Source organism: Phyllostomus hastatus, unplaced genomic scaffold (assembly GCF_019186645.2).
Source record: "Phyllostomus hastatus isolate PE091 unplaced genomic scaffold, TTU_PhHast_1.1 phas_contig_34, whole genome shotgun sequence".
Lineage (NCBI taxonomy): Eukaryota > Metazoa > Chordata > Mammalia > Chiroptera > Phyllostomidae > Phyllostomus > Phyllostomus hastatus.
In genome coordinates, this window is record NW_025333857.1 from 50,142,859 (window position 1) to 50,214,406 (window position 71,548).

At 44.8% G+C, this 71,548-nt stretch overlaps 1 protein-coding gene across 1 annotated transcript; it reads left to right on the forward strand.

Annotated features, from left to right (window-relative positions):
* Positions 1–3,053: 3,053 nt before the first annotated feature.
* TGFBR1 (transforming growth factor beta receptor 1) lies at positions 3,054–51,538 on the forward strand. The gene is made up of 9 exons (XM_045840268.1): positions 3,054–3,220; positions 27,165–27,410; positions 30,759–30,989; positions 35,645–35,875; positions 39,722–39,889; positions 40,580–40,736; positions 42,352–42,476; positions 43,597–43,727; positions 47,087–51,538. The coding sequence occupies exons 1-9, from the start codon at positions 3,130–3,132 to the stop codon at positions 47,210–47,212; spliced, it is 1,506 nt and encodes a 501-aa protein (XP_045696224.1). The 5' UTR covers positions 3,054–3,129; the 3' UTR covers positions 47,213–51,538.
* The last annotated feature ends 20,010 nt before the right edge of the window (positions 51,539–71,548 follow it).

Here is a 71,548-nt window from a genome sequence, read left to right on the forward strand (position 1 = left end):
ATAAAATGAATGTAGGAATAGACATAGGTTAGGCACCTGGCAGTCAGGCTCTGTCCTCTGTTTGGAAGAAAACATTTTACTTAATGGGATAATCCAAAAGGAAAAAGAAACAATGTAGTCGGCATAAAGACTGAGAAGTAGTATTGGGCAGGGAGCAAGGCACTGGCATGAGAGCCTCCTAACCCTGGCTCTGCAGCTGATGAGCTGGGGACTGGTTCTCAGTTTTTTCCCCTTAAAATCAAGATGTTGGAGTAAACACCTGTATGCCCTTTTGAGAGCCCGCAGAGACTGTAAAGAGAATTAACATTTATGATAGATTTTTCATGTGTAATAGCTCATTTAGTTCTTACAGCAAAATGTGAGTCATTATCCCACTTTACACCGGGGGACGAGACATTTTAGAAAGATCAAGTAGTGTGTGCAGATCCCGGGTCTAGTAAATGGCAGAGATCCAGCTGGGGTCGGCAGGCCTCCAAAGCCAGAAGCTTCTTCCATTTCCCACCCTCTCTCTTTCAAAAGGGTGCATTTTTAGTTAGTGAACTTGAAGGTCACTCTTTCTAAACTGTGCCTTTCGAAGTGTGGCCTGGTGGCACCCGCAGCAGAATCATCTGGGGACTTTATTACAAAAGCAGACCCCTGGACCTGCTTCAGATGAACTGAAGCAGACTCTCTAGGGCTGACTCCCAGGTATCCACATTTTTAAAAGTTCCCCAGGTAATTCAAAGACATTTAATAGTTCGAGAACCATGATTTTAAACTTATAATTTATCGTTCCATTTTAACGTAGTTTATTTATGGATCTGTGGCTCATGGAAGTTTCCTCCTAATATCAGGAAAATAAAATTTAAAAATAGTTCATTTCCTTTTCCTGTTCCTCAGTTCCCTAACGAACACACTCAATTCCATGGAAAATGTTAAGGAACTGAAAGTGTGTCATAGGAGATGTCCTAACACTGATGAACTGAGGCTCTCTGTAAGGAAAAGGCACAGATTACCATGAACATGAATGCTGATTAAAATCATACAGAGGAGATGGGCAAAGGAAATGACATTAACTAAATATTTGCTATGTTCCAGATACTGTTCCAGATGCATTATGTCACTTAAGTGGCCCAAGACATGTGGTTCATTTTTTTTTATTTACAAATGGGGTAGGTACTATTATACTTTCATTTTGGAGGTGAAGGACCTAATGATGACAGAAACACAGTCACTTGCCTGAGCTGAATCACTCATTCATTCATTCATTCATTCATACAACAAATATCTCTTATGTGTGGTACTGAGAATAGAGCAGTGGAAAAGCAGCCCAGAGACTTCAGCTGTCACAAGGCCCTGACTTGCTCACCAAGTCTCCATTGAAGAAACTGGGCATGAGACAGCAGATTGGAACTGGAGCCTTCCAGAAGTGGTCTCTCCAGGCATGGTCTGCCTGCTGCAGGGAGCAAGAGGAGAGCTTGCTGCTGGTGGTCTCCAGCAGCCCCAGAGAGGGGGCGGTTCCTGGTTTGAGCAGTAGCTGCAATGCCTTGTTAGGTCGTTCAGCGCATACCAGGCCCTTACCAGTCCAGAGAAGAGGAGCAAGTCAGGAGTCTGGAGGAACCCCCACACCTTACATTCTTTCACTAACCTTGGGCTGTAGATATTATTTTCATTTTATAGATGAAGAAATGGAGGCTTAGAAAGGTTCACGGACTTGCTCAAGTAGGTGTCCTAGCCAAGAAGGGAATAGGGCAGGTGGCAGATCCAGCTCCCACACCCCCAACCCTGCCCCTCTACAGCTCAGAGGGGATGTCTTCACAGGCAGGTAGAAGTAGTTTACAAACCAGTGCTGGAGGCTGGTTCTGATTCCTGCTACCAACGTTTCTTTCATTCCATCTTCGAGTCGCACAGAAAATAAAGTTTTCTCCTTAAAAGGTTCTGTGGAAAAAAAGAAGTTCTCTGTGCGACGTTACAGCCTCCTAGGCTGTGTTTGTGTCTGAAGAGAGGACTAGTCTGACAGGCGGAATTACAAATCTGGAGCTCATTTTGGCGTCCCAGAGGGAAGGTGGGTGGAGCGTCTCACAGTCTCACAGTAAATTAGAAATTCAGAATGAAAACGTAGCTGAGTTTATTTGGGTTTCTAGTGACACCTCAGAATTACTGTGCAGGCTTGTCAGAGGCAGCTCAAAGTAATGACTGCTTCCCCTCCGCCCCAGGGTGCTGCGTTCTAAGAAGAGGAGTCCTCCTATTCTGGAGATGGAGGTGGGAACCTTCCCTGGCCCACCTGAATCTTAAAGGGACGAGAGGGCAGGAGTGTGGTTTGAAGTCCTGTTCTGAGTCTGCTCTGAGTTACGGTGGGAGGCGGGAGGCTATTCAGGGCTGTGTCTGATCTCAGTATCTGAAGCCTGAGGCTGGTATTTGAGGCCAAGATTTGGAAAATTGCTGGGCCGGGAATTTGGCTGGGGGTGGTGCCTAGGTTGGGAGTACTCGCTGACGGCGGGAGAAAACAGGAGACTGAGTCGTATTTGAAGGGCACTGAGGAAGGATCTTGGCAGAGTCGTAGAAAGTTGAGGCATGGATCTGGGGAGGGGAAGTTGAAGCCTGCCTGATACTGCGGATCTGGGTGAACGTGTCGGGGTTGTGTCGGGATCAGTACCAGATCTTAAGTACCTAGAGGAGGCTAGAAGAGCGTCCACTGACCACAGCCTTTTTCCGAAAGCGACTCACATCCAGACACACCCATCGATCAGCCCTGGCCCTCTGGGAGTATTGGGACTGCGGGTCGCGGGATAGTTTGGACCCTGGCACTACGCAGTCTCCAGCAAGCCCGGAGCTGCTTCGGCTGGGGCAGGGGTCTGGCTGCAAGAACTCTGGGGAGTATGTGGGCGTGGCCAGAGGCCCGGCGCCCTCGGCTCTGGATTGGCTGTCCAGCAGACCCGCAGGCGGGGCTCCGGGCTGTGTCTCGCTCAGCCGCTCGCACTCGGCCAGGAGGCGGGGCCGGCGGGAGCCCGGCAGCCAATGGACGCACGCCCCCGAGCAGTTACAAAGGGCCGGAGCGAGGCCGCCGCGGCGGCGGGGGAGGTGGGGCGAGGCGAGGCTTGCTAAGGCGAGGCGGCGGCCGGGCCGGGCCACAGGCTGTGGCGTGGGACCATGGAAGCGGCTGCCGCTGCTCCGCGTCCCCGACTGTTTCCCCTCGTGCTGGCGGCGGCGGCGGCGGTGACGCTGGTCCCGGGGGCGACGGGTGAGCGGCGGGGCTGGCTGGCGGCTGCGGGGCGCGCGGGAGGCTGCGGGGCGCGCGGGCCGGGCCCGGCCTCTGGCTCACTCCTTCTCTTTCTCAAACATGGCGCGGGGCCGGGGGCGCAGGTGGCGGCGCCCGGTCCGGGGCCGGGCTTTTCTGACCGGGCGGTCGCCACGCGATCCGCGGGCGGGGAGGGAGGGCGGGGCGGGGGCGTGTGTCCCAGCACGGGTGGATGTGCCTGGCAGCAGGCGGCCGACCCCGCTGTCGACTCCGCGGGGAAGGCGTCACCGGAGTGGTCGGAGATCGGGGGCTGCCCTTTGGGGAGGGAATGGGCGAGGGCTGTGAGGCTGCCCGGGACTGGCCTCAGCCAGAGCGCTGCGTGGCGGTGTTCCGGCCACCCCACCCACAGTGGGTTGGTGCCCGAGGCTCCCGGGGCCCCGGGCGGAGGAGGCTTCCCGCGCAGGGTGTGAGCTTTGAGACTCCAGGGCTTCCCCGGGGGGTGGAAGGGGTGATGTGTGGTTGAGACCCCTGGGTCAGCAGGGCCGACCCCGGCGAAGCAAACTGCTTCTCCAGCCAGCGGTAGCTTTGGAAGAGGAGCTGAGCTTTGTGTGTGAGGAGCAGGAGGTACGAAGACGAGCGGAATGTTTCTCTCGTGCGTCTGGGAAGTGTTGAAGTGAATCCAGTAACCAGAAGGCTACAGATTGTTTTCGTAGTGGAAACTTGAACTTTTGTTAACTCTACGGGGTTTGGAATGTTTGAATGGAAATGGCTTTGTAAATTGATGAAAGGCTTTTATTTCCTAGAAGGAACATCGCTAGTGAGGTTCCTTGTCTTGAGTGACAGTTCGAATCAATCGTCTGTGTAGCTGGTTTTCAAGGGAGAATGTTTCCTTTTTTTGCCAAAATATTAAATCAGAACTGAGGTACTTGGCCACTGCTTACCACTGAGGAGTGAAAAACTTTGTTATCATCCAAACTAAAATACTAAAAACTAAACCATAAAGCCCTAGTGTTAGCAACTAAAATATAGCGAAAGTACATTTCTGTTTCTGAAATTAAATACTAGATATTTTCAAAAACAAAAACTCAGGCCTGAGGGTGCCAATTATTACTAAGAGCTACTCTTCACTAAGAGCTTACTGTGATGTATAGGTATAAAAGGTGCACCAAAGTACATTATCTGATCCTAATAACCGAATCCTCAGGACCAGTAGCATTTGCCCCATTTTATACATGAAAAACTGAGGTGTGGAGAGTACCCCCCCCCCCAACGCAATTACTAAGAGCTGAAGTTAGGATTTGCACCCAGGGCTATGTTTCCAAAGCCTTTACACCTTTCATATTACACCTAACTGTCTGGTTTAGCTGTTTGGCTTTTTCCATCCTCTCGTGAGCAATTGGTCTTTATTATGCACTTTTAGATTTTGCCTTCAGTTTGAAAATCAGATTGGCTTTCTGACTCCTAGTACTTTCCTGGAGCCCCCTCACCTTGGACATACATTAAGGATAACAGGAGATCTTTGACATTGGTCTAAGGAGGAGGGAGGGCAGGATAAATGTGGGGACAGATGAGAGAATCGATATATTTTTGCCTCAAGCAAAAATTACAGTTTCACACCACTGTTAACTCAAATAACAGTTCCTTCTTTTCACCTAGCCTGCCACACAAAGTTTCCATGGATTCAAGTAACAGTCTTGGAGTAACTGATGTACAGAACATTGCTCAGTCCAGGCTTTGGAGGAGCTTACAGACTCCAGGGGCATGCATGTAATACAAAGTTGATTCGGGTGCTAGTACACTGAAGTACAGACAACCTCAACTGGTTTGCCTGCCCTTGATGGTTATGTCGATGTTCCAGTCCATCCTTTCATATATTCTGAAGAAGCTCGGTGCTTTTTCTAAGTTTATAATTTGGCTTCCTTTTGAAGAGCTTGCAGTTCCTTATTGTCTGGGTATCAGTTTTGTATTTCGCTGCCCAGTTTCTGCTCTCTTCAACATAGATTTCTCTAGGGACATTGCTTCCCTGTCTGTAGTACACAGTTTAGTACCACCAAGTCTACGTGTATATCTCATGTGAGAATGCTGTTTGCTTCCTCTCTGCCATTTCATAACTTTTTTCTTTGAAAACATATGCCTAAACCCAACTCTTCTTTATATTAATACCTCTTGAATGTCTGTCTCTTCCTTCCTTTGTATGCATCCATCCCTTTAGCCCTGCCTGTGTCATCCCTCACATCTAGTTGCTCTCCAGTGTTTCTCTCTCCTAGGATTTTTGTAGGCTACTGCCAAGCTAATCTTCCTCAGTCATCCCTACAAAGGTTTTACAGGATTATCCATTTGTATTCAGCACTTAGAGCAGCGTTTGAGGCTTATGATTAGGGTCATCTCTGAGTATCCAGCACTTCTCACTATTGCAAACCCTCAATTCCAGCGATTTCTGTTTTCCCACTTCTGACTTTGCAGCCTTTTCACTCCATACTTAATTTCCCCCCTTTTGGGAGTGTGAAGAGAGACGTTCTCAGTCCTGACTTCCTGTACTCTATTCGCCTGAACTATATATCACTTCAGTTTCTGTTGCCCATTTCTGCCGTCCTACACTGTTATTTAGCTGTGCTCTTGAACATGATATAGTTACCTGGAGGCCAGGGTTATGCCTTTTATTTTCTTTATGCACTCAGAACCTAGCACTGTGTTTATATTCTGTTCCACTTAGGTAAATACTTGTTGATTAAATAAATTCCACTTGACTGAGCTTAGCATTCATGTAATGTACTGTTATATGTAAGTATAGTTTATGCAATATTAATTGATAACATGTATATTCAGGACAAGTCATATGTGGTGAAAGAATCAGGTGGGTTATTAGATTTGGTTATTATTACCAACTTCACCTCTAGTTTTGCAGAAAATGGGATAATACCTATTTTTCCTAATTCATGAGATTGTGAAGTTCAGATGAGAAGGTTGTATTGGGGTTTGAGGTTGCTATTTGGTATTGGTAGGTAGGTCTGATGTTCATCCAGCAATTCCCATTGGCCATGTGTGTTTTGATTGGTCAGACATCCTTTCTGATTGGTTGGTACCATTGTAGCACCAGTTGTTAAATATGTTTGGCATCACCCCCGCCCCCTACAGACACACGCACATACAGGAGCATCAGTATTGAAAGAGGGAAATGATTAATGTAGGCTGAAGTGACTGGAGACGTTTCCCGGACACTTGAGGACTTAAACTGACTTTGAAAGGTGGCTAGAATCCCGATGGGCAAAGAGGGGGATTCAATGAGTGTTAAGCTGTCTTTGCAAACCGTGTGCCCCAGCTGTCCCCGGGCCTACCCTGCAGCACAGAAACCAAAACGTTCATTGACTGGCTGGCAAGTTACTCTTTAAGTTCCTTATTCTATACTGCGATTTGGATGTATTCACCATTATTATTTTCTTTGCAATTCCAAAACCTCTATAATAATGTGATTGGAAACAAATAAGAAAGGCATTCTGAGTGGGATTAGTGAGGGAGAATAATACGGGGACTGGCCATTCTGAGGTGAAAGTCATTAGTCCCTTCAGTTTACAGATGGAAAACAGGACTGAGAGGGTAAGGTGAATATCTCAGGGTTGGGCAGGACCGAGATAGGAACTTTGATTTTCTGATTCCAAATCTTGTGCCCTCTATGGCTCTTTAAAATAGGAAGGACTCAAAAGACTCCTGTGGGAGGAGGGATAGGGTTAGTGGAGTTGTTGGCTGCGAGAATGGCACCAGGCGTTAGACTGGTGGAGTCAGACTGGATCTTGGTGCAGCAGCCTTGGTACTTTGCCACAGGCACCGGCCTGCAGTGTCCGAGACGTTGTGGATGAGACGAGATAAATTCACACGGACTATCAAGTCCCGTGGAGGAAAAGGGACGGGACGGCACGGCATGGCTACTTTCTCAAGGGGAGAACGTGTCGACCCTTGCCTTGACAAGCTTTTATTGGCTTTCTAATAGCATACATCAAAGAAGGTTTTCATTCATTATACTTAGGTTTGCTTTAGGTAATTACTTTTTACAGATAGCAGAGGAAGGAATATTACAGATTACTTATTACAGATTAACAAGGAAAAAATGTTGTAACTACAAGGGACATAATAAGAGTAACAGGTCTGGTTACACTTCAGTCCTTGGGAGAATTAGCAGAGACTTCAGAAAGTTACTTTAAAGATATGTGGTAAGCATTTGCTGCCTGAACTCAGGGTGAGAGAGTTTTAGCAAGAGCAAGTCACAAAGCAGCCTAGGTATAATGCAGGCCTGATTTCCCACAGGAGGACTTCTTCACAGGCGTGGTCCTGCGTGCCGGCTCGCTCCCTACTGGTTTTTCATGTGGGTGCTGAGCTACATTTCCATGTCTTTTGAAGCAGTTCCCTACAGTACTTGAGTTCTGGCTAAGAAAGAATTCAAGGTCAAGATTCAGACTATAAGAAAAAGTTCATTTAGAAAGTCACTGAGGCAGAAGTAGTGAGCTGTAAGGAATGGGCTCAGGAAACCAATTACACAGGCAAAAGAAGGGTGAAGGTAATGCACCTAGGGGGAGGAAGAGGGAGAAGGGAGACAGAGAGAGCCCCTGGGTCCTCTGTCCTAAGGGCTGGTAAAGGTAGAGATTTCAGGGGAGGTACTAAGAGAGGGTCTCAATAGAATATTCACCTGCTTTCCAGGTGTGTCCTTTCAGGGCCCTAGTCTCCACTGATTGGTGAACACCAGGGTGTTGGTCACTACAGCTGGTCACGATGTCAGCCACAGCATAGCTTTGGGTTTTGCTGCTTTTCTGGGCCTGGAGCTGGAACACAACTGAGGCCTAGATGGATTTGATGCGGGTCGGAACCTCATTGTCCTGGGGACTTAATGCTTAAGAGCTGTTCTCCAGCCCCATTGTTCATTCCCCCTCTAAGGGGGTCTAACCTCTTGGCCAGCAACAGGCAAAGGGGGGAAACGTCAGGGAGGGCCTGCACCGCATGACCTGTGATATGAGAGGTTAAAGGTCTAAACCGAATGACCAGCAGTACACTCGGGGAGTGGAGATTTCCATGGGGGGAGGGAGGTCCTTGTTTTCCCAGTTTTGCCCATTGCTGGGCACCCAGGGCTTTCAGCCATTGAGACTGGCTGTACTTGACCTGTCATTCTCGCTCTGCTCATGTGCGTCTAACTGCCTGTCACAGAGTGACTTACCTAAGTGATCTTGATTTCAAAGGACCTCAGAAAAGTGACTTCTGTAGGTGGGAAGGAGGGGGAAGTTATCATGCTCTCAAGAGAAGGTCAGTATTGTTTTTATATTGCTGATGAAAGAACCTGGTATAGTATTTGCTGGTTGAGAAAATTAGGCTTATCTTACTTTGGAAGATGGTGAAACAGTTTTGAGATACATTGAAATGGGATGTAATTGAAAAGGCCTTACAGCGCATGGTTAGGTTTAGAATTTTAGATGATCTACTTTGTTATTGAAATTAAATGGAGAACTGACATGATCAAGATAATCAAGAGGAAGAAGAATCTTGTTCTGTGTGGAGGGCCTTTTGTGAAAGGTTCTTCCAGGCCTAGCTGAAACAGTTATCTGAACTCCACACCCTTCTGAAACCATTATGTTGCATCGGATATATTCATTTCTAATGAAATGGGTTTTGAAATTGCCATTGCCTTTTTGACGTAAGAAAGAAGGTGCCTCCTCAAAGCACAGAGCCCCGCTGCACGTGTTGACAAGCCTCCTGTGTTTTGCTGTTCTTTCTTGGTTGTGGCTTACATAATGCAAGTTCTCAGAACAGATGGACTGTGGTTGGGTATCATGTGATTGGGTCACATCTTTGCTTCCTGCTTCTGGAATTGAGGGCAGATGCTGGCATGTTTCTCAGGGATTTTCATGCTCTGACCCACAGAACTGGCTCAAGAAAACTTTTGGAGTCTTCTCAGAATTTATGGTCTGTCTTACCCAGCCTCACTTGAATACTTAGGATAACATGTAACATCTTTCTTAACTGAGTTTTCTCGATATCAAATCCAAGTAGTCTCCATAAACGTTAAGATTTGCTGCTGCTCTGAATTCAGTCCAGTATGGTTTTGGACCAGATAATGCAAATAGGTTTCTTATGGTTGTCCCTTTTTGGTGTGAACCTGTGACTGATTGACTTGTAGGTGTTGGCCTTGGATAAACCTGTTCTCAAACACTCGTGAGTGAAGTAAGTGTGGTTGGTTTTATGGGTCCAGTGTTATAGATCAGGTCTGGCCTTTTGTAAAGGTGCTTTCTCATTTTGGCAATCTGAGAGCATTGCACATTATAAAGAATGATGTCTAACTTAGAAAAAAATTATGACTTGTAAAAAAAAATTGTGACTTCCTAGGTATACCCACAGGTTGCTTTGATATTTCTTGAAAGTTCACTTGCACTATTTTATCAATATACTGACTCCGGCACAGTAATGCCCCTTTTTGTATTACAAAATCATAAGCATGAAATTCTATAATATAACCTATCACACTTAAGCACACCATATGACATTTTAGGTGAAATGTTAAAATTACTGTCCATCTCGTGTGAGACATGCATGCACCTTACCAACCACACCCAAGCAAGCCTTACTTCTGCCAGACCCTGTATTATAAGAATGTGCCAGGCATTCTCTCTGCCTTGCCTTATTTAACTCTCAGAACCAACCCTGAATGATAGCTGTATAACGATACAAAAGCTTCATTATGTTCTTACTTAATAATACAAGACTCTTTTTAAGTACATTTGTTCCTAGGTCCAGGTGACCAATGCTTAGAAGATAACTGTAGATTTTGAGGACACTGGTTCTAACCCAAGATTCTTTTCAGCTCTCTTACATTATCTAAAGATGTTAAATTTTGTCTTTCATCTTTTAATTATAAATATATTTATAAAAGGAAGACACTGCTTCAAATCAAACAGATGTAAGACTGGAACATGTTTGAAATGGGAGAGAACCTTCAGCAAAGAAGTGATTATCATCACTTACCTTTCACTTCATTCTCTTTCTCTTGGATTCAGTACCTTGTCGCCTTAAGTGGAGTAGTATTTATTTTGACCCTGAACTCCTAGCTTAGGTAGGGAACCTTGCTCAGTTCGCTGTGATATTCTTCCCTCCTAGATTTCAGGTCCATGCTTTGTCCCTGCTGCCCCAACACCCCACCCCTGACACCAAAGAAGGATATAGTCAGAATTATTAGTTGTGATCTTCTGGTTGCTGTGTAATGAGCCTTTAGGCTGTACTGCTTTCTCTGCTGTAATATGACTGACCTCTTGGGAATCTGCTCTGGTCCCTGCCTGCGTATACACCACGGGCTTCAGGTTGTGGTTACGATTTCCTAGGTCTCACCTCTCTATTCTCCTGGAGCCCCCCGATGGCTACTTTGTTAAATGCTTTTCATGCTGCTGTTTTTCTCCATGGACCAAACACCAGTACAGTTGTATTTCTAGACCATCCTTATTTTTCTCTTTGCATTGATCTGTTTTTCTTCCAGTTTTGAAGGCATTCAAATCACGTGACTTGGTTTCCAGTAATTTAATAACACCTTTGTTTCTGGGAGTAGATATAGAAACCCCCACATATTTGTCTGGAATTAGATTCTAATTAGTGTATCTCTCTGGGACTCACTTTTAAAAGGAGGATAACGCCTAACTTAAATGACAGTTGTGGAGGTGTAGTGTACTGTGGTGTTTATAAAGTACGTAGCACATGGCCTGATATTAGTTGACACTCAATAAGTGGAAATAATTATATATTTAAATAACTGAGGGAATGTCTTTTGGAAGAGGAAATTCATCGTACACGATGACGAACTATGATTAATTGGCAGACTGACAGGCAGATTTCACTCAATATTAAGGAAGTACTTTCTATCAATGGGAACAGTCATAAAGTTGAGCTTTATGAGGCACTGTCGCCTGTCACTGGAAGTATTCAGGCAGAGACTGGATTGCCGTCTGTCTGAGAAGTTGTAGAAGGAATTTCTTGGAATTGATTAACTCCAAGTTCTGTTTCTACTCTAGGTCTCTGTACTGCTAGCTGTGATCCAAGCTTGTTTGCTCACTGTTTTTAGCTGTCACACAGGCTTTCAACCTCCCTAGCATTTTAAGGCTTTGAGATGATCACTGTTTCGTAATTTTCTTATTGTATGGGGGAAATGTATTCAGTAACTGGCTTATGTACTCTGGCCGTTTTTCAAAACAGGATTTAGGAAGCTTGAAATAAAAACATTAAGAACAAAACTAATGATCAGAAAGATAAGAATCAATAAGTAAAAGGGGAAAAGAAAGAGAACGATTACCTATAACTTTTAGCAGAAGAAAGCTTTAGTAGTTGAGCACAGTAGGTAGCTCAGAGTTTTCTAACAGTGAAGAAGGGAACCTGATAGTCTGTGTAGATCTCATTGCCTACTATAGAGAATTCACGAGGAGGCTGCCATCTTCCTTAATAATATGGGGCCGCAAACAAAAAGATTGCAATGCAGGGAGGGTCTCCAAGTGGTCAGGGGTGCGTGGGACCTGGCAGCCTTGATTTCTTGTTTTCTCAGGCTTCCTCTTTAACACGTATTGAGGGTTCAGTTTAGTTCTGCCGCCACCATTTTTCCCCTGCACTCCGAGGCTCTGATCCAAGTATGAACACGCTAGTCTTAACCTAGTGCCAAGGGAACAGCTGATGTAAGACTGGAACATTTAAATCAAGCTTTGCTAAAAGCTAGAGGATAATGAATAGAGAGAAACATGAAACTGTTCAACCTGGCTTACAGAGACGTTTTCCTCACGTCCTTATCTTTTGGCCTGTCTCCACTTGGCAGTCTTCATCGGGGTACTGTAACCAAAGGTGAACAGCACCTTTCAGCGCGCAGGCACCAGGCAGCAAGATCCAGAGTGTCTTTGCTTGGGTTTCCCGTTTGAAAAGCTGCCTCCTGGGTAGTGGATGTTGGGAATGATGACTTTGTTTACTCAGAAAGAGTGCCCCTACCATATGTAGCTTGCATAGTAACCCCAATATTTATATAAAAGATACCCACATATGTTACCATGAAGGGCATTCTTTGTTTAGAGATGGGCTGATTTCATTGGGAAAATCAGGTTTCTCCCTGCTCTTCTGCAGAATCCATTGTAGAAGTCTTTGTGTAAGGAGCATTGGAAAGTAGTGAAGAATTCGGGGTTATCACTCTCTGTGACTTGTGTGGATTCATTTTCCTTTCTTATTCTGCAGTTATTGAGTTACTTTAGGCCTGTTCCCATGTTTCTTTGTCCTGGCCAAAGGGCCGAACCTCCTTATTTTTGTTCACTTGCTTCAGGATAACCAATCCATCTAGATTTCCTAGGTGTGAACCTCACTGATTACATAATGGTGTCCTATTTATAGTTCTAGGACACCTTGTGCAGGCATCCTGTTACATTTCTACAATATAAGATCTTTAAATATGCATCAAAATACAAATAGCTCCCATGGGGAAAAAAGTAAAAACAAATAATTGGCTTTTTCTACTAGAAGTGAAGACTAATACGCTTATTCAGGAGCACTGAACTTAGAGGAGATAATTATATTTTAAGAGGAATATAGAGATAGAAAAGCAGTAACTGTTCCTTTTCATCTGTACAAAAACACACAATATATGTATAGACTTTTTTTTACTTGATGCATTCATTTCCAAATTGAACCATAATGTGCTCTAATTGAGTCTCTTTGTTTAGCACATGGCTGTTGATTTGAGTACTTTCTCCAGTTGAAAAACTGACATTGTAATTTTGTTATTCAGTCTGCAACAGATTTAAATAAAAGCACCAAGATTGTGTATTGTAGATTTCCTTCAACAATAATTATATGTAATTATTTTACCAAAATAAACAAGTTAAAGTAGTTGTAGCTATTTTATCTCATTCCACATTTGGAAAAAATTACAAACCAGGGGCCAGAGTTTGTTCATGTTTCTCAATGGGGAAAGATAATTTCTTTCTTTCTTTTTTAAAGGATTTTATTTATTTTTGAGAGAGGGGAAGGGAAGGAGGGACGGAGAGAAACATCAGTGTGTAGTTGCCTCTCATGTACCCACTCCTGGGGACCTGGCCCACAACCCAGGCATGTGCCCTACACTGGGAATCGAACTGGCGACCCTTTGGTTGGCAGGTGGGCACTCAATTCACTGAGCCACACCAGCCAGGGCGAGGAAAGGTAATTTCTGATTGCTCATTCCATCAAGTTTCACCAAAGCAATGTAAAATTTGATGCTAGTGGCACGTAGAGAGGAAGTGCAACCGGAGAGTAGCTACCTGCTACTTAAAACAGTTGGTATTTTCATGAATGTGGTGTCTCAGAAATTTTAAGGGACCTGTGACAATTAAATGAGATCATGCACGTAAAACTTAAGGCATTCTTTGGCACATAGAAGACACCAAGTAAATGATAGTTGTTAAGAAAAGTAGTTTTTCATAGGATTACAGAATTTTTAGACTGGAAAGAACCATAACTAAGGGGATCATGATTATTATGTCATCTGATTCTCTTTTACAGGTGAGGAAATTGGGGGTCAGTAGTTATGCAGTGTTTCAGGGTAATCAGGATAATTCACTAATGACTGAACAGGCATCTGGCCTCCTCCTCACTTTAGAACTTCATTTAGCATCCCTTTTCTGACTCAAGCCTCTTTCAGGTAGCATGATGTTTTAAAAAATCATCTAAATTTATGGGAGAATCTGTCAAATCAGATTCCTAACAGATAGATGCGTAGGTGGAAAAATAACAATGTTAATGTAGCAAAATAGTTAAAATTATAGAATTTAGGTGGCTGGTAGGTACATAGGTGTTCCCAGTTGTCAGTTTTCTGAATGTTTGAAATGGTCGTAATAAAATACTGGAGGCGGGGGGATTGAAAAATCTGTTCACCCCAGGTGTGTTTGTTACTGGTCTAAACAGCAGTACTCGCCGCCGGCAAAGGACGTAAAATGACCCGGGAGCCGGGGCCTCTGGGAGTGCACATTTGAGGGCCTTCCCTTGACATTCTCCAGGGATTGAGAACCACGGGTCTGCTTTGACTTTTTCTTTTCTTTCTTTTCTCTCTCCTTTAAAAAAAAATTCAAATGATCATTGTGCCTTGCAGATTTGAAATTCCTAACCCACCAACAGACAAGCAGGTTCGCACAATTAGCACTGTAGATCACGTTCCTATAAACAAATGCTTTTCCCTCCCCTTCCTATTGTTTTTTCTATTTTCCCATGGTATATTTTACTTTTATTCTTTTCCTTCTTGTTTTTAATGCATTTCTAAGCTTGAGTCTTTTGTTCTCTGATAATCTTTCTCCCTAAGATCACAATGGTTTCTTCTATCTGATTCCAACCCCCCCTTCTTTTTTTTTAAGAAAATGGCCATATAAATATTTTAGCTAGGGCTTTTCCACTCTTATTTAAGTTTGTCAGATCCAGCCTTCCCTTTCTTTATGGTGGGAAAAGGAGAAGGAGGGGGGGAATTTTAATAAATGGGCTTTTAGGAATGAAGCGGGAACGCAGGGGATACTCTTTAAGGACCACCAGACTCAGAAGTAGCTGTGCGTTGCCAGCAGATGGTGTGCCCTAAGGAAATAGCTGCTCTGAGTGACTGGGTGTTTGCATCTAATTTAGCGTAGACATCCTGGAACAGGGAGAAAGTCTCGTGGAGCAAATGGGTATAATCAGCTATATGAACCATTCTAAACCACAGCCAGGACCTGATAATTATTGACTGTGTATAGATGTCATAATTCCATTCTGCACATACATACGCTGCATGATTCTATGCTATATTTCCGGTTTTTTAAAAGATAAACACCAAGCCCTGGCACGCTTTAATCTTTTAGTAACACCCCCTTCCCCCAACTAGAGGCCTTCAGTGACCAGAATGCCAGCATCAATGCCACAAGCAATTCGAAACCCATATCCCTAGTGCTGTCTCTGGATATCTAGATTGTGAGGTCTGAAAACTTTAGTAGGTTGGTTGCAGTGCCTCCCAAGCTCCAGTGTTTATATACACAGGAGTCTGAAAAGGGTAAACGTTCCTTCAAAAGGAGTTCAGATAAGACTAGATGCGTGCATACTTGCACCCCAAGGGAGGCCATGGGTTCAATGGTTAGTCATTTGATCAAATATAAAGATATTATGAAAATATACATATTATAAAATATTATAAAAGCCCTGTGTTTTGGCTGGGCTTTCATGCCCTTGCTTGGTATAGTTCCCTATGTTCCTCTAGGTGACTGCCAGCAGGATTGAACTGCTTGCTGTGACATTTTGTTTGAAAAGGAAAATGAACATTTCAGACTGGGGAAGGCAAGAAAATGAAAGCTTGTGTGGTTCACCAGGTCTCTGAGGTTTCTAGCAATATCATCCCTCTTTTGGCCAAATTCAGTAACTTTTTTGTACACCTGTTGTCCCAGCGTAATTATTAAGGACACTCAGAGAGTCTTGGTTTGGATGACAAATTATATTGTTACCCTGTTTATAATTCAGTCTCCTCACTCAACACTGGACAGGACCTCTCACTTTGGTAATATTTTTTTCTTTGTTCTACAAAGGGGTGGGAGCGACATAGAGCTAAATACCAGGAGACTCCATTAAGAGTAGAAAGTGCAAAAAAAGAGCAGAAAATGCAGTTGCTTCTGTGGAGGAGGAAATACCAGTGTTGAGTAATGCTTTGAAACTTTCTCTGTGACAGGCTTAACATATCTAGTTAGATTTATTCCTAAGATTTGATTTTTTTATGCTTTTATAAATGATACATTTTTTATTTCTACTTATTGCTGGTTTAAGAAAAGCTGATGAATTTTTGGTATAATGACTTTCTCATTTTATCATGAATAGATGTTGAGCTTTGTCAGGTTTTTTTTTGTTTGTTTGTTTTTGCTTACATCAAGATGAGTATATGATGTATTTATATTTTCCTAAACTGTCTAACTCTGTTGTTGCTGAATCTGTGTACAGTATCTTTGTATATCATCTCCCTGGAATGAACTTCCGTTTTTCTTTAGCCTTCCTTAAGCATCAGTTTCGGGTTAATCTCTGAAAGAAGAAGTCTCCCTTTTCTGGGCTCTCTCTGCATTTTGTCTGTACTTCCCATTAACACAGCATGTTTGTTCTCTGCATTGTGGTGTGAAGTCCTTGAGAGTGGGAATTTCCACCCCATCATCTCGGTCCTCTCAAAGGTGTATTCTTTCTCTCTACATAGGGTGCATACACTGTTCTTTTCTGGCAAACGGTGTTCAGGCCTTGCTCTCTGCTTCTAAAAGTGCTCATTGCACAGCGCTGCCAGCTAATTTCTTCAACTGTGACTCCGGTCTTTCTTTTGCTGTTTGCCAGCCCAGGTGTAACTCTCCTCTGCCCTGAATTCAAAGGCAGCTGGTGGGTGGTTACTACTTCCTTTTCTTACCACAGTTTCTATTTCATTCCCCCAGCCAGAGTGATACACCGCTTTCATTTAGGTTCAGCAGTAGACCTCAGTGTCTGTGTAACGGAGTCACACAGCTGTAGCCACTTTTGCTTTCCCAGGGGGATGGGGTGAGTCCTTTGCCTAGTCTTACTTGGGGGAGATCGGCAGAGATTACCTAGTAGTCCTTTTTTTCGTTCTGTGCTTTTAGAATAAATCTATATTATGTTGATGTAACTCTTAGAGCACTTCTGTTTTCTCATCTATAAAATAAGGGGTTAGGATCAGGTAATTATCAGGTTCCTTCCAGCATGAACATTTTATGGTGAATGAGTTGTGATTCTTTATTAGTCGGGGGTATCCCATATAAATGTACACACTAGATGTGTGCCAATGCTTTATTAATTTGGGTTGGAACTGAAAATCTGCTTTCCCGTGGGTACCTGTCATGCCTTTACAGTGAGGTTCTTGGGCTAACCCTGTTCAGTCATATTGCCAAAAAACTCCGAATGGGTATCTGTGAATGGAGAAAAAGAATAGCTACCGTGAATGTTCACTGCTTCATTCGCACACTGTCTGTGCTATATTCCGTGTTGCCTCCTAGATCTGTGCAAAGGTTTACCCTGATTCTCTGTCCAGCACCTGAATAAGGACTGGCACGTAGTAGGTGGTAAATAAAGACTTGTTATGTGAGTACATAAATGAATATTTGAGTGTTATGTGCCAGGCACTATGCTAAGTGTTCTGTTTATGTTATTTAACCCTCAACCCTTCTGAGATTGCCACTGTTACAGATTTAGGAAACAGGCTAAAAAAAGTTAATTTCCACAGGATTACTTAGAAGCCCACTGACAGATAGTATTCAAACTTAAGCCTTTTTGTCTGTGAATTCCATGAGATCACCGTACTCTTGTGACATCTGTTAGTCAACATAAAATCTAATGAGGAACTGTGTGAAAATGTGTTTAGATTGGGGAAAAATAAGAAATTCAATGAATGTTTTAGCACTCACCACCAGAAATAAAAACTTCTCCATTTGTTTGCAGAGGCTGGGTTAAGTCAGAGCACACACATGGGCTCGGCATAGTAACACACCCTCTGCTCAGAGTGGGACACAAACAGGATCGCCGGCTGGGAGCGGAATTGTAGTCACATTGCACACAGCCTCCATAGCAGGACCGTTTTCCTGTTCTTAAACGGCGTTTTAAAGTATCGCTTTCATGGCTCTAGTACTGCACTTATGATTGTTTTAATTTGCTCATTGCCCTGTTGTTCATATAGGTTGTTTTTCAACCACGCAATGCTGTAATGAATATCTGTGTGCATCTGTCTTTGATCTCATCCCCTGTTGTTTCCTTAGACAAAATTCCAGTCAGGCCCTGGCTGGTGTAGCTCAGTGGACTGAGTACGGGCTGAGAACCCAAGTGTCATAGGTTCGATTCCCAGTCAGGGTACATGCCTGGGTTGCAGGCCATGACCCCCAGCAACCGCACATTGATGTTCTTCTCTCTCTCTCTCTTTCTCCCTCCCCTCCCTCTCTAAAAATAAATAAATGAAATCTTAAAAAAAAAATTCCAGTCAGTAGAATTAATGGATTGAAAGATATGGGCTTTCTAAAGGCTCTCACTGTATCTTGGTGAATTATTTCCAGAAAGAACATTAGAGTTTTAAAATCAGCATGAAGTGGCTATACTCCACAGGGTAAAAATCCTGAGTTGGAGTTTTGAAGACAGTGTAGGGAAAGGGGAATGAGCATAAAGAGGCACTTAAAAATTCTTTTGTAGCTTTGAATAGATATAATGCACTTACATTTTTCAAAATTCAAAAAGTCCAGATGAATGTACAGTGAAAAGTCTCCCACCTTTATCCTCTGGGTACACCGTTCCCTTCCTTGGAAGTCACTGTGACCTTTTTTAACATTCTTGCAGGAGATGCTTTGTCTTATGTACAAGTGAATGTGTATATGCATTTTCCTCCCTTCCTTGCTCTTCTTACCTTCCCTTGCCTTCCTCTTCCACTCCCTCTGTCCCTTTCTTAGCACAAATGTTACTCTGTTAAATACACTGTTCTGCATAATGCACTTTAAGACATCTCATACGTCTACATTAGTACATAGAAAATATCATTTTTTTGGTAGCTGGATGGTCTTGCATTTTATAGTAATACATCATATTTTATCAGTTCTATCGATAGGTTAGATGCATAGGAAAGATTAGGAACAATTTAGCATAAACCATTAGGAAATTAATAACCATGTATATAAGCCACTTTATCCACGTACAAGTGTATATAGGCTACATTCCTTCTGGGTCAGAGGGTATGTTCATTTGTAATGTTGAAAGTGTCAGGTTGCCCTCTATATGGAGAGAGCTAGGTTATTCTGGACAATGGGATATTTTACATCAAATGGGCTTGAGGGATACTTAAACTTGAATTTGGTAAGTTGAAAGGACTTTAAAAATGAAGGTGGTAAAGGGTAAAGAATAGAATCCTACTGTTTACAGGATTGTAGGGGTTCATTCAGACCAACCTTTCATTTAGCGCAGGAGGTCCCTGCACTTCATGAACTCTAGTGGTCATTGGGCCTCTGCTTAGGTACCTCTAGCGATGGAGAAGCCACAACCTCCCGAGGCAGTCATTTTGATTGTGGGGAAGAGCTGTAGTTAGGAGAGGACTTTCTATGAAGCAAAATTTACCACATCCTGACCTCATGGTTTGATTTTATACAGGGTTAAGATGATTGACTCAGGGATTGTCCCCACTGCTAAGGGACCGCTTGGATCAAACTTTGTTAATTCTTTGAATCTCTGACTCATATTTATATGGCAAATTGATAGGCAAGTAACACTTAACCGATTACTTAGTATATTGGACATTTGTGGGATTTTGTGCCCAGTTCTCCCTCTGTCTCCCCATCACCATGGCTACAATTAACAGTAAATGCTGTTGACTTTTTAAAAAATCTGTTGTTAAACAGATTCCCCAAATCTGCTAAGCACATCTTTATCCTGTACTTGTATATTTTATTAGTCACTGAATCTAAATGAAGGCCTTTGTATGCATTGACCCTATTAAATCTCACCTTGCCGCTTAGGCAGCCTATTCGTAGTGTGCTTTGCTTTGAAAACAGTGAACGTTGTATCAGCTAATTGCACAGAGCAGGGTGTCCAACCCACGGCCCTTGGCGTGCAGGTGGCCTGCGGGCCCAGGATGGCTATGAATGCGGCCCAGCACAAAGTCATAAACTTACGTAAAACATTGTGAAATTTTTTGTGATTTTTGTGTCACGGTGTATTTAATGTGTAGCCCAAGACAATTCTTCTCTTTCCAGTGTGGCCCAGAGATGCTAGAAGGTTGGGCACCCCTGCCATAGAGCTTAGGAGACTATTAAACGGAGGTATTGTAGGAAAACAAGTGGTTGCGACTTTAAGAGTGTCCCCCATTCTTCCCAGATGAAGGTGTGTGTTGAATTATAAATGATGCTTCTTAAGTGTTTTAAAGGTAGCAGAAGTAAATGAAATTTGTCTGGAGAAATGTCTGGATAAATCAGATTTTTGTTTGAAACTCTACATTTGGGAGTGAAACGTTATCTAGACTACCGGAGAATTTACTTTCACGCCGTACAGTGTGCAGTATTTCGATGAGCTCCGTGTGACCTGGCCACTGCAGGGTCACCCAGGGGGGCGGAGTTGAGAAGACCCAGGGAGTCCTTTGAGGACTAAACCCAGGGAAGTAGGCTGCAGGCATTGGTAGTCAGGGTGTTAGACTTGTTTACAGAGGCTTTTTTTTTTAAGGGGGTACCCGATCCATGTGGTATACGCACTTTTCCTAGAGATACAAGAGGGAGAAGAGAGGGGAGGACAGGCCTCCTTGGGATGGGACCCGGTGCTGGGTGTCGAGAGAAGAGAGAAGTAACAGTGTTTTGACATGTGACCTCCAGACACATGAGGCAGCGGTGGGCATTTCCTTTGTAGTTACGACCAAGAGCCAGACTCTCAGCTTCCTCTTTGCTGCTCTGACACTATGATACAGTGAACATAACCCTGAGGGTCCTGCCGTCTCCTTGTACTGTGGTCACTCCCTTTGCTAGCTAGATGTTTCGTTTCTGATAGTCCTTGACATCACTCCAGCATCTTCCGACTTCGAGAATTCTGTGATTTATTCTGCAGTCTTCGGAAATTTTTACCGCTAGTAATTTTATTTCCTAGCGGGAGATTGATAATTCTGTGAACTTAGTAGCTTTTCATTGCAGTGTTGAATCCTAATGAAATCTTGTGAAGACACGTTAAAAGAGATCAAGTTTAAGTTAAGTTTTAGTTGCAGGAGTGGCACCAATGCAAGTTAATTAAAGTGATGAGTAAACGAAGAACGACTTTCTTGAAGAGCAAGGTTCACACATACACAGGTTGTAACAAACTACATCATGTCCCACCTTTCTGGTTAAGTTTGCATCGTATGTTGTTTATAGTGATCTGTTCTTATTGAAAGACTTATGAAAAGCTCTTTAGCTCCGACTTTCTCAAATTGCCATAATATTATTGACTACTTTGAAGTGAAAAGTACAGAGTATATCATAATGTTACTTAAATTGTATGGACATGAAACTAGATATAAAAGCTTTATGTTTTCGGTTCATTTACAACTATAAACCAACTCTGCAAGTTAAACACAAAGACAACTACAAAACCAATAAAATTCAGACTAATACAGTTATTCAGTGTCACAGATGAGGTTTAGGTTTCGCAGTAGAACAAAATAGCCTTAGAGGCTTCTGGTCAAGGTGGCGATGTAGGCAGACGTGACTCACCTCTTCATACAACCACATCAAGGTTACAACTGAAATATAGAACAGCCATCGCTGGGAATGTAAGAAAGTGAGTTGAATAGAAGTCTGACAACTGCGTAATTGAAGGAACACATCCATCCAGACTGGCAGGAGAGGCTGGGTGTGGAATGGGCTGCACCCACACCCATGTGGATAAAAATCCGGGAGGGATATCTCAGAAGTGAGGAGTCCCAGACCCACGCTAGGACCTCAGCCCAGGGTTCCAGTGCCAGGCATAAAAGTCCCCACAACTTCTGGCTGCAAAAACCAGTGGGGATTGAGTTGGTGGAGGAGGCTGCTGGAGCCCTAAGCACTTCCTCTTGGTGAACCCACACAAAGACTCACCTGCTCAGACCTGCTCCCTCTGAGCTCCAGCACTGGGGTGGCACCTTGAAGGGCACCAGTGGTATACAGGGAGAGACTGAAGTGTCTGGCATCAAGGCAAGCAAAGGCCATTGTCCCTTTGCTGAGCCTTCCCCACACAGAGCCAAAAGGCTGGTGCTGTATCTGAGACTCCCATCAACCTGGCTAACACTGTGTGACTCACCTTGGAGATCCACAGAGGCCCTTAACCCACCCAACTTAGGGGCCCACCTAAGCTGCTTTTCCACAAGAATGGCTCTCTTGGCTCCTAAATCCTATCAAGCAAGCATCAGTAGGCTTCAGTGAGCCCTAGTAGCAGCCAGATTATAGTCACAGCTTGGCTTCACCTGGGAATCTCCAAGCCCAACATAAGTAGCAGCCATCTCAGACTGCTTTACAGCTCAGGTAGGATGCTCCAGGCAAAACAGGGGTCGGGGCTGATCTTGGCCTGCACCACCCACGAAACCCCAGGGCCAACCCACCCAGTGGATAGCTACAGACCACGCTGGGATGCCACCACCCTGCCCCTGCACAGCTCATCCTCCATGGAGGGCGGAGGTTGGTGGTCAGTGGTCACAGCCAGTCCTTGCAGCTGACTGGCCTGGGTAAATCCCTACAATTGATCTGCCAATAGCAACCAAGGCTCAGCTACAAGGGGAGGTTGTATTCAGCCCACATGAAGGGTGCACCTTGAGTATACAGCTTGGGTGATAGGGGAGGCTGTGCCACTGGACCCTATAGAACACCTACTACATTATGGCACACTACCAAGACACAGTCAAAGCAGCCCTACCTAATACATACAAACAAACATAGGGAGGCTGCCAAAGTGAGGAAACAAAGAAACATGGCCCAAATGAAAGAACAGATCAAAACTGCCAGAAAATAGCTGAACAAAATGGAGAAAAGCAATAGATCAGATGCAGAGTTCAAAACACAGGGTATAAGCATACTCAAGGAACTTAGTGAGGACCTCAACAGCATAAAAAAAAATCTAGTCAGAAACAAAAGATACATTAATTGAAATAAAGAACAATTTACAGGGAAACAACAGTAGAGTGGATAAAGCTGAGAATCAAATCAGTGATTTGGAATATAAGGAAGCAAAACCTGCTACACAGCAAGAAGAAGAAAAAGGAATAAAAAAAATGATGACAGTATAAGCTGCCTCTGGGACAACTTTAAGAGGTCCAACATTTGCCTCATAGGGGTACCAGAAGGAGAAGAGAAAGAGCAAGAAATTGGAAATCTATCTGAAAAAATGATGAAAGAAAACTTCCCTAATTTGATGAAGGAAATGGGCAAATGTAGGAGGTGCAGAGTCCCAATTGTGATGGATGCAAAGAGGCCCAGTCCAAGACACATCATTATGAAGAGGCCAAAAGTTAAAGAGAGACTCTTAGAAGCCAGAGAATAGAAGTTAGTTACTGGAAGGTTGCCAGATGGGAGGGGCAGGGGGAGAATGGGTACACAGGTAAGGGGACTAAGAAGTACAGATAGGTGGTCAGAAGAGTAGTCATGGGCATGTGAAGTACAGAATAGGAAAGGGAGTAGCCCAAGAACTTATATGCATGACCTGTGGACATGAACATTGATGGGGGGAGTGCCTGAGGGAGTGGGGGGTGCTGGGTGGAGGGGGGCCTCGAGGAAAAATTAGGACAACTGTAATAGCATAATCAATAAAATACAATTTTAAAAAATAGCCTTGGGTCTGATTCTGTTTGAAATCTGTTTCTGTATTTCAGCTTAAGTGATACTGAAAACTGCAAGTGCCCAGTCTCATAAATTACGTCGTGCAAGATGGTGTCTATGTTCTCAAGGCTGTTTGGAAGCTTGGGATAGTCAGCCCCCACACCTGAGCAAAACACTGGCCAATAAGCATTCCTCAAATACCAGTTTTAATGAGCTGTCTGCCGTCTTGAAGATGAGGTTAACATTATGACATTAGTGAAATCTTTATTAAATGGTTCTCTAAACCAATTAATGCTGGAGTGAGAATGGAAAAATGTCATTTCATACTTACAACCACATTTACTGCTAATGAACTTTCACAAATCGTGCTGCAAAGATGGGACTCACGCAATGTCTGCAGCGTGTATATGGTGTTGTCTGCTAGCTGTTGGCGTTTGAATGTACTGTGCCTGTGATACCGTATGCTCTGATTTTCACTCTTTCGGTTACAATTACTACTAAACCTTTGCTCGTACAGTGTGCTGGGAGGATATTTGGCCTGAAGGAGGTTTTTGTACAACTGAAGAAGCAGCAGAGAAAGCCTGCTGGCAGTACTTGTTTGGATGGCAGTCACTTATGATCCAGAATGTTTCTCTTATCTTTGAAATTAAATGTTAAAAAAAAAATAGTGTATAGTTCTTAGACTCCCATTTCTGTCCTGTGACATATTTGTGACCTCCTGTTTGTGAAACACTGCTTGAGCAAATATTTTTCTGATCACTATTTAGGAATCCAGGATTCAAAGATGAGAAAACAAACAAACAAAAAATTGGGCCATTCTTAATGTAATGAGAGACACTTTAACAACAAACTATAAATAGTTTGATTTGTGCCACCCTAATGGTATGCTAGGAGGGCTGTGGGGACTTACTGGAAGGAGCTTCCCAGATATCTTCAGGGTAGGAGAGGGGTTTAGAGCACATCATGGGAAAGATCTGGTTGGAACAGGGTCTTAAAGGATGAGAGGGTGGGTTTAAACTAGGCAGAGAGATGATACGTGTTAAGACCAAGGTCATGAAAGACATGATTATCATAATGATGAGACAGGTGTGGCCCTAGGCAGCATTTGTAATGTGAGTGGTAAGGTGGAACCCAAAAGTAAAATGTATAATTGTTAGAACAAATGTTTAAGTATTACTTCATGTACTCTAAGAGAGCTGTAAAGATCGTAGGACTCGGAGAGTGTTCATGGCAGAATTTTTACACATAGCAATTACCACATTCTACTGTGATGTTCTCTTTCACTAGTCTTTGGGGCTCTTCAAGGGCCATGACCATGAATCACGGTCCTGATCTTTGTATACTAAGCCTTTGGCAGGGTAACTGATAAAAAAGCTAGTGCTTGGAAAACCTTGGTTGAATGACTACTCTTGAGTAAAGAGGATTCATGAGAGAAGGATGACAATCTCCTATGGTGGTGGTCTTAGTCTTTTGTAGGTGACAGACCCCTTTGTAGTTCTGTTGAAAGCTATAAACCTTCTCCATGGAAATGCCAACACAGCTTTGACCTGTGCAGCTCAGTTGGTTGGGTGTTGTCCCCACAGACGAGGAGGAGGAGTCACTGGTTCTATTCCCAGTTAGGGTAGATGCCTAGGTTGGGGTTTGGCCCTGGGTAGGGTGGCATGCTAGAAGCAGCCAATTAAAGGTTCTCTCTCGCATCAATATTTCTTACCCTCTCTTTCTCCCTCCCTTTTCCTCTCTAAAAATAAATAAATAAAATCCTTAAAGAAAAGAAAATGCAGATGCACACAACATTCAGCCTACAGTGTTAATGGAATCTATGTCTCTCAGAAGCCAGTCCACAGCCTCCCAGCTCAGAATCGCTCCTTAAGAATCATACTCAATCAAGGAGCCCATGATCACCACCAAACCTCACCATGAGGAACTGCTGTATATTAATAGTCTTTCAATTCTTACACTTTTGTTGAGTTCTCTTCATTTTGGGGAGGAGATAATTCAAATAGCTGACCTGTCAATGAACAAAGAACACATTTTTTAATAATGATTAAGGTCCACCTCTTCTGATCTGTAAAGGTAATAGGTACATGTGCTAATTAAGCCAGCAGCCAAGGAGTGGCTGCTGGGAGATCCTGACGTTCCTAAATCTGGATTTAGCAAATGAGTTGGGTGTCACCGAGAACACCCTCAGGCTTGATGGTTTGCTAGAAGGACTCATAGGATTAAGAAAAGCTGTTATACTGATGGTTTTGTTTATTATAGTGGAAAGATTCATATTAAAATCAAAGGAAAAGGTGCATGGGGTAAAGTCCAGGAGAAACAGCAAGCTCCAGGTGTCCTCCCCCAGTGCAGGAGCACAGGCGCTCGCCAGCCAGGGGAGCTCACCCTGGCCTTAGCAGCCAGGGTTTTTGTTGGGGCCCAGTCCAGCCTGCAGCGTTCTTATTTCCTGGGTTCAGAGCTCAATTCCTAGGAACTGGCCAAGGGCCAGCCCTGAATAAAGACTATCCTTTCTCAGGAATGTGCAGGGTTTGAGCAACTCGGGCCTGTTGAGTTAACCCTTTCCTACACAGCATCTTAGCTTTCTTCTGGCCTGCCTGTGTGCCTAGGCACTCTTTCTAGATACAGTAGACTTCCTTGGTCTCATCATAGATGGCCATTCCACATACCTGGACTCTTCCTTTTTTCTTGCCAACGAGGAATTGGAAAGTTTGATTGGTCTTGAGAAATGTACTCCGCAGTTTCATGAGATTATAGTGAAATATAAGTGCCTATTCTGTGGTTCATTCAATTAGTATTTTCGAATGCTGCTGTATACCAGATTTAATGCTAAATATGGATTTATAGAAATGATTACTATGGGTCCCTGCCCTCAAGGAGCCTATAGTTTCTTAGGGGAGAGAAAAACCAAAGTAGCAATTCTGATAAGCATTGTGTGCTTTGGGGAGCAGTTAACCATTGGAGAGGGCAGTGGAAGCATGTCCGTGTGTGTACGGGAAGGTGTCAGTGGTGACTAGGAGATGCAGTGGGCATGGAGCTGGCGTTTCCCCAGTCATTTCTGGAGCCAGATGCCTGCCTGTGTTGTTAGAGCGCATGTGCACTGTTGTTTGTACACTCTCTGTGGCTTATGGAAAGAGTACCCTAATCCTGGCTAGAAGATACATGTCTTTCTTGGGGTTTGAACAAGAAAAAGGAGCGGCTTAATACAACTCTGTTACCATAAATCTACCCGAATGACATTTCTGACCTTTAGTGGCAGGTTGTAGTATTTTCACACACTGCTTCCCAGTTGGGGAGTATATGAATGAATAGATTTGGGCTAATAAGAATAAGGATAGCCAGTAAAAATTTAAATGTACTTTGTCCCAAATGGGAGGGCAGATCCTTGCCTTTACCTTGATGAAATTGCATGTAACCATCTCTCTGTACTTGGAAGCAAAAAAGTTTTAGAAAAAACCTGGGTGGAAGTGTCATCATATTTGGCACTGACATATGTGTGTGCTTCTCAGTAGGATTTGGGACTTCTAAGAGTAACAGAGTTTTGTTTTTTGAACAGTGTGAAGAAATTTCTCTGATAGGATCGGGAATATCTTATAGTGAATATGGGATAATTTCAGGGTTAACTTGGAGAATGTTTTCTAATAAAATCTTGTTCTTTTTTCCAGCATTACAGTGCTTCTGCCACCTTTGCACAAAAGACAATTTCACTTGTGTCACAGATGGGCTCTGCTTTGTCTCTGTCACAGAGACCACAGACAAGATCATACACAATAGCATGTGCATAGCTGAGATCGACTTAATCCCTCGAGACAGGCCGTTCGTGTGCGCTCCATCCACAAAAACGGGGTCTGTCACGACGCCGTACTGTTGCAATCAAGACCACTGCAATAAAATAGAGCTCCCCACTGTGGGTAAGTTGGCATGAGACGTTTTCTCCATACCACAAGAACGGCCCTTCGACTCTGACTTTGACTTTTGAGCTAGAAAGCATCTTAAAAATTGTCTACCCCAGCTTGTTCTGTTTAGAGGCGAGAAGAAACTTGTCCGTAGTTGTAGGATAATGAGAGGGGCCAAGGCCCTGACTCCTGGGCATGTGTTGTTTGAGAAGGTGGGTCCATGACAGACTTTCTCTGGGGTCTGTAGCGCCTGAAAGGGTGGCCTCGTCAGAGTGAGCTCTGACAAAGCCGCCAGCAGCAGCGTGTCCTCAGAATGTCGGACTTTGTCCTCAGAGTGAATTTCTTCTTCTTTGTTTAATGCTCTAGCCTCTTAAGGCAATCAATAATGGATGGGGATTGAAAGCAGCGCTAAACAGTGCAGATGCATGCATTTTGTGATTTTTCTTTGCCTTATGATCTTTATGTTTAAATTACTACATATGATGTCTAGGTGTTCGGTCCTTCACTGCAGTGTACATTTTAAAATGTCCTGGCAAAGCCAGGAATTTCCAGGATAAACTCTTAGGATTAGATTAATTTTAAGGTTCTGGTTTAAGATAGTCTGAGCACATTATTTAACTCTTTTGTCACTGTCCTCGAATTCCAAATTTCTGCTGTAATAATCAAAGAAATATAAAAAGAGGGGGGCCTGTATTAATGCCAGTAGAATTAATGGAATGATGCTACCCCCAAGCCTACACCTGTGAGGAACTTTGCAATTTAGAGAGCAGACGACCTCAGATGAGTGAAGAGTTGACTATGTGAGAAATGAAAGGACCTCTTACAACATCCTCCGATACCACATGCTGAGGGGCTGGAGTGAGGCTTTAGGGGCAGACTCTCTCAGTCCTCCTTCAGGAAGCAACTAGTGTCAGGGCTCAGAGGGGAGGACCACAGTGCTCACGTTCTGCTCGGAGGGAGCTGGTCCGGGCTTCGTGCTGATTAGCGCTGGAAGCACTCACTGCTGGAGCTCGGAGGAAAGGGGCCCGTCCTGCCAGTCAGAGGAGGGAAGCAGTCCTCCCCCGGGTGCACTTGGCAACAGCGAAGTCCAGCTGAGTCTGCAGCACGATAGGGAATCTCTCTGTGGTCAGGCTCCGTCAGACTTTTCTGGCTTTTTCGGTAAGCTTCTGCAATTTTACTGTGACAAAATAATGATCCCAAAATTGCCCGTTTCCATTGTTTGAACTTGAAATATTTGAATGGAAACTCACAAAACCTTTATTCTACTTTATTTCTAATGCTAAAAATACATAAATTCCTCATTTCCAAGTCCCTGATAGGCAAACAACAGAAAAAATTACCAACTGAAAAGCTTCAGTAGTTTAAAAGAAGTAAACTGAACTGGATAAAAATGGGTAGATGCCACTCTTTCGAATAGACTCACCACGTGACGGGGAAGAACTTTCCGGCAGACCAAGGTCTGTCTTCAGTGGTTCGCTATGAAAGGAGAACACTTCACAGTTGTTAAAGATGGCCTGCAAATGAAAAGCTCGAATGATGAATTGTTTTTTTAAATACAATGTTAAAAGTGAACAGTAGACTGGATACTATAATTATATATTCAAGTGTGAGACAAGCTTAAGGCAAGACAAGCTTGAGAAGTTGTGTTACAATTCAGAGAAAAAGACAGTTGGTAAGCAAATTAAGAGATACAAAGGACAGACTAGGTGATCCCGTATGCTTAGTATAAAAATTCCAGAAAAAAAGATTGAAGAGCAGACAACAGTTAACAATAGGATGCAAAATTAATTTAAAAATACTCAAATACATGTAATGAAAGACAAACCAATTTTTAAAAAGATTTTATTTATTTATTTCCAAACAGAGGAGACAGAAAGGAGAAAGAGAGGGAGAGAAACATCAGTGTGTGGTTGCCTCTCACATACCCCCCCCACACTGGGGACCTGGCCTGCAACCTGGGCATGTACCCTGACTGGGACCCGAACTGGCAGACATTTGGTTTGCAGACCTGTGCTCAGTCCACTGAGCCACACCAGCCAGAGCAAGATTAATACCAATTTTAAGAGTAAAGGAAAAGCCTTGCCCAGGTGGCGCTGTTGGAGCATCATCCCCTACACTATAAGGTTCCAGGTTTGATTCCCAGTCAGGGTACATACCTAGGTTGTGGGTTCAATGCCTGGTTGGGTTACATATAGGAGGTAACCAATTGATGCTTCTCTCCCACATCAACGTTTCTCTCTTTCTCTCTTAAGATCAATGAAAATAACTTCAGGTGAGGATAAAAAACAAAACAGAATAAAGAAAAAAAATGTGTATACATTTAGCACAAGTTAACACTGATTCACTATAAAAGGGAAAAAAGTTCAGATTTTCTGCTTTTTTTTTTTAAATCCAGAAGGCAATGGGACATTATATAGTGATCATTACTCAGAATTCTTTAGACAAGCCAAGAATTTTCATTTATAAAGGCAACAGGCACCTTGAGATAATTAAGTGTTCAGTGTATAGGGACCCATGCACTCTTCCCGAAAGAGAGTACTGGAATTAGAATTCTCTGTCATAAGGGATCAGTTCAAATAAGATGTCAGCGGTGGGGAAGATGTGCTATTAAAGATGTGGTGGTGTGCAGTGAACCAGCAAGGTTCAGGGTGATGCCTAAGTAATTGTAAGTAAATGTCTTTCTGAAACAGCGTAAAACAATAATTATTAAAAGAGATTATAAGAAAATAAATGCTCTTGAATTAAAAGCTGAAGTAATTAAAATAGACTAGAAGGTTTGCACATGCAAGCTCTGTTATAAACAAAAGAATATATTTTGCCTGAACAAAACTGATGGGGATATTCACACACATACATGCACTAAATGTGAATTGTTTTGGGGTTGTGAGGCTGTATGTGATTGTTTTATAACCTTTGCTCTTCTGTGTTCACACACTTCCCCCTGCTATGAGCATGTGTGTACTGGCCTTGGAATAAGAACACATGGCAGAACTACTTAAAAAGAATGAGACTTAAGAATACATTAATGGGAGTTGTTCCAGATTATTGGTTCTTTTATTAGTAACCTGAGAGCAGTAAATAGAGAGGTCCTGAAGTATTGGTGGTAGCTGGCCCTGTTATTTACTTAGATGGCTGGAAAATGCAGGAAGAACAGGTGGATGTTGACTGAGTTCGTGATCATAAAGGGGAGCAGCGCATGATTCACTCGCTGTGGTTCCAAGCCCTGTGAGCAGCTGTAGTGAGGCTCCATGACTAATGGCCTCGGTGGCCACCCACAGGAAGTGGTGGAGGATTAGAAAACCGTGGGTGTCACCTGCAGCGTGTTTGTTGTTGTTGATGTCTGTTGCCCTCGCCCTCTTTCAGGAAAGCCGTCCCCAGGCCTCGGGCCCGTGGAGCTGGCGGCTGTCATTGCCGGGCCGGTCTGCTTCGTCTGCATCTCCCTCATGCTGATGGTCTACATCTGCCATAACCGCGCTGCCATCCACCATCGAGTGCCCAATGAGGAGGACCCTTCCTTGGATCGCCCTTTTATTTCAGAGGGCACTACGTTAAAAGATTTAATTTATGATATGACGACATCGGGGTCTGGATCAGGTAAAATAATTGACTTTCCTTTTTCCTAGGACATCTTTAAAAAATTAACTGTTTTATTGTTTGGGTGAGTCGCTTGGCTTAGTTTGTTCAAACTTGGGATAGTGTGAATGCAATTGCAGCTTGCAGCCTAAGGAAGGTCTTTAAGCTTGGTCTGTATCCGACCGAGGCTGAGTTTAGGACAGACAGATTAGAACTTAACTTTTACTGACATAAGTCAGTGTGTCAGCTTCACGCGTGTGTAAACTCCAGAGCGTTCCCCGTCCTCACGACCCCACGAGGCAGGAAGGATCAGGAGACTCACCTCGCGCAGGTGGGGCTGTCTGCCACAGCCCGTTCTGTTAGTGTCGGGTGCCAGCTCTGTGTTTGTTTTGAAGGCAGGCGTGACGGAAAATGTGTTTCAGGTCGTGAAGGTTGTTTGCTTTGTTCATGTATGACATGGTTTCCTTACCTCAGGCCTAAGTTTTTACTAAAGTTATGAATTCTTAGTCATTTTCTCACTTCAGGAAAAAAGTCTAATCAGCTTGTTACTTAATGTAGCTTTATGGATCCATGGCCCCTTGATTGATGTTTGCGTCTCTCAGGTCTGGTGATGTCTGTGGGGTTAGAACTAGACTGGCAGGTTGCCACATCATCCCCTGAAGTGGATTTTGACAGCAGTGCTTTACGTTTAAACTGAAGGGGATTTATTTTGTACTCCTTCTTGCTTTGGAAGCATGCTAAAAGAGGAGGACCCCTGCCCTCCACAGTACTGTAATTTGACACAGGTGGGAGTCAAGAGATCCGGATTCAGTGCAAGCACTGTCACTGATTGGCCCTCGGACCTTGGTTAAACCATGTCCTCTTTGGGCTTCTGTTCCCACGTTAGAAATACAGAACAGATAATACTATTGGTAATACACGACTTAGGGTGGCTTGTTAGGACTTTTAAATGAGATACACTATCTGGCCTTTGAAAAGTATAAATCAGCTTCAAATAAGGGCTATATTTATGGGCAAAATGAAGATTTTAAAATTTTAGTAATTTTAAAATCAAGTGACTAAAGGAATGTTAAAGCAGAAATTGTGACTGGGGAAGAATATGACTTTGAGGCACAAAATCACGTCTGATAAGGTTCACATAATGACAAATGCCTATTTGTTTTAAGGAAATTAATATATATTGATGTATATGCCTGTCTGTTCGTTTATTTAAGTATGAAGTAACTGATTTCATGACCTGAAGTGTTCTGTAGGATTTGACTACGTATATATATGTATTCCCCCACCCCGCAGTGAGTGAGTTCTGGCTGTGGCTTCTAGGACACAGGCAGGCTGCCCTGGAGCCCAGGGCTCGTAGGGTAGCCTTCGGGGACTCCTGAGACCGTTGTCACGAAGGAGGCGGGGAGGCGCTGGAACGAGACGAGACGGAACAGCCAGACGGAGCAGCCGTGGTGCTGAAGACGTGACCGTCTTTGGGCAGCAGTGGTGGAGGAGTGGAGACTGTTCTAGGGCTGCCCTGGGCTTTCCCTTTGATTCTGAGTTAGTCCACAGAGTTCCCAAAGGAGATCTGGCTCTTTCCAGAAGTAATTCTGGACCAAAATACTATGATAAACAGGGACCAAAAGTCACGGGAAATTAAGGTAGCTGCGAATCACTTGGAATTAATCCGTCCCTTGGGCCAGCTCTGCTGCTGCCAGACGTAGGCCCAAGGAACCCGGGGCAGCTCACGGCACTTGGCACAGGGGCGTGTGTCGGAGTGCAGCTGAGCAGGCCTGCCTGGAGGGTCAGCGGGAATCGCTGTCTTGATGGCGGTAGATTTTCCAATAAGAATACATTTTATTTACTGTAAAGATACAGACATGGAGTAAAGAGTGGAATTACTCTTTTTTCCATTTTGTCCATATTTCCAGAGCCATCAGAGATCAGAGCTCTGTTGTCTGAAAGCTTCTCGCTCTCCTCGCATGCCTTGCCCTGCAGACACTTGTCTGCAGCGTTTGCTGGCGTCGTGGTTTGGAGCAGTTAGATGATGTCTCATGCCTGAGTTGTTTTATCTTTAAAGCAAAAGTAATTGGCTTGTTGTGAGGTTCAGACGAGACAAAGATGTTTGTGTGAAAGCATGTGGTGGATGGTGAAAGTGTGTCCAAACGGCCGATTGAAAAGGTGTTTGGAAGAAAAATCTGACGTGCAACATCCATTTGCTGCATTGTACAAAAAAGCCTAGCTTAAGGCCTCCTTTCCCTGCCGTAAGTCCGTTGTGTGCTGAATGGCCTCCAGGTTTATCCAGACAGACGCTTTTGTCTGTTGAATGATAGCAGAAAACGCTCTTTCCCTTCTGTTCATTATGAAACCTTAATGCCACCTCATGCACTGCACTCATGCTTGTGAGAAGTAACTCTGTACATAATACCTTTTTTCGTTCTTCACTTGTTGAGGAACAGGTAAAGCTAAACATTCAATGGTGTGAGTTCACATATTCATTACTTAAATCATGACCATCACTGAGGGAAGGCCCTTCTATCACCAAGACTGCCTTCAACTTGGGAACTGCAGGGGACACAGTGGGCCTAAAGCTGACCCAATCCCTGTTGCCTGAGCTTGAATCACAGGTTGTGCCCGTGCCCGTTTTCAAGCTGTCACTAGATCACGAAGGGGGTGTGCACCGGTGTTTGACAGAGAGGAGTCTCGTGCCAGTGTCCCCTGGGTCTCGGTCTTGCTTATGACCTCTCATAATGTGTGCTGGTCGGGTCTTATTTCTGTTCACTGAAGTGGAGCTTGTTCCCTATTTACGTTTCTCTCAAGGTACGGAAGAGTAAAGCAGGATATAGAGATCTTAATTAGACCTGTTTATTTTTGTCTTGAGAAGAAAATTACTACTTTTTAAAAATGTTCAGGTACTCATGTAGGTTATAGAAACCAAATATAGATAATATGATGCATCTAGACGTGGTTTGTAATTTTAGGTCTGCATCTAGAATGCAGGGGTGGGGGAGCCGACGAGAACTTTCCTTGTCCCATTAGCCTTTCTCGATCGCAGCATTTACGTGAGTCCTGCGTTGTCAGGCGTGGCCAGACCTCCCGTTCACTGTTTCCCTTTCTTCTCTGTTCCTCGGTTTCCCAACTTCAGGTTAACCTCCTGAAGTCCACTCTTAAGTGTACTTTAAATCTTGACTCACGTGGTGTGGCCCTGCTCAAAGGCTTTAAGAAAATTCAGTATTACATGTAGATACTAATGTAAACTAGTATCTGTAAATGTAGATACTAGTTTACATTAGTATCTACAATACAGCATAATTAGGAGTTGATTTTTCGTAATACAAACGAGTTCCTTGATTTAAGTAAGGATTTTTCATAGGTCTGTTTTCAGCTGGCATATAAACATAAACATAAAAACAATTGTTTAGGTTGCGCACTCCTTTGTAGGAGGCAGAGAGGATAGATAGAGCAAGGGGAGGAAAGGACCCATGTGAGAAACTTAAAGGTGGAAAGAGAAGAACTTCTGAGAGCTCTGAAGATTGGACATTGGATTTATAAGCATTTGACATCAGGGAACCAAAGAAAGCAGAAGACTTCATTTACTATCATTGGGTTAATTGGATCTAGCAAGCAACTTTGAATACAGTTTATAACTGACACAAATTTATATGTAATGGATTGTATAAATAAATCCAGTGTTCGTCATGATATATACTGGTATTGTAATCGTCAGTGTCAGTATAATTTTAGATGACAGTTCCTAGTTCATGGGGGATATGATTTTTAGGTGAGTTGTAATTAATAGTCCCCAATACAGTGTTACTTAAAGGTTGTAGGTAGTAAATTCTTTTTGATAATGAAATACGTGTGGCAGTATTTCAAATTATGTGTTTTAGAGTATTGCAAGTTCAGTTGGTAAAAAAAAATGCCAGTGTCCCATTACCAAAGTAAAGTATGAAACACCTTTGTTTAAGATGCTAGTGTTGCCTAGGCAGCCAGTTCCTAGCAAGTTAATTGCCTGTCTTGAAGTGGTTTCTGTGATCATTTTTACTGACTTATTAAAGGTTAGGCCAGCATTTACTTCTGTGTCTTGTATTCCATACTTTCTCCTCCCACAGTTACAACTGTTACCGGATTTATCTTTCCAAAATCAGATTTTTAAATTATTTCTCCCCATACATGGGCTCTTTTCAGAAATCTGTAACAGTTCTTTTACCCACAGCTGTCATTGGTCGTGTGGAGCTTGGCACCTAGTCCTTGTCACAGTCTGGTTACAGCTTACCTTCTCTCCCGCCGCTTTACTCCACCCGTCTCCAGTTCACGTTCCCGCGCCGGTTCCCTAAACGTGCGTCAGTCACTTCCTTCTACCCACTCGCGCATATCCTCCTGCTGAGTGCCGTCCCTCCTCTCCTCCTCTGGTTCTACCCCCTGTAAAGGCCAGTCTAAATTCCACTGACATTACAAAGGCTACCGTGAGGGACCCTCTAGGCAGGAGTTCCTGGATTCGTCCATGGTACTTATTATTTGCCTTTTAATCGTGAGTTACTTCTTTTGCAAATGCGGTCTTTATCTTACTGAGGTTATAAATTCCGTAAAAGTGGAGCTTAAAAGAGTTAAACGCTCCTTTCCTGTCCTGGTGTTGGAAACCCACACTGTTGTTGATTTTTCTTTTTGTGTTGAATACTGTTTATTTTTATCTTCAGGTTTACCGTTGCTTGTTCAGAGAACAATCGCCAGAACTATTGTATTACAAGAGAGTATTGGCAAAGGCCGATTTGGGGAAGTTTGGCGAGGAAAATGGAGAGGAGAGGAAGTCGCTGTTAAAATATTCTCCTCTAGAGAAGAACGTTCCTGGTTCCGAGAGGCAGAGATTTATCAGACCGTAATGTTACGTCATGAAAACATCTTGGGATTCATAGCAGCAGACAATAAAGGTCAGTAATGTTTCCTTCTCCTCTGCATGTAACAAAATCTCCTTAATTAAGCCTGTTTAGAGATACGGCTACTAAGCATTGTCACATTTAATGAGCAAAATAGATGTGTGTGATACAGGTTAGACCTACTAGGTCAAATGGAATATATTAGAAGCCTTTAGAACCAGGAAACTTCTTAAAGATTTTCTTGAATCTTAATAACATGTTCCTAAATCTCTAATTGTTTTATAAAGTGTAAAGAGCAATTTGTTTAAAAAGCCACGTGCTTTTGCTATTTTGCTTCTGGATAGTTAATTATTAAGTACAGTCATAAAACAGAAAAAATTATAAAGTCAGGTTGCCAAAATTTTGAGGTAAGATAGAGCCCAAATGTGTGTTTCCATTTCATCTCTTCCTGCCCGTCAGGGCATTCTGACATCTGCTAATGATCTTGTCCACAGGGAGAGTGAAAACAGCTTCTCCAGGTATTCTGTGTTTTAAGTTGCCAGGGGCTAAACAGATTAATCTTTTAAGTAACCTCAGTTAAATAGAGAAATGTTTCTCCAAAACCACCTTGACCCGTCCTTGCTCGTTGCTCAGGGGCTTGGGGCCCCACAGGCACAGAAGGTCCAGGTCAGACCGGTGCCGAGGAAGCCAGGCAGCCGCGGCCGCGGGGAGTCAGGACGAGTGGTAACTGCGAGCAGTGGCCGCACACTGGACTTCACCCGCTTTCTGGGCCCCAGTCACTACCTTTCGTCACAGTTCCTGCTTTTATAGCCTCTGTCAGAGACTTCTGTCGCAACTCAACTCTTGTCATCCCACCCTGAGTCAGATGTTTCCCAATTTCCTGTTTTGTTAAAAATGCTGTCATTGTCTTTGAGATTGGCCAGAACCAGTCATCCTTTTCCTTCTGTCCCTTCCCATTTTCCTCACCAGACTTAATTGTTTCACACTGTTAACAGTGTTTAATCTCAGTGGGTAACTATGAATGATTTTATAATTTTTCTTTTTGCTTCTCTGTATCTTCAAATATATTTGCAACAGGCATTTATTGTTTATTTTTCTAACTTTTATTTAGGGAAATTTTTCAATATATAGAAAGTAATATAAGGAACTTTCAGCACTTGCCTTCAATAATTATTAGCTCACTACCAATCATATGATCTCTGATTTCACCTGTGCTGCCCCTAACTCAATTATTTGAAGCCAATCCTAGATACTGTATCTTTTCATCCATAAACATTCTCAGTTTGTATCTCTAGATTATGAAAGATCTTTTTATGAAACAACCATGTCACCATTATCATTTTTTAAAATGTCATCAAATATCTATTCAGTTTCAAATTTCTGCAGTTGTCTCCTATTTTTTTTTAAACAATTGGCTACTTATTTTAGGATACAAAGTCCACACATTGCATTTGGTTGGTATTTATCTTAAGTCCCTTAAAATCTCCAGGCTTTTTCTTGTTGCAGTTTATTTGTTGGAGAAACTGGATTGTTTGTTCGACAGGGCTTGCCACATTCTGAATTGTACTAATTGAAGGCCTGTAGTATCTCTGAACTTGTTCTTTGTATTATTTGAAAACTGGTAGTCAGAATTAGAGACTGAATCTGATTACGTTTTATTGGTTTCCTGAAAATATTTCCTATCTATTGTATGTTTCCTGTTGTATCAGGTCAGGAGACATGTAATGTTGGATTACCTCTTTTTTGTGACCTAGAGTCAGTGACGGATGTAGGCAGTGATCATCAGTGGCTGCTACTACCAGTTCAATGTTACTTAATTTAAAAACAATACTTAAAACAAAACCAGGGACCCTAGTCTGACCAAGTCCTGAGTTTTCCTTTTCTTCTGTCTTGGACACCGTTTAGCTTCCTCAGTTTGTACAACAACCTTTATTATGTTCTGTGACTCTAGGCTTTATTTATTTCTTAATAGTTGTCTTTGTTTTTTTGAAACTCTTCTTACTAATTTCTATGAAGGATTTAATTCTACAAGTAGTAATTGATCCTTTAAAGAACTTACCCAATTTAGTGGCTTCACACTCTGTTGTAGTGGTGACACTCAAATCTGCCTTTTGAGGCTCAAATCTCACCCAGGCCCAGCATGTTTGATGAGTGTTCCAGGTCACAAACACTGCCCTGAGCTTTTCTCCCTGCATTTGCTCCTGCAGCAACCAAGCTGGTGCTGCCCTCTGGTGGCCACCATGGGAACTAGCTGACCTTGCTGGCTCTTCTCTAGCTCCTCCGTCCCAGTTCCCTTCTCCTCCTGATTGAGTATCTTTGTCCTCCTGATTGAGTTAATTCTACACAGACAGCCCTTTATATATGCACAGCCTCCTACATGCCCTTCTTCCTTCTGCCTTTCTTGTCAATTACCTCATAAAAACCTTTCTTTCTTCCATCCGCCTGTGGTCCTGTTTAATTTTTTTTGTATTTGTGAGCCTTTCAGAATTCAATCATAGTTAACGAGCATGCAGATAAAGCTAGTGGTGTTTCTGTACAAGGAAAAAGAAAAGATGAAGAACAAGTCTATAAATAACTTGTATCATGAATCTCTAAATCCTTTTGAAAGGACTCAGAAATCCCCTCCAGAATCTTCTGAAAACACCTTCCTTAATCTCTTCTAACCAGGGTTGCTTTCCCGAAGTTAACAACAACCTTTAGAATATGGATGCTGTTTTATGTCAACTTGGGTTTTTTCTTTTGTTTTATAACTCATGAGAAAAGAAGCAGTGCATTTTAAGTCCTAATGTTCCAGGCATTTTACTACGTGTTTTAAAGAAACCTGTTACCCTCTTTTTTAAATCTGCGTAGTGGTCTTGCAAAGTAAGGTCTTCTTGTTGTGTAAACCGGAGGCAGAGGCTCACTGGTTAAGAGACTTGTCTGAGGTCGCCTAGTCAGGAACAGCCCCTGGGTTTCAGCTCAGGTCAGCATGACCTCGTGACCTCAGGTTGCTCCCTTTTACTGAGTTGTGCTGCCCCCTAGGATTGTGATACTTTTTCCCCCCACAATTCCATGAAACATATGGTTTTCCTTAATATTTCCAGCTACTTCTAGGATAAATAGGCTTTTGTACACGAGCCTGGCCAGAACCTTTACCTTAATTCTCATGGGAAAACACATTGCAAACTCATGTATCAGCTTACAAGTGAACTTTTGACACATGCATTCTTAGTTCTTGAGGATCAGAATCACCTTATATGTGTAACACTGGGTTCAGTCGTGCTTTTTCTCCTCCTGACATTTTAGTTCCTGTCTCAGCTTCCCCTGTGTTAGTGATACTGCTCTTTTTATGTTTCTCTGAGCTGGAAACCTTGGAGCCTGGCTTCTTTGTGAATTATACATAGAGTCTGTCATTAAAGCTTGCACTTCTTCATCTAATTCACCTTGAGTTTTGTTCCATCGCACTCCATCCCTGCTGTGGCCACACTGGGATCCTGACACTTCTCCTTCTCCTGCCTCCCTCCTTCATCGTTTCCCTCTATCCTTCCAGAAACAGCTGCTGAGCACCTAACCCGGACCAGCCATCTTTCTAGGCATTAAAGAGTTTCTGGCTCTGCCGCTGTCTGTATAGACTTGAGGTTACTGTCTTCGAACTATGATTCCCTGTCTCTCAAATGAGATTAGTCATCCTGCCTTATCTCCAGAATAGGGGGCTCACTCTGAGGACCTAAAGGATACATTCATAAAAGTAGAAGACAAACTGAAAATATACAGGAAAATATGAAGGAAAGATATGCAGACTTAAGGTGCCATCATATTGCATTTGTGGGATTTGGGACAGAGAGTAAAGTGACAACTTTTGAACCAGGAAATTGTAAATGTTCTACAGCCCACCTGAAATGTTGTTGCTGTCCTTTGCAGACAATGGTACGTGGACTCAGCTCTGGTTGGTGTCTGATTATCATGAGCATGGATCCCTTTTCGATTATTTGAACAGATACACGGTTACTGTGGAAGGAATGATAAAACTCGCTCTGTCCACAGCAAGTGGACTTGCTCATCTTCATATGGAGATTGTCGGTACCCAAGGTAACATGAAGCAGTCCTGTTATTTAAGCTTCGGAATCCCATGGATCTAGTGTCTGTTCAGGAAAGTTTTGAAAGAAGTCAGCCTAACTGGAGGTGTTATCTTTCTGTTGAACATCTCAGATGGAGTTAGGAATCAGGGCGGTTTTTGTTTTGTTTTGTTTTTTTTGAGAGATCCTGTGGTCATTGTAACAGCACTGGTGTTTTTGTGAGTTCAGTTCCCTACTTGTGATTTTTGAGGGTCTTGATTTTAGAATTCAAGTCAGAGAGACTGTATTTTTTTTATATGTAGTGTCAAATGACATGTGAAGATGCTTTGTAAACATCAGCAGGCTGTATAAATGTTATCTGACTATCTAACAGAATTACATTTGACTTTGAGATAAGGAGACTGCACGAGAGCCTTTTATAGTTGAAAAATTAAATATTCAGTTTTAGTTATGAATTTTTTATGCTGTGATTTTTGTGCCGTGTAGGATCTCAGATACCAACATATCTCTCTGCTCTAGTGATTGTCCACTTATGGCTCGATTCACTTGAGGTTGTGAAGTAGTGGCCCCCGAACTGTGGGTGGTGTGGGCTGAAAAGCTTGGACGCTAGGCCAGGAGAAGGGACTTGAATTTAAAGGAAAGAATTGTGATTGGTATTACCTTTTTAAAAAGCAGTTATGTTTGTTTATTTGTTTGTTTTTAGGAAAACCCGCCATTGCTCACAGAGATTTGAAATCAAAGAACATCTTGGTGAAAAAGAACGGAACTTGCTGTATCGCAGACTTGGGGCTGGCAGTGAGGCATGATTCCGCCACAGACACAATTGATATCGCCCCAAACCACAGAGTGGGAACAAAAAGGTACATGCGAATAAGTAGTAGTTAGTGTGTTCCAAAAGCAGTTTCTTTTCCTTCTCATCTGCACATAAATATCGCCTCTGAAACTCAGATTTTTGTTAGATTAACCACAGGTAGAAAGAAGATCTTAAGGTTTTGCCTGCCCTGAAACCAAGGTTACCTGACTTGAAAAGATGCCTGCTGATGAAAGGTGGTCCTTCCAGAAGATAATACCATTGTTATGTTAATTACAGCAGCAATTGGAGCTAATGTTTATGGGGTACCTACTATGTGCCAATCATTTTGAGTCTTTTAATACATTATCTCATTTAATGCCCAACTCACGTGCTATATGGTAGCTAGTCCAACTATTTTCAGTTCCTGAAAATCTGCCTTTCTTCCTTAGAACTTTTGCATGTGCTGTGCCCCAAAGCCAGCTTTCCGCTGCTGTTTCCCTAACTTGTATGCCCCCTTTCTTTGTCCAAGGAAGGCTTTTCTGGCCTGTTAGGTATTCTTGCCAAGAGCTCTCATAGCACACTGAACTTGGACCATTGAAACACTTTACATGTTATGGTGTAACTGTCCATTTATTTGTATATTCCATTGGATTTCAGGCTGCTTGAAAGCAGTCTATATTTCCAGCATCTATCACAGTGCCTAATACATAGTAGGTCCTCAGTAAATATTTGTTGAGCCCATAGTCCTCAAAAGAATCTAACTAGGTAGGTGTGATTATTCAATTCACAGGGGCATGCACCTCATGGAGGTTTTGTAATGTGGCCAACCTCTCTTATGGATGGATAGTAAGCTGAAGAGGTGAGATTTGAACCTGTGAACATAAGCTTGCCCTATATCACAGCATGTTGCCAGAACATATTTTCAGACCACTGCTTTGGCCTTGGATGGAGCCAAGCTTTGTTCTGCCTAAGTCATATTCAGGGTTTCTGGACTCAGCAGGGACTCAGAACTCTCAGCTCTGGGTTCCAGGACAGGGGTTGTGCAGGGTCTGCCCCCTCCCCACCCCCACAACTCGTCCCCCCTGCAGGTCTTTGTGGGTCCAGATCTGTAACCTTAGTAGGGTTTTTAAAACTTGCGGGCTCCACAGTGTGGCATCAATAGGAGGACTGGCATTCATTTTAATCTGTTATTTTCTTACCTGAAATTTGCCCCTGCCCTATCTTCCATTCTGTTCTAGTGAGGAGACTTCTAGAAATAGAGAGTCCCTGCAGAGTACGTGACGAAGGAGGTGGTGAACGTTAGGAAATTTGACAGTCAGAACTGTCACCTGTGGCTTTCAGAGGAGACTGAGATCATAAGGCAGATAGCAGGGAGGGTCTGGCCGGTGTTGGGATGATCTCGGTTATGTGGCGCTGCATCTGTGGGACAGAGAGGTGCCTGGAGGCGTGTTCTCCAGTGCTGAGTGTGCTAGTGACGGAGTGGTTTTCACTTTGCACTTCATGTACTTCAGGAATGTTCCTATAAGAGGTGTGAGCCATGAAAAACAGAAAAAGAACCGTGCTGAAAGTGGACAAAAGTCTTAATGTTGATTTTTTATTTTTATTTCCCAAGGGGTAAAAGAGTTCAGTAGTCACATGGCCACCATTCAGTAAAATAAAGTGCTGGCTTTTTTTTTTTTTAGGTACATGGCCCCCGAAGTTCTAGATGATTCCATAAATATGAAACACTTTGAATCCTTCAAGCGCGCCGACATCTATGCAATGGGCTTAGTGTTCTGGGAAATAGCCCGAAGATGTTCCATTGGTGGTAAATCCCCCCCTTTCCTCAACAGTTTATCCTGCACAGAGTTGTTAGACAGAGTTGCCGTCCCTCTTGTGGAAGGGGGTTACACACGGCAGCAGACTGAAGTGACGCTCTCCAGGCGACCGGAGGAGCGCCAAGGGCAGTGAAGGAGCTGGAACCCGCAGTGAGGGAAAACGGCGACACGCATTATCCTAGTGCGCAGCCTCACCCTGATGTACTCTTGTTCCGTTTCCACTGGGATCTTGGAAAACATCAGAAACTAACCGTCTATGAAACAACTTAGTCGTTTAGAATGGGTGACTGCTTCTGTGGCCACCCAGGAAGCTGTTTTGAATGTGGACCTGGGTCAAACTGGTTCCCCCTGCCCCCCAACCCCTGAGAACAACCCCCAACCCCTGAGACAGTGGTTATTTTCTCCAAACTTGGAGATTATTTAATACATCCTGTATTTAATACAGGATGCAGTACAGTCACACAGCCATTACATTACTTTTTAAAGTAAGTTTGTTTTAACTTTTAAATTTAGTTTCAGATTGAGCGCTTTGGATGTTTCCTTGAGAAAGGCTCTTATGTGTTGGGGGCCCACGCTGGGCCAAGACTGAGGGCCTCATCAGGTTTTTGAGGCTGTAAGGGGCAGGGTGTGTCTATATTGTAGCGAAGAGGACAGGTTGTTGACAGAGGCAGGTAGAGGAAGGTGTTTGCGCCTCAGGCTTGTCCTGTAGGATTCACCCCTCGGTGACAGAGGGTGTATCCCCGTACCAAGTGAGGGGCTGTGCACCGGCAGAATAGAAACTCATTTCGTGCACATCAGAGTTCTGGGAAAATGTCGATCCAGTCCTCACAGCTCCTGGTTCACAATCATTAAAACTGCCCTTGTGATCCCACAGTAATATTTACCTTTGAGGTGTGGGCCCAGCGCCGGTCAGCGAGGTGTTTTGTTGATACAGGTGTGGATGAGACAGAGCAAGCTGCGGGCTCCGTTCCACGTACCTGGCTTAGTAATGGGGCCCTGTAATAAGACGCTTGGTGTGTCTTTCTTGTCCGTTCAAAGAATGGTCTGGCATTATCTGAGTAAATTTTTTAAAATTGATTTTCTCTTTCTTTTTTTTTTGAACCAATATAGGAATTCATGAAGATTACCAGCTGCCTTATTATGATCTTGTACCCTCCGATCCATCAGTTGAAGAAATGAGGAAGGTTGTTTGTGAACAGAAGTTGAGGCCAAATATTCCAAACAGATGGCAGAGCTGTGAAGTGAGTATTTCTTTTAGATACTGTGCAGCTTTTCTATGCTGCTTCTGCTTAGGAAGTGGAAATTTGCTACTTTTCCTTAAGAATAACAGACACAAGAATTCCCTTTTCTTTCTTTTTCATAGCAATTAAACCAGTGAGAAAAAAAGCAGAACAAGTTGTTTTTCATGTGCATGTGTAAGCACATTGAAAGGGCCATGGAGTAGTATTGGCAGCGGCCCTCAGAACAGTGCGTAGGTCTGCCTGTCGCCAGGGCACCTGCACTGTGAGCGAGCGCCCCCCTTCCGTCGGGGCAGCCCTGATGGGCGGGATTGAGTGCTGACGGCAACCGGGAGCCCCGTGCTCTAGACGGAGCCTGGGCACTGCCTCAGAGTGACATCCGGGTAAATCACTTCAGCTCTCTGACAGGACTTTCTGTGAAAGGAGGAGCTTGGGTGAGATGACGATGAAGATGGTTCAGATAGTTTTGTCTCTCACTCCTCTGCCTGCCTGTGTGATCACTCACCAGGAATTTGGGGGAAATGCTTCCCAGCAGTGTCTGAGCTTCTCAACCTCAGCTCTTGCAAAAGGTTTTAGAAATATTTTTGTGGTCATAAATTTAAAGAATTCGTTAGACAAATTTTATGTAGTCTGTCTTTACTTGCCAGCTGTCACTAATTATAATAATGGTGAGGCAGAGCATTACCCTCCAGATTTGAAGTTTTGTACTTTAGGGGGAATAAAAAGCTAGCCACTAAGTAGTTGATTTTATATCTTAAAATAATGTAGGACTCAGCCCTGGCCAATGTGGTTCAGTGGTTGGAGCGTTGCCCTGCAACCAAAAGGCTGAGGGTTCAATTCCCAATCAGGGCACATACCTAGGTTACAGATTCGGGTCTGCACCCGCCTCCACCTCAGTCTGGGCGAGTACAGTCCTGGGTTGGGTCATGTGTGATCCCTGGTCCAGGCATATGCCTGAGGCCACCGGTCGATGCTTCTGTCTCAGTGTTTTCCTATCTCTCTAGAAGCAATGAAAAAATGTCCTTGGGTGAAGATAAAAAAAATAAAATTAAAATAAAATAATAAAATAGAACAAGATAATGTAGGACTCAGTAGAACCTTTGACATCCAGAGAGCTCTTCAGCTCCCGCCAACAAAATCACATTTAACAAATGAAGATGGGCTATATTTTTGCCTTTTAAAAATTTGATCTCAATACTGCAGAGTACAAACTTGAGTATTTACGCACTCAATAATTAGAGCAGGTTGTGCTTGAACAGATGGATTTTTAAGCGTGAGGAAAAGTCAGGAGTTAACACTGAGACCACACATGCCACTTGCAGTCACGATCACATTATTCCGAATCAATGCCTTCGCTGTCGTTTTGGTTTCTCTCCATTTTGTTAGTTTTCCATGCACTCATCACTGATTCAGTTTCTCACTGTTCTAGGGTTTTATAACTCTCCCCTCCATAGTTGAGACCTCCACAGCCTTTGAAAAAGGAACATGAAACTGACTAAAGAAGTGCCTCACAGAACCCCCGACCTCCTCTAGTCTAGCCAGCAGGGCAGCCTTCCTCTGGGGACGATACCTCTCCCCTTCCATCCTGGGCTCCCTTTGCCTCTTGTGGTGAGTCCTTCCAGGGTCTCACGTCTGCCCGCTTCTTGGTTTGCTAATCCCTCCTCCCCTCCTTCAGCCTCTGCCCAGATGTTACCTGGTCAGTGAGACGTTACCTCTCCGTCTATTTAAAATACCATCCTCTTGCCTGGCTCATTTTCTCTCCTTCCCTAAATGACATTTCTCATTGGCGCTTACCGCTGATAGCCTGTGTGAGTTGCTTTCTCATTAATTTTATGCTTTAGTCCTCTAGAACAGGGGTCTCCACCCCCTCGGGTCACAGGCCACTAGCAGCCTGTGGCCTGTTAGGAACTGGGCCACACAGCAGGATGGTGGGTGGTCCAGTGAAGCTTCAGAAGCTTCGCTCACATTACCGCCTGCGCTCCGCCTCCTGCTTCCATCCCCCACCCCCCAATCTGTGGAAAAACTGTCTTCCACGAAATGGTCCCTGGTGCCAAAAAGGTTGGGGACCGCTGCTCTAGAATGGAAGCTTTTTGAGGGCAGGGATTTTGTCTGTCTGTCCACTGCCGTATCCCCAGCACCCAGGATGGTATCTGATACGTGTTAGGCACTCAGTGAATATTTGTTGAATGAATATATGCCTGCGATGGGCATTTTGTCCTTTTTAATCTGGAAACAAATGTTCACTTCTAGAAAATGTTTCTGAAATATTTCTTTGGTTTGTTCTCTCTCATTTTCCTCTGTTTTTCCAATTCTGATTATCAACGTTAGACCTCCTCCCAATTTGCTTATGTTTTCCCTCCTGTTATCCATTTCTTTGGTTTTTTTTTCTCCACTTTCTGAGAGGCTTATCAGCTTTTTAAAATCAGGTTTATCTCCCACTTCTGTCAAGTTTTTTTGAGGTCAAGAAAGGAAGAAAAAGCTATTGCCACATTGTCTTTGATCTCTTTGAGACTATCAATGATATTTTTTCTCTGTGTACAGCTTCCATTTTCTCCAAGTTGCTTTTTGTCTGTTTCTGTCAGCTTCTCATTTTATGTACTTTTCACAAATGCCTGACCAAACTCGCACTCTCTGTTTGAAAACAGGGCCCTGAGAGCTCACAGGAAGCTTCACGCAGATGAGCGGAGCTTTCCCACTGGTCTGGGAGGTGGTCTGGCAGGGCCGCTTCCTGGGGGAACCGCTGATGTCGGTCCCTCCAGGTCTTGACTCTGCCAGGCTCTTGCCTGGAGGAGGGCGTGTGTGCTGCTGCTTGTGTTTTGTGGAGAAAGCCTCCGGCCTTAGCATTCAGCGTGCTGTCAGTACGGGATTTCCTCCTTCGTGTTCCCCAAGTTAGGAATTCCTGTTGCACCCTCTCAGGTGCAAACCTCCAGCTTATTGCTGGGCCAGGGGAGGGGCAGGGATCTGGGGTTCTGATTCTTTTGGCTGATGCTTCTGTTTTTCACCTACACTTCACTCTAGAGGTACTTGACACCGTTAATTCCTCAGGGTAAGGTGGTGTTTCAGTGTGAGTCAAGTTCCTTCTTTCCCTGCACAGCTCTGGTGGAGGATTTGGGTTTTTCAGGTCTGCTGAGTAAGTCACTGTGCCTGTCTGCTTTCTAGCTGTGGGCACCAATGCTTTATTGATGGGGGTTTCGGTTATTTCTAGTCTCGTGGTATTACAGACAGTGCTCAAACAAACAAACCGAAGACTTGCGTACATGTCATATAGAAAGAAACCTTTCGGGTAAACGTTCTTATTCAGATCAGTGGAAAGTGGTGCATGCATTAATTACAGTTTTTTATCTTTTTGTATTTCCTTGCAGGCCTTGAGAGTAATGGCCAAAATTATGAGAGAATGTTGGTACGCCAACGGAGCAGCTCGGCTCACAGCTCTGCGGATCAAGAAAACTTTGTCACAACTCAGTCAACAGGAAGGCATCAAAATGTAACTCTGCGGCTTTGCCCGAACTCTGCTCTTCTTCAGATCCGCTCCTGGGCTCTAATTGGGGAGGTCACTTGTTCTACCTCACTGAGAGGGAATAGAGGGATGTCGCTTCCTTTCGATAAGGTCGATTTAGAACTTCCCAGGATTGCTGTGGACCCAGGAACCAGCCCCGTGGGTCCTCTCTGTGCACTATGAACTCCGCTTTCCCGGGACAGTCACGGAGTGTTGTGTAGTCTACCTTTATTTTTTATTAACACAAGCCTTTCTTTAAAGATGATTGCTGGTCTTAACTTTAGTGACTCTGCTGTGCTGAAGATCATCTTAAGGGTCAAGGAGCTGGATTGCCGAGTTATACGAAGCATTTCTTGTTTTTAAAGAAAGTGATTTCCTCCTGGTTAGTACATTCTCAGAGGATTCTGAACCACTAAAGAGTTTCTTTGATTCAGACTTTGAATGTACGGTTCTATAAATTTCAGGATCTTAAAACTAACACTTAAAAAACTCTTATCTTGAGTCTAAAAATGACCTCATATAGTAGTGAGGAACATAATTTATGCAATTGTGTTTTGTATACTATTATTGTTCTTTCACATATTCAGAACATTACATGCCTTTAAAATGGGATTGTACTATACCAGTAAGTGCCACTTCTGTGTCTTTCTAATGGAAACAAGTAGAATTGCTTAAAGCCTGTGCTTGTTAAAACCTGTAGTGTTTCAATTCAAAACGTTTATTTATCTGGTACATAGACCTTTTCTGTTCTGTTTTTTTGGAAGAGGTTTTGTGGTATGTCATTTGGTGTTCCATTTTGAAAATGCCTTTCTCCTACCAGAATGTGCTTAAACCACTAAAGAGATGAAGTGGCATTAATTGGTGAGTTGTTATCACGGTCACGTTTGAATAGTCTCGCATCAAGTTTTTAGTGGTGTTGTCTAAGTGTGCTTTAAAAAACATCAAGTGGCACTCTAGACGCTTCTAGTACTTTAAAGTTTGTAGCATACAGACTAATTTTTCTAAAAGGGAGAATTTGTCTAGCTGCTTGTGAAAAGTTGTGTGGCATTCTGTAAGCCATTTTGTTCTTTATCTGATCAAAGACAGTGTTATTTTTTTAAGAGATGAATTATGTTTAAAGTTAGAGTATGGGTAATGTTAAATGATAGGCCTTTTTCTAGGAGGGTGAAGGTAGTCAATAATTGGAGTAGAAAGCAGGTATGCAGGAGAGTCGCGTGTGTCACGTGGGGGTCCTTGTTCGGTGCATTTTCGGTCTTTGGAACTAGGGTTAGATTCAGTGTGGTTTTGAGGTCTCACTACATTTTGAGGAAGGCAGCTTTTAATTCCGTCTTTCCTTCTGTGTGCAGGTATTTTAACTGCTTAATTTACAAGGCTATGTAACAGATTCAGTACACTCTTGATATTCGGGAGAATGGTAGCTAAAGCATATCCTGCATATAGGTTCTCCATTTACAGATGTTTTCTGGGCAGATTAAACGTTTCCAATAAACTGGTTATGGTCTTCTCACATTAAGTGGAAAATAGCTTATGGTAACTGGCTTTTACTTCCAGTGCTAAAACTCTTTGCAGGACTTGTACAATTTTCGAAGTTTTCTTTATCACTGTGATCTTACTCTGAGGGGGCGAACTGTCTTGGCTGTGAGGCGAGTCGCTGACATCACGGGGCCGCCAGCGCCCGGTGCGAGGGGCGCAACGGCCTTTCCAGCACTTAGGTCGGAGGAGAGAGCGGCCGTTCACACCGGCTGAGCTGCGTTCCGAAATGTCTTGTCTCTTATTCATAGAATAAATTTGAAAGACTATTTGGTCTTAAAACCAAAGTAATTTTAGAAAGAATAGTATTACATAGGAATTTAGTGTCGATTTCATGTCTTTAAAACATCATGGGGAAAATGTGCTTAGAGGTTAATATTTTGACTCCAAATTTGAGGTTTTTTCCTGTATTACTGTGATTTCATCAAAGCAAATATATGAGTTTGAGAGGTTTGTTTTTATCATTGTGTTACATTTCCTGTTTCATAATTTCTAGCTCTGTGATTAGGCACTCTTTTTTTTTCTTTGCCATTTCTAAGTCTACAAGATCTTCTTTATGAAATCCAGGGGACCAATGCGTTTTATCACTAAAACTATTTTTATATAATTTTATTAAGAACATACCAAAAGTTCTTGTCTGATTTAAAGTTGTGATACATGATTTCTCAGTTTCATACAAGGTAATCAACTTTTGCTGAAGCTGTTCTTTATTAAATCAAAGATTGAGTTACAGTTGTACTTTTCCTAAGTGAATAAAATGCACTTTTAATGAATCAGGGAATTTTTTAAAGTTGGTATTTAATTCTAAATTGGGTTTACATATTACTGCAGCTAACTCCTTTTTTGGCAAACGATGGTTTGATAAAACTCAATCGGCTAATACTGAAAATGAAAGTGACTTAAAAGATGAAGCAGATCAACCACAGGTAAATTTGACTAGAGCATTCATTTTGTCATTTGGAAACTCAGAAACTCAGGCTTTTTTTATACTGCCTGTCTTCAGATGCTCACCTTCCAAGATCCAACTTGGCTGAAATAGACCTTGAGGCAAATGACCTGTCCACGTCCTTTCTGTCAGCACACCGGGGTGGGGGCGGGGGCGGTCTGGCCTAGTGGGGCACGGACACCCCTGGTCCTTCTTTACTGACTTCCGCCCTGTCTCCCCTGCCCTGCCTTCCTGCCGACCCCTGGCTCGGAGACCATGGCCTGGACGAGCGTCCCCTCTCTCCAGCACCCTTTCCCCAGCAGTCTTTTGACTGAAGGGCCGCCTTTGATATCTGGAGCAAAATGGTCGTTGGAAGTTGTGGGACATCCTTTCATTTCCTTGATTCATTGAATGTTGTCGGGAGGGGTCTCCCCATTCAGAGACTGGGCAGATGATGGCCCCACTGGCTGCCCTTCATCAGCTTCAGCCTTGGCCGACCCCTGGCAGCTGTGGCGTGGGAGGTGTGCCGGCGGCAGCAGCCAGCTGTACCCCCTCTAGGACAGGGTAAGGCCCAAAGAGCCGAGCCTAAAATTCTGCTGTAGTGGTAGTGCTCGAGAAGTGCCTTGAGTCGGTGTACGTGCCATGGCTGTCAAGAATTCCAAACGCCAGTTCTTATTACAAACTGAGTGGTCACGTGGCCATTTTGCAGTTTATGCATGAATTACCATTTTTTCTCTATACCTGAGAACGGTCACAGGTAGAATATTCTGCAAGATAAGATGGCAAAGTGCTCATTAAAATGCACAACAAAATCGGTATCCCATCAGGCATGTCCTATCAAAAGTTGACTTGTGTCCTTGCACTGAAAGAGCGGTGGCAAGTGGCTGGGTTTTGGTTTCTTGGCTGTGGCGGTGAATTGGCTCCAAGATGCTGGAGATTCCAAATTATGGTTCTGTTACCACTTGGCAAAAAATGTCAGTTCTCAAAGTTTTGAGATCCTTGGGAGTCGCCCTGGACACACACTGCGGCTCCTTGTGTCTGGCTCAGGACGCTGGGACACTCGTGGGCCATCTGCCTGGGACGGCTGGCTTCTGGGACTCTCTGAGGGCTGTCACCACATTAAACTTTCCAGTCCCGTGATGCAATTGTACTTGTAATTGTAAACTTTGAAAAGGTGGTTTGTAACATTCAACCTGTTTCTTTAAAGCTTAACAAGAACTTCAGTGAATTTGTTCTTACTCTCTAACAAGATTGGCAGATGGATGCCGCGAACCACGTTTGGTACCCCTCTTTCACACGTGCCAGTGGGGCGGGGCGTTTGACCTTTCTCCATATGTCGAGGAGATGCTTCAGAATATCAATTGCTTTAAACTTAAATTACCTCTCAAGAGACCAAGGTACATTTACCTCACTGTATATATATGTTTAATATTTGTCAGAGCATTCTCCGGGTTTGCCGTTTTATTTCTGTAAAGTATGAGTATTATGTTGCCCCATCCCTCAAACGGTACTGTACTGTTTATATGTGCACCCCAGGTAACATCATCTGTGCTTTGTTCTCTGTGTTGTGTTGTATCTGTGCAAAATCCTTCTGGCTTTATCTGTGTAATCTCTGCCTTTTTAGATGTGTACAGAAAATGTCCATATAAATTTTCCTTTAAGTTGAATGATTTTGAAAAACCTGTAAAGAGGAGAGAGAAGCAAAAACTGCAGTCCCCATAAGTTTTTAAAATATGTATATTGTGTTTGTGGTCATATTCTGAATGAACTGTAAATAGGAAGTAGAAGAGTGATACTTATGTCAAGTCCTAACACTACAGTAGAAAAATGAAAGCAATGCAAATAAATTACTTTTTCCTCCCAGTGCTAGTGGCATCATTTAAAATAAAATGTATATATCAGAGTGGGCCATGCTTTTATGGAATGTAGTTGTTATAGCCCTGACTGGTGTGGCTCCGTGGGCTGGGCGTCTTCCCACGAGGAGAAAGGTCGCCCGTTCGATTCCCAGTCAGGGCACACGCCTGGGTTGCAGATTTGGTCCCCAGTCAGGGTGCGTGCAAGAGGCAACTGATCAATGTTTCTCTCTCACATTGATGTTTCTCTCCAAAGAAAACAATGGAAGGAAGATGAAAGTAGGAGATAAAAGGGAGCACTGGTGTGAATCAGTGATAAAATGTGCACGTGTTGTGGGAAGCAGCTCTTAAACACCTGGGATCTTAGCATTGGAATAGATGGTGTGCAGGGAGGCCTGCGTTTAAAGGGAGGTGTGAGCTGACAGACTGCCTGGTAATGTGAGATGCCTTAAAAGGGAAAAGCACGAGGGAGAGGTTATGACATCGACGCTGAAGTGAAGTCAGAATGGCTGCTGGGCACTCCTGAGACCCCCGAGGACTCAGGTGGCTGCTGGACTCACCAGCTGGACTAGATGGGCTCTTGATGAGTTTGGGGTTAACTGCACTACCCTAGCATTTGAGTTTTGGCCAAGGGCTTTTATTTGCGTATCTCACCTGATTTTTGCAACTAGGATGGATGTTGACCAGTTGGGAGGTGTCCTAAGGATTGTTCCAGGATACCCGAGACCGAGAGGAGCCTGGCAGCCCTTCCTTCAGGAAATGCCTGAAGGTGACCTGGGTGTGGGTTTGGTAGAGGGTGAGGCCAGAAAGGGCAGGGTTTGCACGGGAGGCTCAAGGGTGGCCTCTTCTCCCTAGATGGCCCTTCTTTCTAGCTGTGAGCTTTCACTGGGAAGGTGGAGCTCAGCACATGCCCCTGGGAATTCCAGTTTGGGAGGCCGTGTAGCTTGGGAGACCGGTGGCAGCTGGCAGAGCCCCAGCGTCCGTCTTACTTAGTGTTCACCTCTGCCTCGAGGATAGTGAGATCAAACCTCTCTCTTTTCTCACAGTGGGGGCGGGGGGCAGGGCGGGTGGGGGCGGGGACCTGAACAGTCCAGGTGTTCTCCATCTGTAGCCGACCTACCTAGATCTGAAACGGGCTAGAGCAGTTACAAGCACTACGGGTAAAATACACTGTGGATGACCTGCGGGTATGCTTCTCTGGTTCCCAAACGGGGAGGGTGCCTGGGTGCGTTCATAGCAGATGTTTCTGGGCCAAATTCAGATCTTTCCTTCCTTTTCCAACTGATGGTCCCACAAGAGCATGCCGGAAGCTCCTGCAGCTTGGAGAGGCTGAGCACCCTGGGGCTGAGACTCAGACTTTGGGCCTGCGAGTTCTGGAGTGGGTTTCCTGCCTCCCCAGGGGGCCCCAGCGCATCCGAGGTTCCTGCATCTAACCCTAAAGTCTGCTTGGGGTCTCTGGCTCAAGACCGGTGAAGAGACTGGGTGCTGAAAGGGCTATTCCTGCACCTTCAGGGAGCTTCCGAGGCTGGGGTGGGAGCATGGCAAGGTTTGGATACAGCTAGCTTTCAAAACTGAAGGCAAAAAGTGAAAGAAGAATGTGGCCAAAAAAGGAGGGGGGGTGCGTGGGGGTGTCTTCATGACCTTGGGTTAGGCAAAGGCTTCAGTGTGACACTGAAAGCAAAATCCATTTAAAAATGTGCTAAGTTGGACTTCATCAAAATTACAATCTGGGCTTTAAAAGTGTTCAGAGATGAGCTAGAGACAATTCACATATCACACGTCTGATAAAGGACTAGCCAGAGCGCACAAAGCACCCCCTAAGACGAGCAATCCAGTTCAACAATGGCCAAAAGACTTAATAGACCTTCGTTTCAAAAAGACACCAATGGCCAATAAACACAGTTTCTTAAAGACGATTGGTGAAATTAGCACCACAATGAAAAGTCACTGTGTATCCACTAGAATGGCCACAGTAAAAAACAAGTGTTGGCAAGGATGAGAAAAAAACTGCAGTCTTCATGTGTTGCTGGGGTGTGTGCGTGTCCCTTCGGGAAACAGATGGGCAGTTTCTTACATGTAAACCTACCATGTGGCCCAGAAATCCCATTTCTACACATCTACACACAGTGGGGTGGCCAGGTACGACACGGGATGCCTGGTTTAGATTTCAGATAAGTAATTTTTTAGTGTGTCTCAAGTATTACGTGAAATAGACAAAGAAAATTTTTATCAGAAATTCAAATTGAACCGGAGTCCTGCGTTTTAACTTGCTAAGTGTGGCAACCCTCGTGCAAGAACAATGAAAACGAGCATCCCGAAGGAGCACTGAGGGTGCGTGCTCACGGCAGCGTAGTACATCGTACCCCCAAACAGGAGCAACCGTAATGGCCACGTGCTGGTGGCCTGAGTTTTTAAAGGCGTTACAGTTACTTGTTTGGTGGTTTACTACTCAGCAATAAGAAGGGATGGACTGCTCACTAGTACATGTTGCAATGGGGGTGAACTTCCAAACCTTTCATGTTAATGCAAAACATGCATGATGGAAAAACTGCAAACAGGCACCAGGAACTTTGGGGGATGATGAAAATGTCCTAAAACTGGGTATTTGGTGATGGATGCAAAACTATCAATTTACTGAGCCATTCATTGCACACACGAAATGGGTGAAATATAGTGTGAATGAAAACGCCTCACTTGTGCCACTCCTCCCACCCAGCACCCTTGTTGTTGCCAGTCATTGATTCACTGGGTTCCCAGAGGTGACACCCCCGGCCGCTTGGCTGGGGCTCTGCCAGCTGCTGGACCTGCACTCCTCCCCCCACACCCTCCCCGCCCCTCCTGCTTGCAAGCCTCATCCCCAAGGGTCCGCTCAGGGGTCCTTTCTTCCACCCCACACTCATCCCGCCTGTGTAGTTCTCTGTCCTCCCCCCCTCCCCAGCCGCAGTGTTTCCAGATCAGTTCAGCACAGCCTCCGGTTCAGCTTCACTCCCCTGTTAACCCCTCAGGGGTGTTAGGACTCGCCCTCTTCACCTTGAAGGAAGCGGGTGGTTTCACACCTTTCCCTTTCCCAAGGCCTCCTGTAAGGACTAACAAAATAGGTTCCCAGAGTTACAGGGCTGCTACCCCTGCTGGTCCCTTGTCTCCCAGGGAGCATGGCCGCCTGGAGTGCCCTGTCAGAAGCACGATGCCACCCATGTCTCAATGCAGTCCTCTCCGCCCTCCGTGGAGCCATGCCCTGTCGCACGAACGCTTCCCTGTAAGCCCGGACACAAACTCTGTCCCACCTTTGCAGCTGTCCTGCCTCTGCAGCTGCAGATGAATACCCCAAAGCAGGGACCACCTCCCACTCATGTGTGTGAACCTCTTGCCTCGCTCGGGGTTTGGCTCAGAGCAGGTCCCAAGAAGACTTTGTTGAGTGAATGATCATGCAGTCACAGGAACCCTAAGTGAACACGAACTGGTCGGACAGCATGAAGCTGTGGAGCTGGGTGATTCCTTTGTAGGAGCAAAGTCTTTCACCCTGGGCTCCACACGGAGGGCCTGCCAGCTCTGCACCCCAGCCCCTCTCAGGTCTCAGACAGCTTCTCCTGTCTTTACTCCCCGCCCCACCCGTCTCCGGCTTCCCTGCGGATTCTCCTTTTACTTATTCCACCGACTACTTCTATCGGCCTTTTAGTAGTTTGTACTTGTCTCACACTCAACGTTGTTTAAAAAAAAACAGTGGGTTCTCCTTAGAGCCCAGCACCTTGTATTTTTTTAATGTAATCTTGATTGTATTTTTTCCCATTACCGTTTAGTCCCCTGATGCCCCCTCCCTCACGTCCATGAGTCCTTTCCCCTTTTTCCCGGCACCATTTACTATTTAATGCAAATTAAATAGTAATGTAATAGTAATAGTAAATAGTAATAGTAATAATAATAGTAAAGTAAATAGTAATAGGAATTATTTAATGTGAAAGAACATTGTTTACATTTTCAATATATCTTTACTGAGCATTGACTGTATAACCAATCCTGTACATACCATTCATCTCTTTCTTTTTCTTGCACTATCTTCCCACTTAAAGCTGAGAGTTCTTAAATCCAGCATTCCAGACCTCAGCCCCGTTTGGGCTCAGTGAACCCGATGATTTCAGACATCTTTCCAGTTTTACTAAATTTGTAATTCTAATATACATATTCTTTACTCTGTGTGTGTGTGTGTGTGTGTGTGTGTGTGTGTGTGTGTGTGTGTGTAACGTGGTGAGTGAAAAGGGTCTGCTTTGATCTCATTGGGATGGTGCTCTCTACAACCTTTACTGGAGAAAGGAACAAGAGTTTGGTTGGTTAGATTTCAGGGCGGGATTTTTCAGGAGTGTGTCCTAGGGGTGGAGAAGTGTGGTACACCAACCCATGCTTGCTAAAAGCATGCTGGGTGCGGCAGGGGGCGCAGCAGATTCAGCTCCGCTCCCTTCCCCTTAGGCTCCGGCGCCCCGGCTACACTGGAGTCTCTCCGAAACAGTTGAGTGCCACAGCTCTCAGGTGATCTAGCTCCTCAGAAACACAGACATTCTTTCTGTCACTTCTGGGACAGGGGTGCACTGCCTGTGCCCCCATGTTTGGAGACCAGGGATGAGTTCACCATTTGACAGGACAAGGTATTTTTGGAAAGCAACACTTACTGACAGGCTCTTCCTTGTACCCTGTCACTTCGCCTTCGGTCCCACACGCCAGGCCTTTGCCCCACCTCAGCTGTGTCGGAAATCTGAGACCACACCCCTCGGGTCCATTCCTGTCCAGGGTGAACAAACTCCACGTCTTAAACTCGTGTCTGTGCGATCCTGATCTCTTGCCTGTATTGCTAGTAACCCCTGCTGCTGGTGGAAGATAAACCAGATTTGAGGTCTCGAAAGGCAATGTTATAAAACAAAACAGAAAGCCTTCCCAACTTAGTCTATTCTCCAAGAAAGCCTCAGTAGATGGCAGTGTTGATCTTTCATTGATTTTTTTTTGGTGTGTGCATGAGTGTGTGTGTGTGTGGGATAGCGGGGAGCCTGGTGTTTTTTGTTGTTTGTTTTGTTTTTATCAGATTTAGACAGCTGAGCTTTTTGTCTCTCTTGAGATGATGGATTTCACAAAATGTAAACTCAGTTTGCTGTTCAGGGCTTTGGCAAAACCCTACCTCCCCTTAGGAGTCTGGTGAATAAGTACATCTTTGAACCAGTTTTCTAGTTACCAAAGTTATCATGCTTGTAAAAGAAATAAAACTGTATGAAAGTGTAGAAAGTAAAAGTGAATGGAAGTATGACCGGCTGTGTTACTCTGTATATGAAATACACATATCATATGTGAAGGGGGTCATGTCGTTCACGTTATTCTGCGTCTTCTCTGTGCTTCTGTCACATGCATTCCTCCATGGCAACATATATGACCTACATTCTTCCTGCTTTCACGGTTTACAGTGTCTACATTCTGTTCCAGAACTATAGTCAAGTCTTCTGGGTGACCTTCTGAACACCTAAACCTAATAAAAATAGCATTTACCATATTGTGGCTATGGAAATGCTGATCACTGCCGAATAAAATGTGGTCTGATCTCTAGAGAAATGAAGATAATCTCATGTGCTTAACCCCTACCCCACAGCTGTGAGGGTTCAAAGCTGCCTTTTCATTTCATTTTTATTTTCCTCACTTTTACTCAGCTATGACTGTTTTTTATTAGTTTGTTTTAATTTCATGTTTCTTAAAAATCTCATTCTTAGATTCCTTTGGCTCTGCTCAAGTACATTTGTGAATTTGAGGGCATCACTTGCTCTGCATAGCTGACAATATCTCCCCTCCTTACTGATTGCTGGTTTGGCCTGGAGTATAATTTAGGCTCAAACTCCTATTCCAGATTAGATGGTTGGCATTTTAAAGGCATGGTTTAGAAGCATTTCTGCTGGGAAGTCACGTCAGTCAGAATCTCATTACTTTGTTGTCGACCTGTCTTTCTTCCTTTCTGGAAGCCTTTTAGGGTTCTCATGGTTCCTGGGGTTCTGCTCTCTCTACAGATGTCTGGGTATGGCTCTTGTTTTTATCTCTCCCGCCTGGTACCCGGCGGGCCTCTCTGAAGATGTGTGTTTTCCCCTCGTTCAGAAAATGTTTCTCACCCCCTGTCGTTGTTCTTTCTCAAACTCCTGCTGAATGAATGGGCACTGACCCCTGGCTCTTTCCTGCCTCCGGACTCCTCTCCCATTCCTCACTGCCCTGTGGTGACCCCGTGTTGTAGGAGATCTCGTCGACTTCCAGATAACAGGTCTGGTTTGGGGTCTTGGCCATTCCTTCCGTTTGCTGAATTTTTTCCTTTAAATTTGACATTCATCTTAAATTTCCAGACATGATTTCTTGATTTCTTGAAATTAATGCATGATGGTTCCCTTTTCAATGGCAGCTAGCCCTTGTTTCAGGGGCTTCACATCCTCTCCAATCTCTCCCGAGATACTCCGGGCTTTCTTCTTGAATATTCCCCGCTGTGTCTTGTTTTTCCAGGATGACTCTTCTTATGTATTCATCTTTCTTTGCCTCTTTCATGCTTTTGGTTTTCCTTAAATGTTTGGTCACCCAGGGCTGTTTATCTGCTTTGATAAACGAAGGACTGGATTACTATGTCTAGATAGTCAGCAAGGCCTGTTTTCCCGAGAGGCGTCCCCGGGAGGGGGAGGGCTGGCCACAGGCTCCCACAGGCTGTTGGGCCACGTTGTTGGCTGACTCCCCTCTGGGCTGCGGCCTGAGTATGCCCACACTCACCACCTGTGGACGTGAGGAGAGGCTTAAATAACGGACTGGAGCCCTTGACTACGCTTCCCACCTTCCCACGGGAGCAGAGCCGTCCCCTCTCCCCTTGCCGCGAGAGTCCCCCCTGAATGTCTACAGGGGTTTTAAGTTCTAATTGACTTCTCTCTTGAGCTTCAACACCCCTATGAGGATCTCTTCCTAGATAGGTAACCCATATTTTTTGGAGAATAATGTTCGGGTCCTGGGCAGAGTTGCTCCTGATGGGCGGGGGATACATTAAGGGGTAGGAGGAAGGAAAAGGGGGGAGCCCTGCTGGCCCAGTCACTGAATATATGGATGTGTTTTGCTCGGTGGTTCTGATGATTGCCCTGTGGCCTGCTCTTACTCGCTGCTGCTCGGCTCTGAGCTGGGAGTTCTCCGGAGTTACCGAGAGGAAGGAAGTTCTTCATGTGGCATTTGGGGCTGTGGTTTATTTTACCTATGGTCCTCAGTCCGATCCCATCTACTTTCTAGCTTCCTGTATTTTCTCAGATTTTCTTTCATTTTTTCTTTTTTTTTTAAAGATTGTATTTATTTATTTTTAGAGAGAGGGAGAAAGAACGGGATAAAAACATCTATGCGAGGTTGCCCATCATGCACCCCCTACTGGGGACCTGGCCCACAACCCAGGCATGTGCCCTGACTGGGAATCGAACCTGCAACACTTTGGTTCTCAGGCCGGCACTCAGTCCACTGAGCCACACCAGCCAGGGCTATTTTCTGACTTTCTGATCTACTGGCCCCTTCTCTTGTCTTCTAGCACTGCTATGATTTAGTTATGTTTTTAAAAAACCTTATATTTTATTCTAATGGGCCTGTGGTATAGTGGAGAGGTAGATGTATGTGCTCAGTTTGTGACTTCCAGTACAGTATGTTTTTAAAATTTTTTCTTAATTCATGTGGCTCAAAAGGCATAAGACAGCTCAATAAAGTGAAAATATCTGTTTCCTCCTTTATTCTCCTGTTCTTCCTTTAAAAAGAAAGCCCCAGACTTTAACTAGGCTCACGACTGCTCAGCTAAAGAGGACCCTTCCTAGGTGTGGCCAGGTGATTGCACTCTGGCGGGTGGGAGGTGAGCAGCCTGCTCAGCCTCTGAAGGGCACACAGATGAGCCTCTGCTTCCTGGGTTCCCCTTTTCCTATTGGCTGGAGTGCAGTGGCAGGAGGCGGGGAGAAGGGGAGCCATCCTTGTCTATCCTGAGGAGGGCAACACTGTAGGGGTGGCCGATGACAACCCAGAAGCAGCCTGGGTCTCTGACACTTCATTGCCATTATACCAGCCCTGTACGTGAGAGGGAAATGAAGCGCTGCCGTGTTTAAGCCTTGTATTCTGGGGTCACTGCTTACAGAGGCCTATCCTGTCTCCACCTGGCGTAATCTCAGGGCTACTCAGTTCTCTTCCCTGGAGGCAACTAATGAGAGCATGTTACTGGAGATGAACACATGCACAGGTACACGGGTGAGTGCATGCAGACAGACGTACACAGGAACACACGCACATACATGCATGTAGCCCTCACTCCGTTTTTACCTGAATGGTGCTGTTCCAAAGCAGCCGTTCTCTAAAGACGAGGCAGGCTCCGTCTGAGAAGGAGGGTTGCTGGTGGCAGCCCTCCCCCGGCCCGGCTTCTCCGCTTCTGTGCTGGCGAACTGAGCTCTGCCTCCCAATGTGTGCGCTGCCCCCTCCTGAAAACAAAACTCAACCCACTCCACCCTGAGACAGTGTCTTCCTCAAGCCAAGGCCCTCAGAGGATTCAATTCTCCTTCACCCCTAAAAGAGATTTACTGAAATGTTACAGCCACACAGCATAATCTGCTTGTGAGAAGTTCCAGTAGAGTCATTCTTTTCCCATCTTGTATCTTTCTGGGGTCTCTGCACGCCAGGAGTTGGTGCTCGGGGTGGATGCGCAGTGCACCCCGAGCCCAGCACTAACTCTGGACTCCCCGAACGTAGATACCGCAGCTGAAGAAAGCAGCTGGTTGTTGAAGGCCTTCTTGAGTGGTCTCTTCTCTCCGCCTGTCTCCCCCTCCCCGACTGTCCCCTCTCCGTGGTGGCCTCCAGTGCCCTGGACTGATCTCGTGAGAGGCAGCACTGGAGAGGGCACAGCATCCCCTCCACGCCTCCCACCCTCCTTAAAAAGAAGGGAGAAGCCAGGAACCCGCCTAGGTTGGCAGGGGGGTTCATGAGTAAGATGGATGGGACCTGTCTTGGAGCAAATAGGAACAAGCGGAGGGCGTGGGGGGGCTGCTTCCTGTGGGGCAGGACCACCCTAGTCCTGTGAAATCTGTGTCTTCCCAATTTTCCTTACTGTGGGTTTTTTTCCACTCTTAAAGCCTTTCGACTTACCCGATCCAGCCTCACTCAAATGGCTTGGGATAATCTCCCTTACGCAAGGTCAACTGATTATAAGCTTTAACCCATCTCCAAAGCACCTGCACAGCAGTGCCTAGGTTAGCATTTGGATAACGGCGGACTGCTGCCTAGCCATGTGGACACCCCCAACGCACCTGCACAGCTTGACTGAGCCGAAACAGGGATTGACAGACAGAGAGCAGGGAGCCACTGGTCAAGGTAGCTAGTCTTCGCATCTGTGGAAGGGGGCGTTTTGGCCAACATTATCCTGGTGGATACCTGACGCTCATAACACACAGCAGGAGGAGAGCCAACCCGCCTGTTTCACAGGGGAGGAGCCCAGCACGAGTCCTGCTCCCAGGTCCAGGAAGACCCGCTGTGATTTTTCTCCGGCCTCATCTCAGTCACCAAGGGGTTAAACCTGCCGAGGCCTCTGCGGCCCCTCAGGGGTTTCAGCCTGGACTCCAAGGCCATTAATCATTGGCACCAGGGCTGTGGGAACAACACTTACTAGCAATTAACCTACGGTGGAGGGATCATTGTTTCCCCTGCCTGCACTTCCCTCTTCTGAACGCCCAATTACTCTAAATTAACATTTACCAAGCAAAGTGCCTGTTAATTGGAAGGGCAGTAGAAAGAAAGGCCACACACCTATCCAGTCTAACTTAATCTCAAAAGAAGCCATTAATTAAGAGGAAACACTGTGCATTCAGATCTCGCTGAGAGGCTGGCCGTCCCGGTGTGGTTGTGTTACTCAGCTCCGCCCCTGCCCGCCCTCACCTTGCCCCAGCGCTTGGGGCTGTAAAAAGCTCACTCCCTCAAAAGTAAAACTGCACCTTGAAGAAGTCCTCACTGATTGGGGTCCTTAGAGATTCCTGGAAATAATTTCATGGTCTACATGGGGGAACTGAAGCTGAGAAAAAGGAACAGAAGTGCCCAGGTTCAGAGGGTCTCTCTCCCTCTCCTCCCTCTCCCCCTTTTTCCCCCTCTCCCCCTCCCCCTCTCCTCGTGCATTCCTGTGACTGTTACACAACCTTCGGACTCGTCTTAAGGCTGTAACTCGTCCCTCCTTGTCCTGATCACCTCCCTCCCCAAGAAAACAGAGACCATCAATGGGCTGTGCTTAGCTTCCCTTCCTCCCTTCCGAGGCTCAGCCTCCCTGCCCCCGCCCCTTCGGTTACAGAGATGCCCTGAGTGCCCCACCTGCACTCCGTGGCTGCGCCACCTCCTGGGGGGTCTGCTCCTCTCTCTCCCCGCTTTCCGACCTGGCCCTTCACTACCCACTGGATTCTTCCCACTTGCTGGAATGCTCTCCTGTGACTCCCATCCTAAAATGGCCCTGCCCTCCCCCCTCCCCAGCCCTCCAGCTGCCCTCCCTCTCTCCCTCTCCCTTCCCTTTTGTGGCCAGCTTCTCCAGACAGCCGTCTACACTCACTGCACATCCTCACCTCTCACCTCCTCTCACATGCACCTAAGTTCAAAATCACCTGTTATAAATCCAGGAATTACATTTTTGTTTGGGGGGTTTAAAATATGAATTTTTGCAGAATTTTTCTTTAAAAAAATATTTTATTGATTATGTTATTACAGTTGTCCCATTCTCCCCTTCATTCCCCTCTCCCCTGCACCCCCCTCCCACCCAAATTCCCCCCACCCCGGCCCTCCTTAGTTCCTGTCCATGGGTCGTACATGTAAGTTCTGCGGCTTCTCCATTTCCTGTGCTATTCTTACCCTCCCCCTGTCTATTTTGTACCTACTATTTATGCTACTTATTCCCTGTACCTTTTCCCCCATTCCCCCCCCCGCCTCTCCTTGCTGATAACCCTTCATGTGATCTCCATTTCTGTGATTCTGTTCCTGTTCTAGTTGTTTGCTTAGTTTGTTTTTTTTTAGGTTCTGTTATTGATAGCTGTGAGTTTGTTGTCATTTTATTGTTCATAGTTTTGATCTTCTTTTTCTTAGGTAAGTCCCCTTAACATTTCATATAATAAGGGCTTGGTGATGATGAACTCCTTTAACTTGACCTTATCTGGGAAGCACTTTATCTGCCCTTCCATTCTAAATGATAGTTTTGCTGGATAGAGCAATCTTGGATATAGGTCCTTGCCTTTCATGACTTGGAATACTTCCTCCAGGCCCTTCTTGCCTGCAAGGTTTCTTTTGAGAAATCAGCTTATAGTGTTATGGGATCTCCTTTGTAGGTAACTCTCTCCTTTTCTCTTGCTGATTTTAAGATTCCGTTCTTACCTTTAACCTTGGATAATGTAATGATGATGTGCCTTGGTGTGTGCTTCCTTGGGTCCAACTTCTTTGGGACTCTCTGAGCTTCCTGGACCTCCTGGAAGTCTATTTCCTTTGCCAGATTGGGGAAGTTCTCCTTCATTATTTTTTCAAATGAGTTTTCAATGTCTTGCTTTTCCTCTTCTCCATCTGGCACCCCTATGATTCAGATGCTGGGACATTTAAAGTTGTCCTGGAGGTTCCTAAGCCCCTCTCTCTCTCTCTCTCTCTTTTTTTTTTAATTCTTGTTTCTTCATTCTGGTCTGAGTGAACGTTTATTTCTTCTTTCTGCTCCAAACCATTGATTTGAGTCCTGGTTTCCCTCCTGTCACTATTGGTTCCCTGTACATTTTCCTTTATTTTATTTAGCACAGCCTTCACTTTGTCCTCTATTTTGCAACCATATTCAACCAGTTCTGTGAGCATCCTGATCACCAATGTTTTGAACTGTGCATCCAATAGGTTGGCTATCTCTTTGTCGCTTAGTTGTATTTTTTGGGGGGAGCTTTGATCTGTTCTTTTATTTGGGCCATATTTTTTTTCTCGGTGCACCTGTTATGCAGTGAGGGGCAGAGCCTTAGGTGTTCACCAGGGCAGGACAATCACATCACTGTGTTGTGACGCTGTATGTGGGGGAGGAATCCGAGGGGGAACAATGGCACTTGCTCCATTCTCTGCCAGTTTTCAGTTGCTTCTCCCGCTTCCCACAAGCAAATTGGGCCCTCCTGGTGCTGATTCCCAGGTGGGTGGGCTTGTGTATGTTCTAGGACTCTGTGGGTCTCTCCAACGAACTCTCCTATGTAGCTGAGAGTTTCTCCTGCTGCTGCCTCAGCCCCCACAGGTGTTTTCCATCAGAGGTTTGAGGCTTTATTTCCCCGCACTGGAGCCCTGGGCTGTGCAGTCTGTCTCGCTCCCCAGTTGTTCCTCCTGGTTTATCTGCACCTGAGTGTGGGACCACCCAGTCTGCAGTCCTCGGCCTTAGTGGCTCCTCCAGCTGCTGTGCCACGAGTCCTCTCTGCCCCGCTGCCCATCTCTGCCCCTCCTACTGGTCTGGATGAATGTGTCTTCTTTAACTCTTTGGTTGTCACACTTCCAAACAGTTCATTTTTCTGTCAGTTCTGGTTGTTTTTTATTTTTAAATTTGTGTTTTGTCCTTCTTTTGGTTGTACAAGGAAGCACAGTGTGTCTACCTATGCCTCCATCTGGGCCGGAAGTCCAGAATTTTCTGTTGATCACTCTCTCTCTCCTTCCTGGGACTCACTCTCCTCTGGCCTCCAAGAAACCTTCCCTTCCTCCCTGTTTCCTCAGGCCCCTTCTCTTGTGCTCATGCCTCCTCCATGGGCAGCCCCAGCCACTCTGGTGGCTTCCATTACCAACTAGATGATGAGGATGATGAAGATGAAGATGAAGATGATGAAGAAGATGGCTCCTGACTCTATATTGAGTCCAGATCCGACCCCTGAGCATCAGGTTCCCACCCAGCCCCCAGGCCGACGCCTCACTTGGGAGTTTTATGGGCATCTCACAGTCACTGCCATCAGAATGAGCTCATTATCCTCCCCTTGTCTGCGTCTCCCCTAGGACTTCCCATCTCGTTGGACGTATTGCCATGGTCACAGGAGCCATCCCTCCCCCCATCTCTCATGTCCAATCAATCAATCAATTAATCATTCAGCCCTACACTTCCAATCTCCAAGGAGCCTCTGTCTTCCCACTGCCGTTACATTAGCTGTGACAAATTGCAGTCTTACCTCCCTACAGCCAGAGTGATCTTGCTAAACTCGTATTTTATCCAGTCACACCCTTCGGTGGCTCGGCATTGCCCACGTGCTAAAGGTCACACTTTTTAGACCATCCTACAAGCCAGATTTCTCAAGACCCCCCAGCTGGCATTGTATTATACCTCAGAAAACTTCATGGACTAGGACAAGAGTTCTCATCTTGGCCTCAATTTTCTCGTTTAAAAATCATCAAACAAATAACCCTTCAACAATCTTGGTTCTTAGAACTTGGGTATCCACTTCCTGATCTGTCTTTAAACACTTCCAGGAAGTAGGTGTTATCGCCCCCCTTTTACAGATGAGAAAAACTGAGTCTGCCATAGTCCAAGGCCACAAAATCATAAAGGCAGGATTTGAACTTCAGTCTGATATTGCTTTTGCTCTGTCCATGATTCCACAGCTGAAGAATCCACGAGAGCAGAGGCGGGGGATTTGGGGACTCAGGGACCACGCTGACCACACCACAGACCTAAGAGACTTTCTCACATTGCAGACATCTCTTCCTATGCGCCCCTGTGCCTGAAGCCGGGGCCCCCATCCCGAGTTCTGGGTCAGAGGGAACTTGCTCCCACACCCAGTCTCAGATGGAACAGGGATGACAGACAGCAGAGGATCAATAGCCATCTGTCCAGGCTCCACTGACAAGCTAATCTTTTCAGTAAACATTTCATTAGCTCCTGCCAGGCTGCTCACACCTGCTGTCAGCAGAGGCAGAACGGGGTGGGGGAGGGGGCCCTCTGCACCAGAAGTGGGCTCAGGTGGCAGCAGGGGTCTCCTGGCCCCAGAGATCCAGCTAAGCTCGGCTATCACACCAGTGCTGCGCACTGGCAGAATCCAAATCATCCCCAAGATTTTTGTAAATTCCTGGAGGCTTATGCGCTTTGGTGTTTCCTCTAGCTCCTCCCCAGAGAAGCTTTCATGATCCACCCATCGATGAGACCCTCCCACCCCCACCCCACTGTGAGACTTTACAACTTTTGTTTTCCCTTCATCCTACTGTTACTATTCTGCTGCTGTGGATAATGTCATCTGTATTAATAACAACAATAGCAAATGCCTAGGGAGCACCTGCTTTGTGCCAGGCACTGGGTTAAGTACTGGCATGCAGTGCCTTTGGTAAACCCCGCAACAGCCCTTCTGCGTTTGGCAGACTCGCAAAGAGTCCCCCGGGGGTTAGGGGCTAGATCCTGGCCTCATCTACCTCCCCAGTCCAAGCTCTTACCCACCATATCCCATTTGCAAATTGTGGCAACATATGACTATTTCCCGGCCCCCCACCCGATGGTGAGCTCTGCAGCAGCAGGAGGCATGTCTGCAAGCTCCACTGCTACGTCCCCAGCACAAAGTTTTTTTTTTTTATAAAATGATACAAGGTATTGTACATGGTTTGTTTAGCCAGCGAGAAGCTGGCTTTTATTTGATGTTTTGCTGGGAGGTGCTTGTTTTTGCCATGCAAATCCATGCTCCTCAGTTTCTTCAGAGGAAGACTGCTTCCTGCAAATACAGCTAACTTGGGTGACCTCTCATTTAGCCCCACTGCCCCTTGCTTCTTAAAACCAAACGATGTCCAGAAAATGTCCTCATGCTGGCCCATAGCCCTCCTTTCCCACTGCATAAACCAGTGGCTCCAGTGCATCATGGGGTGGCCCTCAGTTTTCAGAGTCACATTTGGGGGCTTAGCCTCCCAGCTTCCTCTCCTGTTTCCCCTGTCCCAGCTCCTGCTTTATTCCTACTGCTTTGGGCAGCCTTTCCGATAAAACTGTTACTTTGGGGTGATTTCCAGGGAGAGAAAAGAGAACTATTGACATCATGCTGTCAGGTGACTTTATGGGGCTTGGAGCTAACCTGAGGGGGCAGCCCCAGATGCTTGGTGGCAGGTGGGATACAGGCTCCCTGGTACCAGAGCCTTCTGGTTACGCATTGCTGGGAAGGACAGAGCCAGAATGCTCGGTGTCTGACTGGTCTTAAGCAGTACGTTACAAGGCCCCTGTTAGCTCTGCTGTTGGAAGGAAAATAGAAAACACTGCTAAGCTATAAAAATCAACAATTATTGTAACCTACCATGTTTCTACCTGAAGAAAGTCACTGTCAAATACGTGACATGGTGGTTCGAAGTGTCCAGACTTTTTTCTATACAAACTGGCACACAAAAAATCCTCTCCCGTTAGGCATGTGATTCTGGAACCAGACACTCAGCACCACGTGATGAATGCATTTCCTTGTCAAGAAACATGGATTTGTGTAACTTTTAGTGGCTCAATGGTATTCTGGTGTAGGCTGGAGTGCGGCTTACTTAACTGGTCCCCTATTGATGAGCCCTGTTCTGACCGTTGCAGCCGTTTGTGCAATGCTGCCTGCCCTGAATGTCCTCCTCTCTCTGGCCCTGTGACTCACCCAGCTTCCTCCCTAAAGGCAGGGCTTCTCCACTGTGACACTATTGATGATTCAGACTGATCCAGTTCTTACTTTGGAGGGAGGGCTGTCCTGCAATCCAGCAGCACACCTCTCCCCCAGTGCCCTGTCAGTCAATATCTCCAAATTGCCAAAGGTCCCCTGGGTGGCGATGTTGCCTGTGCTTGAGAACCACTGCCCTGAGGAGAAAGTTCTTAAGTCAAAACATTAAAAGATACACATATTTTCAGACTTTTGTTATCTTTCACTGGTTGCCTTCCACAAGCTGCATTATCTACTCCCACCAACAGTGTATGAAAGGGCCCAGTTCACCACCCTTATGAACACGAGTGTCCCCATTAACAGAAGAAACTATCCATCTCACAAGACAGAAAGTTCCCTCATTGTTTGCTTTCTTTTTTATTACTAGAGTGAGGTTGAACATTTCAAAAACCATGCTGTGTTGACTGGCTGTTTTTTCTGTGGCAAACTACCTTTCCTTAAAATGTACTCTTTTTTTCTTTTGGAGTATTCATTTTTCCCCCTTTTCTTTCCATGTCATCTTTAATATGATTCAATATGATTTAATATGATTTCCATGTCATCTTTGATTTAATATGTTAAATCAAATGTAGCTTTCATAGCTTGCTGGTTGTCTTGATGTGCTGGTATCTGCGGTTGTATTTGTTTCAAAGTCCTTAAGAATCTTGGGTGCTGGCTCCAGGGGAAGCAGGCCTGCACGTTTGCACAACTGGGGCCCCAACGCAGAACCTCCCAGCAGTCCCATCTTTGCCTGGTAGAGGATGCGATTGGAGTGAGGCTCTTTAATGTTAAAATTTGCTGAATGTTCCTTGAGTGTTTTGAGTGAAAACCTCTTCCTCTGAAAACCCGCTTGTCAGGAGGCAGTCTTGATCTGGGAAGGCTGACCTGGGGCTTGGCCATAATTAGTTCAGGTTAATTATTGCCCATCTGCAGATTCACAGCATGGTGGGGGCGGGGGGGCCTCTTCCCCTAAGCAGGGGCCTCTGGAGGCTCCTTTTATGAGCTCTGAACCCTAAGGGAGAACTTCAAGTAATGAATTTTCCTGTAATCAGATTTGAGGGTTTGTTCCCTGAGCCATCCAGTCAATTGGAGAATCGAGCCCTGGCTGGTGTGTTTGGCCAAAGGCTGCGGAAGATGAAACACCAGGCATCCGGTCAGCAGCCCAGTGAGTATATCGAAAAACTGACTTGACATTTTACAGACACCCACCTCTTCTATTTCAGGAAGTTTTCAGGGGAACCGTTTTCTTTACAAGGAGAGGATATCATCTGGGAGCTATTCAGGAAAGAATAGTGTCGTTTTTGTTTCGAGTATCAGGGAGTTAAGAGTCCAATTATTCTCTAGTGAAACCCTGTGAGTTTCACCTTAAACTCCTTCCCTAGGGGAGTAACACAGTGTGCACATGTTTATAAATATTAAATTTGTCCAAGGTTGATTCAGCATTCATCTGTTTGTTCGTTCAGTCACCGGGAAGCACTGGGGCTTGAGAGCGCATGGCACATGGCTTCTGCTCGTTTTAAGACACATACACGCCGCCTGTATTATTGGCAAAAACAGACGCTTTGAGCAGGTTTGTTACTGCGCACGTCGGTGAAAACCACGGAGGTCTTGCAGCGCAGTTGGTGTGGCCAGCTCTGAGAGCGCGAAGATGATGAGAAGGGGCTGAACTGAAAATAATGGTGACAAGTGCGCACCGTCAGCGGGAAGGCATTCAGTGGACGCTGGCTCCTTCTCCCAGGACAGCCTGCCATTCGAATATCTCAGAAAATGCAACAACCTCATTAGACTTGAACTTGGAAAAACCTTCCTTGCAAAAAAGAAAAAGGAAAAAAAACAAAAAAGCTCCCTGTCAAAGAACAGGAGGGGGAAAGGTCAAAGACCTTTGTGTTGCTTCTGAGACCACAGGGCCAGAAGCAGAAACGCTGGTGGGTCTGTTTGTCTTTGGCAGAGACCTGAGTGGCAAAGTGAGGGCCTGCTCCCGGCCGGGAGGGACATCTGACCGAGTGGAGCATCTCAGACGGAATCGCCAAGGGCCCTTGGAGCTGGGAGGCAGCCAAGTGGGAGGGGGGACTTGGCTGCACAGGAGACCCTTCTGCACTTTGACCTGTCACTGGAGTGAGTCACATGGATCCTTCTGACTCTGATGATGCTCATTTCTTGCTTTTCTTTGCAATCGCATGATTTTTCTTTCCTTTCTAGTAAGTCTCGTTGGTGATTTACAGGGAGTTCTTGAGATGGAGTTTCCACTCAATCCACTTCTTCTCAGGAGCCACTCACTGGTTTCCGACAAGAATGGAGATTGCAGAACTCTAGAGAAAAATGGTCTAAAGACGGGGACTTCAAAAGGGAAGCTCGTTCTAGAGGGATGTAACGCTCTCGAAAAAGTCATTCTGAGTTCATTCCATTCTGTAGTTCATTCCAATAAAAGGAAAAAGATTAAGAGACAGAGACCCAGGCGTCGCTGCACAGGAACTGGGCTGGGCTCAAGCAGCAGAACTGCCCTACGCCATGGAGGGGATGAGAGGACGCATGCACGCACGCACACGCATGCACGCACATGCACGCACGCACGCGCACGCACGCAGGAAGCACAGCAAGGGCATGTAGGGGCGTGGTCAGAAGGGGAGCTCAGCGCGGCTGAGATTTGTAGAAGAGTAACAAAAGGGCTTTGCTGGTTCTGCTCTGTATGAGCTCAAAATTGCATTGAACGGCTGATGACAGAGACTTGAAGAAACAATGGCTTGAACCAAAGAGGCGTGCACATCTTTCTTTCAGGCTGTGCAGGGTTGCTCTGGTGGCTTAATGCTCAGAACCTTCCTGCTGTGCCCTCCTCAGTGAATGGTTCCCATCTGCAGTTCTCCTCCTGGCCTGACATAGCTGCGGAGCTCCTACTAAGAAGAAGGAAACGGGGAAGAACGAAAAAGGGTGCCTTCGGAATGTGGCAGGCCCTTCAGAGCAATTCCCCGGAAATCCCCCAGTGACTTCCATGTACTTCTGACCTCCACCTCATCTGCAAAGGAGGCTGAGAAGTGAGGTTTTGTAATGGGGCCCAGGGCCACATTCAATAACATAGGGGATTCTGTTACTATGTTGCTAAGGGAAAGGAGAGAACAGACAATGGGGAGGCAAGGAGCAATGAGCAGAGAAGGAAAAGCAGTCTCCCTGCGGTCCCCAACCCTGGATACACAGCGCACCGTTACCAGGCATGAGAAAAACCTAAGCCTGGGAGCTCAAGCTAATTTGCTTCCACCTTCTCTTTACATGTTAGAGGGAAGTTCAGACCCAGGGAAGTCGAGGAGACAGAGCAGCATTTAAGATGATTTCAAGTTCCAGCCCCCTGGATAAGTTTGAACACAAGTCAGTGGGAAGACTGAGAAATCCTGGAGCATTTGCAGAGGAAGGGGGTCACGTGGGATCACAGTTTCCGAAGTGAGTTCCACAAGACGCTGCTGGATGTTACATGAAGAAATGGATCCCTGGGCAACAAATTTGGGATTAAGTTAAGATGTTTATTTCATGGCAGAAAAGGTCGGTGTCATGAATATACTCACTTTCCTTACGATTTTCTTTTGTTTTTCAGAAAGGGAGCATTCCTGAGCTTATGTGACCGTAGAAGTTCATGCTTGCGTAGCATCCCATGGGATAGCGTTTCAGGGCAAACATTTGGAAAACATTTGTGTGGTCAGAGGCTGCTTCCTCACCTGCTGGATGCTTAGCTCTCTCAAACAGCTGCCCTTTCCAGACGGACTGAATCATAATCTTGGCCCGTGGCCTGGGTGTGTGAATTTTGCCAAGCCCTCTAGGCTATTCTTACACTCACTGAGGCTTGGGATCCACCAGGTGACGGAACTGAGCCTCCACTTTACAAATATTTGATGAATTTATGTCCAGGTTAGCTCCTCCCAGCCTCCTCAAAACTCACTCCTCTCACCATTTGGAAGCTGTGTAATTTGCTTGGCCCTGTTCAGAGCAGCTTGCATTTATCTTTATTGCCACTCTCTTTATTGATTTAGGTCCATCTCTACAATTCGTCAAGCTTGGATTGTATTTTATTCTTGTCCTCCAAAGTAGCTAAGATCCCTTCCAGCTCCATATCATGCAGAGATCTGATTAGCTGGGTCTCCATTCCATCCTTCAAGTCATTAATGAAAATATTAAATGGTCCTGGGTTGGCACGAAAGTCTTCAGGGCTCTCAGCAGATGTATGGCTCCCGTCTCGGCCACTGGCCTCTGCTTGGCGCAGTGGGGGCCGGAGATCACACCCGGTGTTTCCATTGTATGTTATTGCTCCCTCCTGTACAAAGCCATGCACGGTGTGCAAATCTATGCAGAAAAAAATAGAGCCTATTAACTAATTCAATAAACATTAGAGCAACAGA

What these genes read in the sequence shown, in the direction of transcription:
- TGFBR1 (XM_045840268.1), top strand. Translation starts at nt 3,130, where the DNA reads ATGGAAGCGGCTGCCGCTGCTCCGCGTCCCCGACTGTTTCCCCTCGTG. An exon ending in CATAGCAGCAGACAATAAAG is followed by an intron (nt 35,876 to 39,721) that starts GTCAGTAATGTT and finishes TGTCCTTTGCAG; the next exon opens with ACAATGGTACGTGGACTCAG. An exon ending in CCGAAGATGTTCCATTGGTG is followed by an intron (nt 42,477 to 43,596) that starts GTAAATCCCCCC and finishes GAACCAATATAG; the next exon opens with GAATTCATGAAGATTACCAG.